Source organism: Puntigrus tetrazona, chromosome 5, assembly GCF_018831695.1.
Source record: "Puntigrus tetrazona isolate hp1 chromosome 5, ASM1883169v1, whole genome shotgun sequence".
In the NCBI taxonomy this organism is placed as follows: Eukaryota; Metazoa; Chordata; class Actinopteri; order Cypriniformes; family Cyprinidae; genus Puntigrus; species Puntigrus tetrazona.
In genome coordinates, this window is record NC_056703.1 from 27109298 (window position 1) to 27181386 (window position 72089).

General features: G+C 40.9%; 2 protein-coding genes and 3 long non-coding RNA genes across 25 annotated transcripts in view; 1 reads left to right on the top strand and 4 right to left on the bottom strand.

Annotated features, from left to right (window-relative positions):
• Positions 1-6669: 6669 nt before the first annotated feature.
• Positions 6670-37665, bottom strand: LOC122344810. 2 transcript variants are annotated; one of them, XR_006250928.1, is made up of 3 exons: positions 37603-37665; positions 27334-27649; positions 6670-6862 (listed from the first exon to the last, which is right to left on the bottom strand). It is a non-coding gene; the product is annotated as an uncharacterized LOC122344810 (long non-coding RNA). The 2 variants fall into 2 exon arrangements; XR_006250929.1 differs by lacking the exon at positions 6670-6862 and adding an exon at positions 19950-19967.
• Positions 17832-19159, bottom strand: LOC122344809. The gene is made up of 4 exons (XR_006250927.1): positions 19067-19159; positions 18208-18334; positions 18063-18121; positions 17832-17867 (listed from the first exon to the last, which is right to left on the bottom strand). It is a non-coding gene; the product is annotated as an uncharacterized LOC122344809 (long non-coding RNA).
• LOC122344808 lies at positions 31118-33303 on the bottom strand. The gene is made up of 5 exons (XR_006250926.1): positions 32718-33303; positions 32359-32476; positions 31499-31625; positions 31354-31412; positions 31118-31157 (listed from the first exon to the last, which is right to left on the bottom strand). It is a non-coding gene; the product is annotated as an uncharacterized LOC122344808 (long non-coding RNA).
• A 21302-nt stretch (positions 37666-58967) lies between the features above and the next one.
• LOC122344788 (cytochrome P450 2J4-like) lies at positions 58968-63597 on the bottom strand. Its single transcript, XM_043238359.1, has 9 exons — positions 63374-63597; positions 62524-62686; positions 62258-62407; positions 61988-62145; positions 61640-61816; positions 61231-61372; positions 60288-60475; positions 59516-59657; positions 58968-59420 (listed from the first exon to the last, which is right to left on the bottom strand). Exons 1-9 carry the CDS (start codon positions 63554-63556, stop codon positions 59218-59220), a joined length of 1506 nt encoding a protein of 501 aa, XP_043094294.1. The 5' UTR covers positions 63557-63597; the 3' UTR covers positions 58968-59217.
• A 3934-nt stretch (positions 63598-67531) lies between these two features.
• The window catches only part of ank1a (ankyrin 1, erythrocytic a), a 99453-nt gene continuing 94895 nt past the window's right edge, over positions 67532-72089 (top strand). For 12 of the 20 annotated variants that reach the window (XM_043238814.1, XM_043238818.1, XM_043238829.1 and 9 more), the window contains exon 1: positions 67532-67765. In XM_043238814.1, the coding sequence (XP_043094749.1) occupies positions 67640-67765 (126 nt within the window). In that variant the 5' untranslated portion in view covers positions 67532-67639. The remainder of the gene's footprint in view (positions 67766-72089) is intronic. The other 8 variants (XM_043238828.1, XM_043238833.1, XM_043238817.1 and 5 more) reach the window with 1 other exon arrangement.

The window sequence follows — 72089 nt, forward strand, 5'->3', positions numbered from 1 at the left end:
CAGTTTGTATCCAGACTAGATGGTGGATCAGCACACAGAGATTATGTTCATCAGAGACCAGAAAACCTAGATGCGCACGTGGATCACCAGATCCTGATGCACACACACACACACACTTCATTTACACTATCTGACACAGCTGCGCTTAAAATTGAACTTGAACTTGAACCCCAACTGAGTCTGGTTTCTCCCAAGGTTTTTTTTTCTCCATTCTGTATGCATGGGGTTTTGTTCTTTTGCCGCTGTCGCCTCTGGCTTGCTTTGTTGGGGACACTTAACTTCTAGTGATTTAACGTCGAATTGATTACAGAGAGCGCCTCTGCATTTAATAAGAAATTGGTCACTCGCCATTATACATCCCTGTCATTGTAACTTCTACCTTATACTGTACAGTGCTTTGATGCAACCTGTGTTGTTAAAAGCGCTATATAAATAAAAATGTTTGATTGACTGATTGATCCGCCAATATATTCATAAGTGTACGTTTACTAATAAAAAAAACTACTTTGTGGATTTGTTGACTGAAATATGCATTTATATTGACAGTATCAGAAACTCTGTAAATAAGAAAGCTGCGAACTGTACAATATATTTATTTGTTTCATACTTGCATACATGTGCATATATTACATGTATACAAATTTTAATTGAGGCTCTGGATCTCTTCCTGTCTGCACCTCCCTGTAACTCCTTCTTTCTTACCTCCTCCTGGGGGCCATCCTCCACCAGAACCTCCTCCCAAGCTCCTGCTTTTGTTTTGTCTCTTCAGTGCGAGGACGCACCTTCCGGGAGGGGGCGATATGTCACGCCTTTGGACTCTTTTTGTTGTTGTTTTTTGTCATGTGTTCTGTGTGCCCTACCTTCAGTTCTAGTTAATTGTCTTTGTTGTCTTCAGCCGTGTTCAGGCGCCAAAATGTAACAGCTCTTCTCTATATTAAAGAAACTGCCTGCTACAATTATATTATTTTTTATTAAGGACCCATCAGCCATTTTGTGAATCGCACCTTAAATAAGTACAAACTTCCATAGGTGAACCATAGCTACAAAAGAAACCATAACATCAAAAGAATACCTAAGATCGTGTAATTTTTTAACATGCCATAATCAAACACTACACAAATGATTAAGTTTGCATATAGACCAACAGAATTCAAGGTCTTTTCATAAATGTCTCTGATACTTATCAAAACAGAAGCTGTAGTTGATGATGATAACCTTGTTGAGGCTTGATAATGTCCAAAAGTTCACAGCTTAGTAACCATCAGGTTTGAGTCCAACCTCCAGACGACATAAAAGTTCATCAAGTGTGTCCATCAAGTTCAGATACCGCTGTGAAACCACCCTTCATATGTCCTCAATGGCCACCTTAGCAGCACAAAAGGCCAATATCCAAAGGTTCTTGGTGATAGGGCTTCAAATGTTAAGGCTTCTCAAACAGAACTCTTTACCACAAAACAAAGATACATGGGGAGCAGACCATGCTTCTTCCAAAACAATCTCTTCCTCTACTGCCCCACAATTAGAGATTTTATTCCCCTAGAGCCCCTAGAGGACGGTAGTATAACTACAATAACTCCAAATATATAGTGACAGAACTATGGGTTCCACAACTATTCAGTTGGTCCGATCGTCGAGGTCCATACGTGTGGTTTATGTTCTGCCTGCCTGTTTTTGTAGATTATTATTTTGCCCGTTTAAGAGAAATAAATTTATTTTACTTGTCAAAGTGCTCCTTTACTCTAAACCACACCCGCATGAGCCTCAGTGCTCGGGGCGCCGTGGAGAGACTGTCTGGAATCAGAGAAGCGTGTCGCCGAGGTGCAGCTTTATCTTCTGCTCACTTCTAAGTGCAACCTCCTATATAGACTACAGGTGCAAGTCAACACTTTTTGGGAAAGTCCTGCACAGCTGAGACCTCCCCTTCAAGAAGCTCATTATAAAAACACAGCCATCTTATCAGTCTGCTCTTCTGCTAAGATCTTTCTAAGATGTCCTCCTCTCCACGTCGCGGGGAACTCAGCACTCAACGATAAGATTCCTATTCTTCAAAGTTCTTACTAATACATATTTTATCTCTGGCTATACTTTAACTAAATGCTACATATATCATACCTAATGTCTTTTCTCAATAAACTACTTTTACACATGATGCTGTTGTGGTCTTTCTTTCTACTATTCAATAAAGTGAATACAATACCATGTGTACTGTGTATCTTATAAATACTTATCAAATAAAAGAATACAATATTCTGTGTGGTCTCTTCTTCTAGATAAATCATTAACACATCACAATGTGTTTACAATACACAAGGTATCACTCAAATAAACAAGGCAAACTTTATAAAATTGGGAAAACTTCCCGTTTTTCTCAACAAAATATATGATGCACTTATTACCAATATTGATATAAATCAATTCATTTTAGCAGGCTCATTAAAAGCATTTAAACACTTTTCCTTACAAACCATGAAAACATTTTTAATCCTGTTCTTAACATGCAATTTAAAATGACCCAAAGCAAATAAATGCAAGCCAAAGCAATTAACCCGAAGGAGAAAACAATCAAGTGGACAAATTTCAACAACAGTACAACTCTAGAGCAGAAGTACTTGAGGAATGAAGTATCCAGCCAGTACTGAGTCTCGACTCCGCCAGACGCGGTGCAGTCAGAGGAAAGATGTTGCTCACTCTCTGAGTTTCATGAAGAACTGCATCTGTGTAAGGCATTTTGACTTGTCTACTAAACATGGCTGCCGCCACTTGCCGATTACACAGTCGATTTCATCTTGAACTTTCTCTGTGAAAAAGACAACAATTAAAACAGTTTAGTGCATTTTAACAATCATATACAGTGCAGTATTGTGACTCACATTATGAAATATTCCCAAAGAAAATTTCCACAAAGCTGTACTTCATCCTCAGGCCATCCAAAGATGCAGACCATTTGATTCTTCATCAGAACAGATCTGGAGAAATTTAGCATTACATCACTTGCTCACCAAGAGATCCTCTGCAGGAATGGATGAAAAAAAAACATCACAATAATCCATAGGAAATCCAAACCACTCCGGTCCAACAATTAATATAGGTAAAGCTAAAAGCTGCGTGGTTTGCAAGACACAAAATCATTCAAATGTTTTAAAATGTTACTTCTGTCCTCTATCCATAATATTGCCTGTTTCAATTCTCTTGGTAGATTTTGATATGAGAGAACAACACTGATACATGAACCTCGGCAAACCACATATAGAAAAGTCGACTCTATGCAATATTTTCAAGCAAAAACTTGAATTAACGACATTGAAGCAGGATGTCCTCTTTGGGCAGAAATCATCTTGCTTCGGATAAACTGAACTGTCATGAGAGAAACTGCAACGACTCTGGCCTTTTAACAACAAAACGATTTTGCATTTTTGGATTAAACTTACTGTTGCTAAAAAGTAAATAGAGAAAGAGGGGGTCTTAAGAGTATGTTTGGTCTCAAGAGCTGCTCTACTACCATCTGCTGGTGATAATGTACCTTGTCAGATATTTATCATGCTTATCATGTCTTGAAATGCTACTCTAGCTTATGTTGGGGAACTTTGTTTTTAGAAATTAGTAATAATAGAGCCATTCGTACTGTTTTACAAGGAGAAATTGTTACTGTGCCTGATATTTTGCCTCACTGAAAATTTGATTTGCTGGAGAAAAGTATGGATGTAACCACAGATATATCACACGGATAAGATTTAAACCTTTATTTCTTATTTTCTTATTCATAGATTGTATCCAGTCATCCAGTCATTGTTAATAGGAAGGTAAAATGCAAATTGTATTTTTGTAATGAATATGAGGAAACTTATTTTGGGATATATTAATATATTAGTAAGAATATTCGTTGTTTCAAACATTTTCTCTTATATGGGAAAATGTAATGAATTCTTTTACTTATTCTATTGACCAAATTATATATTCATAAGTGTACATTTACTAATAAAAACTATTTTGTGGATCTGTTGACTGAAATATGCATTTATATTATATTAAACTCTGTAAATAAGAAAGCTGCAAGGACTGTACAATATATTTATTTGGTTTCATACATACAGTACATGTGCATATATGTATATCTTGTGACTGAATGGACATACAAAATAAAACAATGTGTACTCAAATCATTTATATACATTGAAGATGACAAATTTTAATTGAGCATCTCTCTTGTTTGTCTTCAAAATTGACTCGCTGGCTCCGTTTGTCTTGAGGTGACCTCGCTGGCCCCGGTGTCTTTTGATGACCCCCACTGACCCTTTGTGTCTTCTGGTCTCCTCCCACCTGCCCCGGTGTATTGTGATGACCCACACTGACCCTGGTGTCTTTTGTGACCCTCGCTGGTCCCGGTGTCTTTTGGTGACACTCACTGGTCCTGGCGCCTTTTGGTCACCTTCACCTGCTCCGGTGTTTTGCCATGACCCTGACTAGCCCTGGTGTCTCACTCATTCTGGTGACCTTCTACTCTCCTACTTCTGGTCTCTATTCCTGAAGTGGCCTCTTCACTCTCCATGTCATTGCTACATGACAAAATGAACAAGAAATAGATCAAAATCTGTGTTTTGTCACTCAACATTTAACTTATTTAAACTCAGTCTGACCAAACTCTTCATTACTAGGTTACATGGGCACCAAACTAGATCTTTTTCACCAACCTACTGTACCTGCAAGTGCATGAGCAAAGATTTCTCCAAAAACCTCTCATTCTTTTTCTTAGTCGCCCAAGTCTTCCAATTTTAGGCATCTTTAATCTGGAAAAAAACAAACAGAACAAACATGAAAACAAACTAATAAACACTACAATAAATGACATACAATAAACTCAGCATCATATATGTGCATGTTGTATGTGATCTGTGCATGCATTTAATTAACAATGGTTTTTAGCGGCATATATCCGCACAAGTGTGTGTGTGTGTGTGTGTGTGTGTGTTCAGCATGTACTTGGTCTCTGAGAGCGGCAAATGTGGGACACACTCTTCATTAGTCCATTTGCTATCGTCCTTAAACACACAAATACATTTTCAACCGTTTTCAATCTCTTAGATATATATTTGAAACTTGACTCATAACGTGGTATAAACTCACTGCTGAGTTACTGGTGGATGCATGAGGGTACATGTTTGGCAGCAGGTGGATCAGGCTGTCTCAGCAGGTGCTCTATCAAAGCAGTACACTGTCCCTGTTCTTCAAACATGGTGGGGCCAGAAGGAACGCTGCAACGCATAAATAACAAATACATGTCACCTTACTAAATACACCATACACCCCGCCTTCATTTCATGACTGGTCTCTGTGTCTTATACTGTTCTGAAGACTTGTGCAGGTAATTTTAGACACCTTTATGCTATTCTGTAACTATATTAGCTGAATGCATACACACAAACACTTACTAAAAGATGCTGGGTCCAAAACTACTGACAAATCTGTAGATGTCATCAAATTTAGATTACTCTCAGCAGCAACACGGACAGGAAGAACATTAGGTAGCAGAGGACATTAAAATGTTCCTCTGGAAGGCTGTTCAGCACAGTCCTCAGAGCCTGATTCAGTTCTTCCTTTTGAATCTGCAAGATGTTGGACCTGATAAATCTGTGTGTCTTACTCAGCACGCTTACCGCCACCACCTCAACTTCTCTTACCCTGAACACCTCCAGCAGCTGCGTCCTGTGTGACTCTGAATGAGTCCGCCAGGCAATTCCCTGAGGAAAACTTTCAATAAGGAGGCCCCATGTAAACATCCTATCGTCAAATTCCGGAAAGCCTCCTTCATCAAACGTTTTCTCAGTTTCATGCAGCGCTTTAGTGACCCGCTAACTCTGGAAACAGGCGGGTGGCACTTAGGCCTAAACACACACGCACATTTTACAAAGACCCACACACAACCTCTACGTGCAAGTGACAAACACTGAGGAGCACAGTCAAACACTCACCGTGCTTCTCCACAATCTCCACTACGTGTGTGAACACCAGAGGAAGACTCTGCCTCATCTGTCCTCTCTTCCTCAGGCTGATGAGGGGCACACCGAACACGGCCCTTGGTGTTTCCACCTGCACAAGACAAAAGTTCAGCAATGAAAAATTAAAAATCAGGAAGGTGTGCCTTTAATAGTCAGAAAACATTGTGTTTCTTCACCTGCACTAACACCAATATGCAGAATGCAGTTTGTTAATCATAATAGACGAACGATGTATGACAATTCAATAACACAACAAGTTTATTACTGAACATTCAGCATTCGTAGGCTAAATTGTTAGTGATCTGTTGTGTGCAGGGCGATACTCACACACACTGGTAAAACACCAACCGATCCCATTTCAGGAAAGGATGTTCTTCAGTGTGCGGGTTCACAACGAACCAAGCCGCAGTCAAAAACGGAAAAAGGGTCAAAACCGGGAGTCCAAACCGAGTCAAAATCGAGCGCCAAAAACGGAAAAGGGTCAAAACCGAGAATCAATATCAAAAATCCGGAAGGTAGTCAAAAAAAGGCGAAATGCAATAACTGGAAGAAATGATCACCATGGAAACTCGTCAATAGCACCAACCACAACAATCGTCAAACTTCCCAACAAAGAATTCTAAAAAGAATGCCCGTATGTAGCTGCTGCGCTTCCTCACGCCATGATTCTACAGACGTAGTTGTCTAGTTGTGCTGGATTCATGGATGTTTTTTGTATTTCTTAATTATTTGTTGAATGGTTTATGGGAATAAGTAGATTTTAGATTGATTACACGCTACAATATACAGCATAATTTTCACATTTGAATTGTATTAACATTTTACAATCTAAACATCTTTACAAAAATTACATTCATAATGCACATGTCCTTGTGTCACGCTCTTTGACTCTTTTGTTGTCGTTTTTGTCTTGTACCATGTGCTCTGTGTGCCCTACCTTCTCTTCTAGTTAATTGTCTTTAATTTCTTCAGCCGTGTCTTGTTAATTTAGTGATTACCTTGTGTATTTAAGTCCTGTGTTTTGAGTTCACGTTTGTCCGATCATCAAGGTCCTTACGTGTGGCTAATGTTCTGCCTGCCTGTTTAGTCTTTTTACTTGTCGAAGTGTTCTCTTACGCTAAACCCCACCCGTGACAACGAATGTCGCGCGATTTTTCCCTTTTTTTTTTTTTTTTTTTTTTTTTTGTCATGGATTACCCTATAATGACCCCGAACTTCTCATGCTGCTGGAGCAGGAGGATCGCTTCTCTCGAGGGTTATACGGAGATCTTCCTCATTCTCGCGAACGATTCGCGCTACCCGGACAGCTTCCTCTGCTAGATCCACTTCCGAGGATTAAACGCTTCCACACGAGCGGCTGTCCGGGACGGCCTCGAGAGAGTGGGTGCTGGCGCTGTGCACCCGCCCATGACTGTTCAGCCCGTGGACAACGCACACCAGCCCCACTCCAGATCCAGAGCCCAGCCCATCATCCCCGCGTCGCGGAGCCCAAGCCTGAGACCACCGATGGCGGAGTCTGGCACGCACCACGGAGCCATCGCCAAGAGAGCGACCGAGCCGCGGAGCGCCACCGACCCGAGCCGATCGCGACAGACCAGGTGCGTGAGCCGCAACAGAGCTCGCCACGGTGGAGACAGCCGAGTGGAGCTCCGCCACTGCACATCGGCTGACGATGAGCTGATTATCCACCTGGGGCTGCTGGATGATGTCGACCTGGACTTAGACTGGGCCTCCTGTATCCAGAGTTCCTGTTCCCGCTCAGCCGCCCTGAATACCTGCCTCAAGGGCGCCCCTAGAGACTGTTCCCAGAAGCTCACCCAGTGCTCGGCGCAGCCAACGCCGCCACCAGTGTCTATGATGCAACTTTTATTCAAATTCAAATTCAAATTCAAATTTTATTTGTCACATACACATACATACATGGTAACGACATGCAGTGAAATGTTCTTACAAACCGTCTCAGCATCAAAATAGAAACAAATTTAAATGTATATATAAATATAAAATATAAGAAATATATATAAAAAGAAGTGTGCAAAAGTAGAATATAAAAAAAAAATAAAATAGAATATAAATATAAAGTATAAGATATAAAGTGTAAAGTGTAAGTGTAAAGTGGCTGTGCAATGTCCAGTGCAAAGTGGCTAGTGCAATTGTCCAAATGTAAGTGGCGTAGTATCTGGGGAAAGAGGGGTGAACATGGGAATTCGGTATTTAGGTGCTGTGTTCTCTGGTTCAGACTCAATGGCTCATGGAAGAAGCTTCTCCTCATTCTCTCTGTGTTTGCCTTCAGGGAACGTAAAGCGCTTTCCTGAACGCAGCAGAGAAAAGAGTCCATTGTTGGGATGGCTGAGGTCTTCCACGATCTTCCTGGCCCTGGTACAGCACCGCTTGTTGTAGATGTGCTGCAGCACAGGGAGCTCAGTGCGTGATGGTGCGCTTCAGCTGACCGCACTCACCTCTGAAGGGCTCGCCAGTCCTGCATGGTGCTGTTTCCAAACCAGGAGGTGATGTTTCCCGCCAGGACACTCTCGATGGTGCAGGTGTAAAAGTTCCTGAGCACCTGAGATGGGAGTCTGAAGTCCCTTGCGCCTCAGATGGTATAGACGCTGCCGGGCCTTCTTCACCAGGGTGTTGATGTGACAGGACTCAAGACAGGTCCTGGGCGTGATGTGAAACACCCAGGTACCGAAACTGTCCACTCTCTCCACTGGGGTCCCGCTGATCTTGATGGGATGGTAAGAGCGCACCTGCTTCAGGCTGAAGTCCACTATTAACTCCCTTTGTTTTGCTGACGCTCAGGAGAAGATTGTTCTCCTGACACCATCTCTCCAGGTTGTTGATCTCCTGAAGGTAGGCCATCTCATCGTTGTTGGCGATCAGGCCCACCACGACAGTGTCGCCAGCAAATTTAATGATGGTGGTGGAGTTTGTAGTGGCCACACAGTCATGTGTGTACAGCGAGTACAGCAGGGGCTCAGAACACAACCCTGAGGGGCTCCAGTGCTGAGAGTGAGGGAGGATGAGGTGTGTTTTCCCATCCAGATGGCTTGTGGTCTGTTGTCAGGAAGTTGGTGATCCAGTGACGCAGGGATGGGCTGAGTCCCAGGACCTCCAACTTCGAGGTGAGCGTGGAGGGAACTATGGTGTTGAACGCTGAACTATAGTCCACTTAACAGCATTTTCACATAGTTCCCTTCCTAAAACCCAGGTGGCTTGTGGTTGTGTGGAGGAGGTGTGTGATGGCATCCTCCGTGAGACCGGTTTTGGCGTGTAAGCAAACTGTAGTGGGTCGAGTGTGTCCGGTAGTGATGCGGTGATGAAGTCTCTGACGAGTCTCTCAAGCACTTCATCACTACAGACGTCAGAGCTACAGGGCGGTAATCATTAAGGCAAGATGGTTGAGGTTTCTTCGGCACAGGAACAATGATGGACTCTTTGAAACACGAGGGGACTACAGACTGTTTCAGGAGAGATTAAATATCTCAGTGAACACCGGTGCTAGCTGGTCAGCACAGGCCTCAGAACCCGACCTGTGATGCCGCCAGGTCCTGCTGCCTTCCTGGTGTTCACTCTCCTGAATGCCCTCTCTTACGCCAGGTTCGAATGGTGAACGCGATTTTCTCCGGCTCTCTCGGCGTAGCGTGTTGTTCATCATGCGCCAGCGGCGCTTAGCGTGATTAGCGTGATTAGCTGCAGCCTCAAACGAGCATAAAGGTGTTTAGCCTGCCTGCCAGAGAAGCATCCGCGCCTCCACTCTGGAGGTTGGCGCTTTATAGTCCGTGATGTTTCTCAGTCCCTGCCAAAGGCTCCTAGAGTCACTGTGTTGAAACTGTGACTCAAGTTTCTCCCGTAGCGCCTCTTTGCCTCCTTTTACCGCTTCTGCGCACGCCGCATGACGCAGCCTTGTATTCAGACATATCCCCATTGACAATCCCCGATTATAGGCTGCGGAGCGGGATCTCAGAGAGTCGCGGATAGTTTTGTCTACCCACGGCTTCTGGTTGGGAAACGCCCTGATGACGGTTTTCTACCGTGTCATCCGCTAGTTTCCCCGATGAATCCCACCACCGCCTGCGGAACACGCTTGACGCCCTCGGAGCTACACCTGAACATGGCCCAGTCTGGCGCCATCCAAAGCGCCCTGCAGAGCGCCACCGAATGGTCAGTCCAGCGTGACACCTCCTCTGTACCGGGCTTCCTGTTTCAGCCTCTGTTTGTAAACAGGCACGCAGGAAAATGGCGGCATGGTCCGATTTACCAAACGGTGGGCAATGATTTTGCCTTGTAGCTGTCTCTGAAAGGTGTGTAACAGTGATCCAGTGTCCTTTCGCCCCTGGTGGGGCAGGTGATGTGCTGGTGAAAGTTCGCAGTGCGCGCTGAGGTTTGCACTGTTAAAATCCCCAGCACAATGAGTGCAAGGCCCCGGTGTTGTGACTGGTGTGTTGTGAGGTGGTCGTGTAAATCCCATATTGCAGCGTCCCGTGTCCGCTTGAGGTGGAATATAAACGGCGCTGACTATGACCGAGCTGAATTCCCGTGGAAGATAGAAAGGGCGACATTTGATGGTCAGAAGTTCCAGGTTTGGTGTGCAGGAGCGTGAGAGAAGAACAACGCCGCTTGTCGCACCAGCGGTTGTTCACCATCAGACACACTCCACCTCCCGTGTCTTCTCCCGACTCCATTGTTCTGTCCATGTAAACGGAGAAAACTCGGCCGGTTGTATGGCGTGGTCCGTACCGCTTGGTTCAGCCATGTCTCGTGAAGCAGAGGAGGTTGCAGTCCCGAATGTCTCTCTGGAACTTGATCCTTGCCCTGAGGTCATCGAGCTTGTTTTCCAGAGACTGGACGTTGGCTAACAGGACACTAGGTAGGGGAGCTGTGTGAGCGTGCCTCAACCTCAACCTATCACCCTCCCACCCTTGCCACACGCCGTCGATGGATCCACCACAAAAGAAAGCTTTCTATGTAATCTTCCTGACTTCTCAATTCCTTAGCACATCCAATACGACGCAAAAACTTGATATTACAAACTATGCACTCTTTTTCCAACAATTTAGATACAGTTGCTCTCTTTGCACTTAAAGATGGAAGAAAACAATCTGACTCCATGGTATAATGAAAACACACGGACCCTAAAGAGAGCAGCCCGGAAAATGGAGCGAGGTGGAGAAAAACTAAATTAGTAGTATTTCATTGCTCAAGGGAGAGTATTCTGTCATAGAGAAAAGCATTAAAAATTGCATCCCTTTTAGAAGAAAACAAACAAAACCCCGGTATTTATTCAGTACAGTAACTAAATTAACTAAACGTCAACAGGTGCTAATTTTTATGCAAGAGTATAGCTGCAATGAGTTCATGAATTTCTTTATCCCTAAGATTGATACCATCAGAGATAAAATTGTAACTATGCAGCCCACAACTACAGTTTCACATCAGATAGTGAGCGCTCGGTCCCCTGAGGAAAAATTACACTCCTCTACTATAGGAGAAGAAGACTTGTACAAACTTGTTAAATCATCTAAACCAGCAACATGTATGTTAGACCCTATTCCATCTAAACTATTAGAAGGTTTGCTTCCTGAAGTCATAGATCCCATTTTGACCATTATTAATACATCATTGTCATTAGGATATGTTCCCAAAACCTTCAAACTGGCTGTAGTTAAGCCTCTTATTAAGAAAGCACATCTTGATCCCAAAGACTTAGTAATTTATAGATCAATCTCTAATCTCCCTTTCTGTCAAAGATACTAGAAAAGGTAGTATCCTCACAACTCTATTCCTTTTAGAAAAAAATGGTGTCTGCGAGGATTTCCAATCAGGTTTTAGACCGCACTCATAGTACTGAGACTGCTCTCATTAGAGTTACTAATGACCTGCTTCTATCATCGGATCGTGGTTTTATCTCGTTATTAGTGCATTAGAGGAAGCGCCTTAGCATGGTTTAAATCATATCTATCTGACCGCTATCAGTTTGTAGCATTAAATGAGGAGGTATCATATCGCTTCAAAAGTGAAATATGGAGTTCTCAAGGCCCAGTGCTAGGACCGCTACATTTTCAACCTGTACATGTTACCTCTGGGAGATATTATCAGGAGTCATGGTGTGAGCTTTCACTGCTATGCTGATGATACTCAGCTCTATATTTCAGCGCAGCCTGGTGATACACACCAACTTGAGAATCTAACAGAATGCATAGTCGATATAAAAAAACTGGATGATGAGTAACTTCCTAATGCTAAATTCTGAAAAACAGAGGTGCTAATAATTGACCTAAAAACCCACACATAATAATCTAGAACACAGTCTAACACTTGATGGCTGCTCTGTTAATTCTTCATCATCAGTTAGGAATCTAGGTGTGCTGTTGACAGCAATCTTTCCTTCAAAACCATGTTTCTAGCATCTGTAAAATGTGTTTTTTCCATTTTAAAAATATATCTAAATTACGACTCTATGCTTTCAACCTCTAATTCATGCGCTTATGACCTTGAGGTTAGATTATTGTAATGCTTAATTGGGTGGTTGTTCTGCACGCTTAATAAACAAACTTCAGCTAGTCCAAAACGCAGCAGCCAGAGTTCTTACTTAGAACTAGGAAGTATGATCATATTAGCCCGGTTCTGTCAACACTGCACTGGCTCCCTATCAAACATCGAATAGATTTTAAAATCTTATTAATTACCTATAAAGCCCTGAATGGTTTAGCTCTCAATACTTGAGCGAGCTCTTATCACATTATAGTCCTGCACGTCCGCTGCGTTCTCAAAAGTCTGGCCATTTGATAATACGAGAATATCAAAATCAACTGCGGGCGGCAGATCCTTTCCTATCTAGCACCTAAACTCTGGAACAATCTCCCTAACTCTGTTCGGGAAGCAGACACACTCTGCCAGTTTAAATCTAGATTAAAGACACATCTTTTTTAACTTAGCCTACACATAACACCCCAACATACTTTTTTATTATTCAAACTGCTAAAGGATTTTTTAGGATTTAGATTTGCTGGAACCGGGAACACTATTTCTAAAATACGTATGTACTTGTGACATCGTGAAAAGAATGGCATCTACGCTAATATTAGTCCTGTCTCTTTTCAATCTGTTTTCACAGTTTGTATCCAGACTAGATGGTGGATCAGCACACAGAGATTATGTTCATCAGAGACCAGAAAACCTAGATGCACGTGGATCACCAGATCCTGATGCACACACACACACACTTCATTTACACTATCTGACACAGCTGCGTTTAAAATTGAACTTGAACTTGAACCCCAACTGAGTCTGGTTTCTCCCAAGGTTTTTTTCTCCATTCTGTATGCATGGGGTTTTGTTTCTTGCCGCTGTCGCTCTGGCTTGCTTTGTTGGGGACACTTAACTTCTAGTGATTTAACGTCGAATTGATTACAGAGAGCGTCTCTGCATTTAATAAGAAATTGGTCACTCGCCATTATACATCCCTGTCATTGTACTCTTCTACCTTATACTGTACAGTGCTTTGATGCAACCTGTGTTGTTAAAAGCGCTATATAAATAAAAATGTTTGATTGACTGATTGATCCGCCAATATATTCATAAGTGTACGTTTACTAATAAAAACTACTTTGTGGATTTGTTGACTGAAATATGCATTTATATTGACAGTATCAGAAACTCTGTAAATAAGAAAGCTGCGAACTGTACAATATATTTATTTGTTTCATACTTGCATACATGTGCATATATTACATGTATACAAATTTTAATTGAGGCTCTGGATCTCTTCCTGTCTGCACCTCCTGTAACTCCTTCTTCTTACCTCCTCCTGGGGCCATCCTCCACCAGAACCTCCTCCCAAGCTCCCGCTTTTTGTTTTGTCTCTTCAGTGCGAGGACGCACCTTCCGGGAGGGGGCGATATGTCACGCCTCTTGGACTCTTTTGTTGTTGTTTTTTGTCATGTGTTCTGTGTGCCCTACCTTCAGTTCTAGTTAATTGTCTTTGTTGTCTTCAGCCGTGTTCTGGCGCCAAAATGTAACAGCTCTTCTCTATATTAAAGAAACTGCCTGCTACAATTATATTATTTTTATTAAGGACCCATCAGCCATTTTGTGAATCGCACCTTAAATAAGTACAAACTTCCATAGGTGAACCATAGCTACAAAAGAAACCATAACATCAAAAGAATACCCAAGATCGTGTAATTTTTAACATGCCATAATCAAACACTACACAAATGATTAAGTTTGCATATAGACCAACAGAATTCAAGGTCTTTTCATAAATGTCTCTGATATTTATCAAAACAGAAGCTGTAGTTGATGATGATAACCTTGTTGAGGCTTGATAATGTCCAAAAGTTCACAGCTTAGTAACCATCAGGTTTGAGTCCAACCTCCAGACGACAAAAGTTCATCAAGTGTGTCCATCAAGTTCAGATACCGCTGTGAAACCACCCTTCATATGTCCTCAATGGCCACCTTAGCAGCACAAAAGGCCAATATCCAAAGGTTCTGGTGATAGGGCTTCAAATGTTAAGGCTTCTCAAACAGAACTCTTTACCACAAAACAAAGATACATGGGGAGCAGACCATGCTTCTTCCAAACAATCTCTTCCTCTACTGCCCCACAATTAGAGATTTTATTCCCCTAGAGCCCCTAGAGGACGGTAGTATAACTACAACAACTCCAAATATATAGTGACAGAACTATGGGTTCCACAACTATTCAGTTGGTCCGACTGCCGAGGTCCATACGTGTGGTTTATGTTCTGCCTGCCTGTTTGTAGATTATTATTTTGCCCGCTTAAGAGAAATAAATTTATTTTACTTGTCAAAGTGCTCCTTTACTCTAAACCACACCCGCTACGAGCTCAGTCGCTCGGGGGCGCCGTGGAGAGACTGTCTGGAATCAGAGAAGCGTGTCGCCGAGGTGCAGCTTTATCTTCTGCTCACTTCTAAGTGCAACCTCCTATATAGACTACAGGTGCAAGTCAACACTTTTGGGAAAGTCCTGCACAGCTGGAGACCTCCCTTTCAAGAAGCTCATTATAAAAACACAGCCATCTTATCAGTCTGCTCTTCTGCGAAGATCTTTCTAAGATGTTCTCCTCTCCACGCCGGGAACTCAGCACTCAACGATAAGATTCCTATTCTTCAAAGTTCTTACTAATACATATTTTATCTCTGGCTATACTTTAACTAAATGCTACATATATCATACCTAATGTCTTTTCTCAATAAACTACTTTTACACATGATGCTGTTGTGGTCTTTCTTTCTACTATTCAATAAAGTGAATACAATACCATGTGTACTGTGTATCTTATAAATACTTATCAAATAAAAGAATACAATATTCTGTGTGGTCTCTTCTTCTAGATAAATCATTAACACATCACAATGTGTTTACAATACAAGGTATCACTCAAATAAACAAGGCAAACTTATAAAATTGGGAAAACTTCCCGTTTTCCTCAACAAAATATATGATGCACTTATTACCAATATTGATATAAATCAATTCATTTTAGCAGGCTCATTAAAAGCATTTAAACACTTTTCCTTACAAACCATGAAAACATTTTTAATCCCGTTCTTAACATGCAATTTAAAATGACCCAAAGCAAATAAATGCAAGCCAAAGCAATTAACCCGAAGGAGAAAACAATCAAGTGACAAATTTCAACAACAGTACAACTCTAGAGCAGAAGTACTTGAGGAATGAAGTATCCAGCCAGTACTGAGTCTCGACTCGCCAGACGCGGTGCAGTCAGAGGGAAGATGTTGCTCACTCTCTGAGTTTCATGAAGAACTGCATCTGTGTAAGGCATTTTGACTCTGTCTACTAAACATGGCTGCCGCCACTTGCCGATTACACAGTCGATTTCATCTTGAACTTTCTCTGCGAAAAAGACAACAATTAAACAGTTTAGTGCATTTTAACAATCATATACAGTGCAGTATTGTGACTCACATTATGAAATATTCCCCAAAGAAAATTTGCCAAAGCTGTACTCATCCTCAGGCCATCCAAAGATGCAGACCATTTGATTCTTCATCAGAACAGATCTGGAGAAATTTAGCATTACATCACTTGCTCACCAAGAGATCCTCTGCAGTGAATGGATGAAAAAAAAAAAAAACATCACAATAATCCATAGGAAATCCAAACCACTCCGGTCCAACAATTAATATAGGTAAAGCCAAAAGCTGCGTGTTTGCAAGACACAAAATCATTCAAATGTTTTAAAATGTTACTTGTCCTCTATCCATAATATTGCCTGTTTCAATTCTCTTGGTAGATTTTGATATGAGAGAACAACACTGATACATGAACCTCGCAAATCACATATAGAAAAGTCGACTTATGCAATATTTTTCAAGCAAAAACTTGAATTAACGCATTTAAGCAGGATGTCCTCTTTGGGCAGAAATCATCTTATTTCGATAAACTGAACTGTCACGAGAGAAACTGCAACGACTCTGGCCTTTTAACAACAAAACGATTTTGCATTTTTGGATTAAACTTACTGTTGCTAAAAAGTAAATAGAGAAAGAGGGGTCTTAAGAGTATGTTTGGTCTCAAAGAGCTGCTCTACTACCATCTGCTGGTGATAATGTACCTTGTCAGATATTTATCATGCTTATCATGTCTTGAAATGCTACTCTAGCTTATGTTGGGGAACTTTGTTTTTTAGAAATTAGTAATAATAGAGCCATTCGTACTGTTTTACAAGGAGAAATTGTTACTGTGCCTGATATTTTGCCTCACTGAAAATTTGATTTGCTGGAGAAAAGTATGGATGTAACCACAGATATATCGTCACGGATAAGATTTAAACCTTTATTTCTTATTTTCTTATTCATAGATTGTATCCAGTCATCCAGTCATTGTTAATAGGAAGGTAAAATGCAAATTGTATTTTTGTAATGAATATGAGGAAACTTATTTTGGGATATATTAATATATTAGTAAGAATATTCGTTGTTTCAAACATTTTCTCTCTTATATGGGAAAATGTAATGAATTCTTTTACTTATTCTATTGACCAAATTATATATTCATAAGTGTACATTTACTAATAAAAACTATTTTGTGGATCTGTTGACTGAAATATGCATTTATATTATATTAAACTCTGTAAATAAGAAAGCTGCAAGGACTGTACAATATATTTATTTGGTTTCATACATACAGTACATGTGCATATATGTATATCTTGTGACTGAATGGACATACAAAATAAACAATGTGTACCAATCATTTATATACATTGAAGATGACAAATTTTAATTGAGCATCTCTCTTGTTTGTCTTCAAAATTGACCCTCGCTGGCTCCGTTGTCTTGAGGTGACCTCGCTGGCCCCGGTGTCTTTTGATGACCCCCACTGACCCTTGTGTCTTCTGGTCTCCCTCACCTGCCCCGGTGTATTGTGATGACCCACACTGACCCTGGTGTCTTTTGTGACCCTCGCTGGCCCCGGTGTCTTTGGTGACACTCACTGGTCCTGGCGTCTTTTGGTCACCTTCACCTGCTCCGGTGTTTTGCCATGACCCCGACTAGCCCTGGTGTCTCACCCATTCTGGTGACCTTCTACTCTCCTACTTCTGGGTCTCTATTCCTGAAGTGGCCTCTTCACTCTCCATGTCATTGCTACGTGATAAAAATGAACAAGAAATAGATCAAAAATCTGTGTTTTGTCACTCAACATTTAACTTATTTAAACTCAGTCTGACCAAACTCTTCATTACTAGATTACATGGGCACCAAACCAGATCTTTTTCACCAACCTACTGCGTACCTGCAAGTGCATGAGCAAAGATTTCTCCAAAAACCTCTCATTCTTTTCTTAGTCGCCCAAGTCTTCCAATTTTAGGCATCTTTAATCTGGAAAAAAACAAACAGAACAAACATGAAAACAAACTAACAAACACTACAATAAATGACATACAATAAACTCAGCATCATATATGTGCATGTTGTATGTGATCTGTGCATGCATTTAATTAACAATGGTTTTTAGCGGCATATATCCGCACATGTGTGTGTGTGTGTGTGTGTGTGTGTGTGTTCAGCATGTACTTGGTCTCTGAGAGCGGCAATTGTGGGACACACTCTTCATTAGTCCATTTGCTATCGTCCTTAAACACACAAATACATTTTCAACCGTTTTCAATCTCTTAGATATATATTTGAAACTTGACCTCATAACGTGGTATAAACTCACTGCTGAGTTACTGGTGGATGCATGAGGGTACATGTTTGGCAGCAGGTGGATCAGGTTGTCCAGCAGGTGCTCTATCAAAGCAGTACACTGTCCCTGTTCTTCAAACATGGTGGGGCCAGAAGGAACGCTGCAACGCATAAATAACAAATACATGTCACCTTACTAAATACACCATACACCCTGCCTTCATTTCATGACTGGTCTCTGTGTCTTATACTGTTCTGAAGACTTGTGCAGGTAATTCTAGACACCTTTATCCTTTATGCTATTCTGTAACTATATTAGCTGAATGCATACACACAAACACTTACTAAAAGATGCTGGGTCCAAAAACTACTGACAAATCTGTAGATGTCATCAAATTTAGATTACTCTCAGCAGCAACACGGGACAGGAAGAACATTAGGTAGCAGAGGACATTAAAATGTTCCTCTGGAAGGCTGTTCAGCACAGTCCTCAGAGCCTGATTCAGTTCTTCCTTTTTGAATCTGCAAGATGTTGGACCTGATAAATCTGTGTGTCTTACTCGAGCACGTTTACTCGCCACCACCTCAACTTCTCTTACCCCTGAACACCTCCAGCAGCTGCGCCCTGTGTGACTCTGGAATGAGTCCGCCAGGCAATTCCCTGAGGAAAACTTTCAATAAGGAGGCCCAAGTGTAAACATCCCAATCGTCAAATTCGGAAAGCCTCCTTCATCAAACGTTTTCTCAGTTTCATGCAGCGTTTTAGTGACCCGCTAACTCTGAACAGGCCAGGGTGGCACTTAGGCCTAAACACACACGCACATTTTACAAAGACCCACACACAACCTCTACGTGCAAGTGACAAACACTGAGGAGCACAGTCAAACACTCACCGTGCTTCTCCACAATCTCCACTACGTGTGTGAACACCAGAGGAAGACCCTGCCTCATCTGTCCTCTCTTCCTCAGGCTGATGAGGGGCACACCTAACACGGCCCTTGGTGTTTCCACCTGCACAAGACAAAAGTTCAGCAATGAAAAAAAGTGAAAATCAGGAAGGTGTGCCTTTTAATAGTCAGAAAACATTGTGTTTCTTCACATGCACTAACACCAATATGCAGAATGCAGTTTGTTAATCATAATAGACGAACGATGTATGACAATTCAATAACACAACAAGTTTATTACTGAACATTCAGCATTCGTAGGCTAAATTGTTAGTGATCTGTTGTGTGCAGGGCGCATACTCACACACACTGGTAAAACACCAACCGATCCCATTTCAGGAAAGGATGTTCTTCAGTGTGCGGGTTCACAACGAATCCGAAGCCGGCAGTCAAAACGGAAAAAGGGTCAAAACCGGGAGTCCAAACCGAGTCAAAAATCGAAGCGCCAAAACGGAAAAGGGTCAAAACCGAGAATCAATATCAAAAATCCGAAAGGTAGTCAAAAAAGGCGAAATGCAATAACCGAAGAAATAATCACCATGGAAACTCGTCAATAGCACCAACCACAACAATCGTCAAACTTCCCAACAAAGAATTCTAAAAAAGAATGCCCGTATGTAGCTGCTGCGCTCCTCACGTCATGATTCTACAGACGTAGTTGTCTAGTTGTGCTGGATTCATGGATGTTTTTTGTATTTCTTAATTATTTGTTGAATGGTTTATGGGAATAAGTAGATTTTAGATTGATTACACGCTACAATATACAGCATAATTTTCACATTTGAATTGTATTAACATTTTACAATCTAAACATCTTTACAAAAATGACATTCATAATGCACATGTCCTTGTGTCACGTCTTTGGACTCTTTTGTTGTCGTTTTTGTCTTGTACCATGTGCTCTGTGTGCCCTACCTTCTCTTCTAGTTAATTGTCTTTAATTTCTTCAGCCGTGTCTTGTTAATTTAGTGATTACCTTGTGTATTTAAGTCCTGTGTTTTGAGTTCACGTTTGTCCGATCATCAAGGTCCTTACGTGTGGCTAATGTTCTGCCTGCCTGTTTAGGTTTTTTTAACTTCTCAAGTGCTCTCTCACGCTAAACCCCACCCGTGACAGTACGATTGTCGCGTATTTTCTCCTTTTGTTTTTTTTTTTTTTTTTTTTGTCATGGATTACCCCTATAATGACCCGAACTTCCTCATCCTGCTGGAGCAGGAGGATCGCTCTCTCTAGAGGGTTATACGGAGATCTTCCTCATTCTCGCGAACGACTGCGTGCTACCCGGACAGCTTCCTCTGCTAGATCCACTTCCGAGGATTAAACGCTTCCACACGAGCTAAGCTGTCCGGGACGGCCCTCGAGAGAGTGGGTGCTGGCGTTTGTGCACCCGCCTATGACTGTTCAGCCCGTGGACAACCACACCAGCCCCACTCCAGATCCAGAGCCCAGCCCATCATCTCCCCGCGTCGCGGAGCCCAAGCCTGAGACCACCGATGGCGGAGTCTGGCACGACCACGGAGCCATCGCCGAAGAGAGCGACCGAGCCGTGGAGCGCCACCGACCCGAGCCGACTGCGACAGACCAGGTGCGTGAGCCGGCAACAGAGCTCGCCACGGTGGAGACAGCCGAGTGGAGCTCCGCCACTGCACATCGGCTGAGGATGAGCTGATTATCCACCTGGGGCTGCTGGATGATGTCGACCTGGACTTAGACTGGGCACCTCCCCTGTATCCAGAGTTCCTGTTCCCGCTCAGCCGCCCTGAATACCTGCCTCAAGGGCGCCCCTAGAGACTGTTCCCAGAAGCTCACTCCAGTGCCCGCGCAGCCAACGCCGCCACCAGTGTCTATGATGCAACTTTATCACCCTCCCACCCTTGCCACACACCGTCGATGGATCCACCACAAAAGAAAGCTTTCTATGTAATCTTCCTGACTTCTCAATTCCTTAGCACATCCAATACGACGCAAAAACTTGATATTACAAACTATGCACTCTTTTTCCAACAATTTAGATACCGTTGTCCTTTGCACTTAAAGATGGAAGAAAACAATCTGACTCCATGGTATAATGAAAACACACGGACCCTAAAGAGAGCAGCCCGGAAAATGGAGCGCAGGTGGAGAAAAACTAAATTAGTAGTATTTCATTGCCTGGCGGAGAGTATTCTGTCATAGAGAAAAGCATTAAAAATTGCAAGATCTGATTATTTTTAGAAGAAAACAAACAAAACCCCGGTATTTATTCAGTACAGTAACTAAATTAACAAAATGTCAACAGGTGCTAATATTGCGCAAGAGTATAGCTGCAATGAGTTCATGAATTTCTTTACCTCTAAGATTGATACCATCAGAGATAAAATTGTAACTATGCAGCCACAACTACAGTTTCACATCAGATAGTGAGCGTCGGTCCCCTGAGGAAAAATTACACTCTCTCTACTATAGGAGAAGAAGACTTGTACAAACTTGTTAAATCATCTAAACCAGCAACATGTATGTTAGACCCTATTCCATCTAAACTATTAGAAGGTTTGCTTCCTGAAGTCATAGATCCCATTTTGACCATTATTAATACATCATTGTCATTAGGATATGTTCCCAAAACCTTCAAACTGGCTGTAGTTAAGCCTCTTATTAAGAAAGCACATCTTGATCCCAAAGACTTAGTAATTTACAGACTAATCTCTAATCTCCCTTTTCTGTCAAAGATACTAGAAAAGGTAGTATCCTCACAACTCTATTCCTTTCTAGAAATAAATGGTGTCTCGTGAGGATTTCCAATCAGGTTTTAGACCGCACCATAGTACTGAGACTGCTCTCATTAGATTTACTAATGACCTGCTTCTATCATCGGATCGTGGTTTTATCTCGTTATTAGTGCATTAGAGGAAGCGCTTTAGCATGGTTTAAATCATATCTATCTGACCGCTATCAGTTTGTAGCATTAAATGAGGAGGTATCATATCGCTCAAAAGTGAAATATGGAGTTCATCAAGGCTCAGTGCTAGGACCGTTACTTTTCAACCTGTACACGTTACCTCTGGGAGATATTATCAGGAGTCATGGTGTGAGCTTTCACTGCTATGCTGATGATACTCAGCTCTATATTTCAGCGCAGCCTGGTGATACACACCAACTTGAGAATCTAACAGAATGCATAGTCGATATAAAAACTGGATGATGAGTAACTTCCTAATGCTAAATTCTGAAAAAACAGAGGTGCTAATAATTGGACCTAAAAACCCCACACATAATAATCTAGAACACAGTCTAACACTTGATGGCTGCTCTGTTAATTCTTCATCATCAGTTAGGAACCTAGGTGTGCTGTTGGACAGCAATCTTTCCTTCGAAAACCATGTTTCTAGCATCTGTAAAAATGTATTTTTTTCCATCTTAAAAATATATTTAAATTACGACCTATGCTTTCAACCTCTAATGCAGAAATATTAATTCATGCGTTTATGACCTTGAGGTTAGATTATTGTAACGCTTTATTGGGTGGTTGTTCTGCACGCTTAATAAACAAACTTCAGCTAGTCCAAAACGCAGCAGCCAGAGTTCTTACTAGAACTAGGAAGTATGATCATATTAGCCCGGTTCTGTCAACACTGCACTGGCTCCCTATCAAACATCGGATAGATTTTAAAATCCTATTAATTACCTATAAAGCCCTGAATGGTTTAGCTCCTCAATACTGGAGCGAGCTCTTATCACATTATAGTCCTGCACGTCCGCTCATGCGTTCTCAAAAGTCTGGCCATTTGATAATACCTAGAATATCAAAATCAACTCATGGGCGGCAGATCCTTTTCCTATCTAGCACCTAAACTCTGGAACAATCTCCCTAACTCTGTTCGGGAAGCAGACACACTCTGCCAGTTTAAATCTAGATTAAAGACACATCTTTTAACTTAGCCTACACATAACACCCCAACATACTTTTTATTATTCAAATCCGTTAAAGGATTTTTAGGATTTAGATTTGCTGGAACCGGGAACACTACTTCCTAAAATACGATGTACTTGTGACATCGTGAAAAAGAATGGCATCTACGCTAATATTAGTCCTGTCTTTTTCTCAATCTGTTTTCACAGTTTGTATCCAGACTAGATGGTGGATCAGCACCCAGAGATTATGTTCATCAGAGACCAGAAAACTTAGATGCGCCCGTGGACAGATCACCAGATCCTGATGCACACACACACACACACACTTCATTTACACTATCTGACACAGCTGCGTTTAAAATTGAACCCCAACTGAGTCTGGTTTCTCCCAAGGTTTTTTTTTTCTCCATTCTGTATGCATGGGATTTTGTTTCCTTGCCGCTGTCGCCTCTGGCTTGCTTTGTTGGGGACACTTAACTTCTAGTGATTTAACGTCAATTGATTACAGAGAGCGTCTCTGCATTTAATAAGAAATTGGTCACTCTCGTCACTATACATCCCTGTCATTGTACTCTTCTAGCTTATACTGTACAGTGCTTTGATGCAACCTGTGTTGTTAAAAGCGCTATATAAATAAAAATGATTGATTGACTGATTGATCCGTCAATATATTCATAAGTGTACGTTTACTAATAAAAAAACTATTTTGTGGATTTGTTGACTGAAATATGCATTTATATTGACAGTATCAGAAACTTTGTAAATAAGAAAGCTGCGAACTGTACAATATATTTATTTGGTTTCATACTTGCATACATGTGCATATATTACATGTATACAAATTTTAATTGAGGCTCTGGATCTCTTCCTGTCTTACCTCCTCCTGGGGGCCATCCTCCACCAGAACCTCCTCCCAAGCTCCCGTTTTTGTTTTGTCTCTTCAGTTCGAGGACGCACCTTCCGGGAGGGGGGCGATATGTCACGTCTTTAGACTCTTTTGTTGTTGTTTTTTGTCATGTGCTCTGTGTGCCCTACCTTCAGTTCTAGTTAATTGTCTTTTGTTGTCTTCAGCCGTGTCTTGTTAATTTAGTGATTTACGTTGTATATTTAAGTCCTAACACAAACATACTGTGTTTGTATTCAGTTGGTCCGATCGTCGATGTTGAGACTATTTCACTCAAACAGCTCTTTACCAGGAAGGATCAACTCAAGGCGAAATAAAACACAAGACAAGTTTTTGGATTATTAGCTTGCAAGGATTGCGCTGTCGGTTGTAAGGGATAGCTGGGAGTAAGGGATTAGTTGATTTCTTCAGCAGCCAAAGGTTTTGATACCGGCCGACTTCCACCCTTACTCAGCGTCCTCCCCAAGTGTTAGCAGTTTGCAATGGCTTTGATGGATCCACGTAGATCTCTCAGCGATTTTAACTGCAGTCGGTGTGGTCAGGATAACTTTGATCAGGATGCTGTTGCCTGGTTTCACTCTTGAGGCCTGTGGGGACAGAGGTATATCTGGCAGATCATTTGCTCTCACAACATTTCAAACATTTTAAATTTCAACATTTTGTTCATCCACTCTGCTAGTGTATGCTGCTCTTGTGGTTTCTCACACACATCATCACACAGCGGCAAACTGAACGGTCTACCATACAGTATTTGTACTGTTGGCAACTGAAAAGGTTGTCTGGCTTTGGAAATTGACCTCTCTTAGGCCTGCAGTTATGTTTACAGCAGATCAAACAAAGATTTACAAAAATTTTTTTAGTAGTTATTAAACCCTGGTGCATAACACCTGGTGCATAAAAGTACTGTTCTACCCTATGCACCATCCCTCCTGTTGACACATGTTTTCTCATGCGTCAACATTGCTGCTGTTTTGTACAAACTTCGTGGAAGGCACAGTTTGCCTTCAAGTCTGTATTGTGTCTGCATCAAGCAAGGTCATGCCTTGGGAGAGGGCAGTGAGTGCAGCGAAAGTATGGGCCCTGTCTGCTTTTCCTTTTTTATTTTTCAACAATCCCTGTCCATGTCTGGCATAATTCATTATGCTAGTTACTGAGTCGGTGGACCAGTTTATATTAGATTTTTTTGATGTAATCTGCCAACTGGGGATTGAATCTAAAAGGAGTGCTTGTTTTAATTGCTGTTGGTACGCACTAGCCTCCACGACACTATACTGAACCTCACTGTTAACCCTAAAACATCTTCCAGACGCGCTCTGTATTCATGTACATCTTCTCCATCTTTCTGTTTACACTGGGATATATTAGAGTAGTCTGGGCGTGTTTTAATTCTTTCCTGTCCATGTTCTACTGCATCTCGCAATGCCGCTCCATCATGAGCTAATGGATCATCATTCCTGTCTAGACCCGTGAAATCTGAATTCAGTTATCTTGGATCGGTCATGTTTTTCTTTTCCTTTCCCTCTTACTCGCACTTCGCTTTGTGCTGTCTGCTCTCTCAGCTCCTCTCGTTGAGCTGCTGCAGCCATCTCCTGGCCTCTAGCTGCTCTTTCTACTCTTAACCTTTCTTTTCGATACAATGCCTCTGGTCACCCAACATAATCTGCTGGATCTTCCTCTTTCTGCACTACTTTCTTGTTTCTTTCTCTTCGACTTCCACCTGTCTTCTATCAGCCTGCTCTTGCCACTTCGTTGCTTCAATCAATTGAAGTTTCAACAGATCACTCTTTTTCCCTTGGCTAAGGATAAATCAACCTTTATTTTGTTTATTAAGAGAGCGCAGTCCCTTTTGACTAATTTACCATTGAAATCATATTTTTTATTCCACTCATTGAGATATCGCACACTGTCTGCCGAATATGTATGCATAAACTTTGGATCTCCCGTCAATTTACTTTTTCCTGCGCCCATAATTGCTTTTTGGTAAGAGTCAACGATTAGTCACACGTCTGATCAGATCGTCCACTGCACCAAGCTTCTACAGACACTAATTTGTCTGCGGATATAGCCGTCTGAACAAACCAACTTTTCAATTTTGAAAAGCCAATATAATTTTATGTTTGAATAACACAACTCCCTTCCTAGTAGGGAGAAATATCAGTCGTGTTATTCCTAAACCACAACAACCACTAGTGATTCACAATGACATTCATACAACACATTCATACCATTCATACCCTGCGCACTTAACAAAATTTTTTTTTTCTTCTTCTTCTTGTCGACAAACCAATGTCCTAGACAATTGGTCGGACAGATTCTTCTGTCGAGATTACTGTGCTACCAGAGTCGATCCAGATCCTTCACCTTAACAGGCAAATCAACGGGTACACTCGAGCCGGTACCTATTATACTGCAGTCACATACACATACTTCACATACACGTAAAAAAAAAAAAAAAAACACCGGTATATCACCTGATCAGTGCGTTGAGTTGTCCTTCCAACGGCTCCTCAGACAGCCCGGAGAAGTTGATTTTTCCAGACGAAGAATCACCGACCCCCCTCGAATTCACGCGGGTGGATTTTGTCAGGCAGCTACTGCCTGGCTTTGGCGCCAGAGACTATCTCTCAGCTCCTCTTCGTCCTCTCCTCCTCCGCTCTGTCCTGTTGGGATCCGGCTCGAAGGACCAAGTAAATGTTGAGACTATTTCACTCAAACGGCTCTTTACCAGGAAGGATCAACTCAAGGCGAAATAAAACACAAGACAAGTTTTTGGATTATTAGCTTGCAAGGATTGCGCTGTCGATTGCAAGCGGGAGAGAAGCAGGTTTCTCCTTAACCTCCCTTTTGCCTCCCTGCTTTGCCTCCGAAGCTCAGATCGCAAGTCACTTTATTTATAGAGGAAAGGACAGAGCAAGATAAGTAAAAGAAACAGGAAAAACAAAGACTTCAGACATGTTCGTCACATAAGTCATGACTAGTCACATATCTTTTGAGCGTCAGAATCTTCATTCCCTCAGATTCCCTGGCGCCCATACCAGTCTAAGATACTATATAGAGGCCATGTCATGTCATGACCTAGAACAAAAAGTGTTATACCAGAGGGAAGCTGAAACTGAAGGGTCAAAGTTGCAAAATGTCAATACATAACCCTAACATGCTCTGTGTGCCCTACCTTCAGTTCTAGTTAATTGTCTTCAGCCGTGTCTTGTTAATTTAGTGATTTACGTTGTATATTTAAGTCCTAACACAAACATACTGTGTTTGTATTCAGTTGGTCCGATCGTCGAGGTCCATACGTGTGGTTTATGTTCTGCCTGCCTGTTTGTAGATTATTATTTTGCCCGTTTAAGAGAAATAAATGTTTGAATTTATTTTACTTGTCAAAGTGCTCCTTTACTCTAAACCACACCCGTGACACCTTGCATATGCTTTATCGCTGTGGAATAAATCTTTTCATATTGAACCGAATCAAAAAGACTGCATTTTACTGCATGTATTAACATAACATCCATCTATTAATAGAACTCAGTATCAGTTCAGATCTGATTCCCGTTTCTCTTGACGTAATGACACAAAGGTCTGGGAGGATTCTTGAGACATCTTGATCTGTTCCTGGTCCTTACAGTGAGGTCCTAATCCTTCAGGAGCTGAGAACGAGAACCTCTGGAGGAGGGAAGTGAAGAACAGGAAGAGTGTATTTCGTGCGAGCTGCTCACCCAAACATGACCTTTTCCCTGGACAAATGCAAAGGCGGGACACTGTTAGGAGTTTATTCTGTTTTGGGTCCCTAGTGGCCGCTATTGGGCTTTTTCTGTGATGTCTCTGTTTTTTTTTTTTTTGTTTTTTTGTGTCCTTGCCCTACACTGCTTTTTCCTGCCATTTTGATTGCCTGATTATTGTCAGATGTGTTAGTCATGTGATCTAATTTACCTGCCTATTTATATTGGGCCTCGTGGGTGAAATGTCACTGAGTCTTTGCTTTAAGTCATGCTGGAGAGTGACCTGTTTTTCCTAGTCTTCATCTCTGTCCCTAAGCCAGAAAGTTAAGTTTTTTGTGATTATCCTTTAAGTTTTGTTTTTGCCTTGCATTTTTGGATTTCCACTGTGGATGTTAAGTTTTTATGATTTTCTCAGTTCTGCCCTGTGCTGTTTATTGGACTTGATCATTTCTATTTTTTGAATTCTTTGTTGCAATTTTGATCTTCTGTGGATTCTAAGTTCTTGAAATAAACTCTGAGAAGACTTTTACACCTCTGCACTTGAGTCTCTGAGTAGCTCACTTTGATTGAACTTTGCCTTTCACACCAGCGACCGGGTTCGATTCTTGACAGACACATGCACACGTCATCTTATTATATGCACAATAAAACATTTGTAAGGTACAATGAATGCCTACCTGCAGAAAATGCATCCCGTTTCCTAAAATTCCTTCTGTTTGGGATGACAGATGACCAGTGTGCCCTTTTGTAAAAGGAAGCAGTGAAAAATACACATTCAATACAATTAAAGGAATAGTTCACCCAAAAATTTAAATTCTGTCATCATTTACTCACTCTCAAGAAGTTCCAGATCTGTACAAATTTAATACGATGCTATTTTAACGCCCAGTGGTAAAATGATTCGGGATGTTTTGTTCACCAATGACTTTCTTAGTAGGAAAAATCCTATGGGAGTCGATGGTGACCAAAACAGCCTGGTTACAAACTTTCGTTGCGTTCGACAGAACAAAAAAAAATTCAGACAGGTATTTCTTGAGGCTGAGTAAATGGTGACAGAATTTTCATTTAAGTGCACTTTTCCACAAGTGGTTTTAGTCTTTATCAGGTTTTTAAATGAATATAAATATATGATGCACTTATTACCAATACTGATGTAAATCAATTCATTTTAGCAGGCTCATTAAAAGCATTTAAACGCTTTTCCTTACGAACCTTGAAACACATTTTTAAATCCCGTTCTTAACATGCAATTTAAAAATGACCCAAAGCAAATAAATGCAAGCCAAAGCAATTAACCCGAAGGAGAAAACAATCAAGTGACAAACTTCAACAACAGTACAACTCTAGAGCAGAAGTGCAGTCAGAGGGAAGATGTTGCTCACTCTCTGAGTTTCATGAAGAACTGCATCTGTGTAAGGCATTTTGACTCTGTCTACCAAACATGGCTGCCGCCACTTGCCGATTACACAGTCGATTTCATCTTGAACTTTCTCTGCGAAAAAAGACAATTAAACAGTTTAGTGCATTTAACAATCATATACAGTGCAGTATTGTGACTCACATTATGAAATATTCACCCAAAGAAAATTTGCCAAAGCTGTACTCATCCTCAGGCCATCCAAAGATGCAGACCATTTGATTCTTCATCAGAACAGATCTGGAGAAATTTAGCATTACATCACTTGCTCACCAAGAGATCCTCTGCAGTGAATGGATGAATTCAGAATGAGTGAAATGAAAAAAACATCACAATAATCCATAGGAAATCCAAACCACTCCGGTCCAACAATTAATATAGGTCAAGCCAAAAGCTGCGTGTTTGCAAGACACAAAATCATTCAAATGTTTTAAAATGTTACTTCTGTCCTCTATCCATAATATTGCCTGTTTCAATTCTCTTGGTAGATTTTGATATGAGAGAACAACACTGATACATGAACCTCGGCAAATCACATATAGAAAAGTCGACTCTATGCAATCTTTTTCAAGCAAAAACTTGGAATTAACGACGAAGCAGGATGTCCTCTTTGGGCAGAAATCATCTTGCTTCGATAAACTGAACTGTCACGAGAGAAACTGCAACGACTCTGGCCTTTTAACAACAAAACGATTTTGCATTTTTGGATTAAACTTACTGTTGCTAAAAAGTAAATAGAGAAAGAGGGGGTCTTAAGAGTATGTTTGGTCTCAAAGAGCTGCTCTACTACCATCTGCTGGTGATAATGTACCTTGTCAGATATTTATCATGCTTATCATGTCTTGAAATGCTACTCTAGCTTATGTTGGGGAACTTTGTTTTTAGAAATTAGTAATAATAGAGCCATTCGTACTGTTTTACAAAGAGAAATTGTTACTGTGCCTGATATTTTGCCTCACTGAAAATTTGATTTGCTGGAGAAAAGTATGGATGTAACCACAGATATATCATCACGGATAAGATTTAAAACTTTATTTCATATTTTCTTATTCATAGATTGTATCCAGTCATCCAGTCATTGTTAATAGGAAGGTAAAATGCAAATTGTATTTTTGTAATGAATATGAGGAAACTTATTTTGGGATATATTAATATATTAGTAAGAATATTCGTTGTTTCAAACATTTTCACTCCTATATGGGAAAATGTAATGAATTCATTTACTTATTCTATTGACCAAATTATATATTCATAAGTGTACGTTTACTAATAAAAACTATTTTGTGGATTTGTTGACTGAAATATGCATTTATATTGACAGCATCAGAAACTCTGTAAATAAGAAAGCTGCAAGGACTGCAAGCTGCGAACTGTACAATATATTTATTTGGTTTCATACTTACATACAGTACATGTGCATATATGTATATCTTGTGACTGAATGGACATACAAAATAAACAATGTGTACCAATCATTTATATACATTGAAGATGACAAATTTTAATTGAGCATCTCTCTTGTTTGTCTTCAGAATTGACCCTCGCTGGCTCCGTTGTCTTGAGGTGACCCTCGCTGGCCCCGGTGTCTTTTGATGACCCCCACTGACCCTTGTGTCTTCTGGTCTCCCTCACCTGCCCCGGTGTATTGTGATGACCCACACTGACCCTGGTGTCTTTTTGTGACCCTCGCTGAACCCGGTGTCTTTTGGTGACACTCACTGGTCCTGGCGTCTTTTGGTCACCTTCACCTGCTCCGGTGTTTTGCCATGACCCCGACTAGCCCTGGTGTCTCACTCATTCTGGTGACCTTCTACTCTCCTACTTCTGGGTCTCTATTCCTGAAGAGGCCTCTTCACTCTCCATGTCATTGCTACGTGACAAAAATGAACAAGAAATAGATCAAAAATCTGTGTTTTGTCACTCAACATTTAACTTATTTAAACTCAGTCTGACCAAACTCTTCATTACTAGGTTACATGGGCACCAAACCAGATCTTTTTCACCAACCTACTGCGTACCTGCAAGTGCATGAGCAAAGATTTCTCCAAAAACCTCTCATTCTTTTCTCTTAGTCGCCCAAGTCTTCCAATTTTAGGCACCTTTAATCTGGAAAAAAAACAAACAGAACAAACATGAAAACAAACTAACAAACACTACAATAAATGACATACAATAAACTCAGCATCATATATGTGCATGTTGTATGTGATCTGTGCATGCATTTAATTAACAATGGTTTTTAGCGGCATATATCCGCACATGTGTGTGTGTGTGTGTGTGTGTGTGTGTGTTCAGCATGTACTTGGTCTCTGAGAGCGGCAATTGTGGGACACACTCTTCATTAGTCCATTTGCTATCGTCCTTAAACACACAAATACATTTTCAACCGTTTTCAATCTCTTAGATATATATTTGAAACTTGACCTCATAACGTGGTATAAACTCACTGCTGAGTTACTGGTGGATGCATGAGGGTACATGTTTGGCAGCAGGTGGATCAGGTTGTCCAGCAGGTGCTCTATCAAAGCAGTACACTGTCCCTGTTCTTCAAACATGGTGGGGCCAGAAGGAACGCTGCAACGTACAAATAACAAATACATGTCACCTTACTAAATACACCATACACCCCGTCTTCATTTCATGACTGGTCTCTGTGTCTTATACTGTTCTGAAGACTTGTGCAGGTAATTCTAGACACCTTTATCCTTTATGCTATTCTGTAACTATATTAGCTGAATGCATACACACAAACACTTACTGAAAGATGCTGGGTCCAAAAACTACTGACAAATTCGTAGATGTCATCAAATTTAGATTACTCTCAGCAGCAACACGGGACAGGAAGAACATTAGGTAGCAGAGGACATTAAAATGTTCCTCTGGAAGGCTGTTCAGCACAGTCCTCAGAGCCTGATTCAGTTCTTCCTTTTTTGAATCTGCAAGATGTTGGACCTGATAAATCTGTGTGTCTTACTCGAGTACGTTTACTCGTCACCACCTCAACTTCTCTTACCCCTGAACACCTCCAGCAGCTGCGTCCTGTGTGACTCTGGAATGAGTCCGCCAGGCAATTCCCTGAGGAAAACTTTCAATAAGGAGGCCCAAGTGTAAACATCCCAATCGTCAAATTCCGGAAAGCCTCCTTCATCAAACGTTTTCCTCAGTTTCATGCAGCGTTTTAGTGACCCGCTAACTCTGAACAGGCCGGTGGCACTTAGGCCTAAACACACACGCACATTTTACAAAGACCCACACACAACCTCTACGTGCAAGTGACAAACACTGAGGAGCACAGTCAAACACTCACCGTGCTTCTCCACAATCTCCACTACGTGTGTGAACACCAGAGGAAGACCCTGCCTCATCTGTCCTCTCTTCCTCAGGCTGATGAGGGGCACACCGAACACGGCCCTTGGTGTTTCCACCTGCACAAGACAAAAGTTCAGCAATGAAAAAAAGTGAAAAATCAGGAAGGTGTGCCTTTTAATAGTCAGAAAACATTGTGTTTCTTCACCTGCACTAACACCAATATGCAGAATGCAGTTTGTTAATCATAATAGACGAACGATGTATGACAATTCAATAACACAACAAGTTTATTACTGAACATTCAGCATTCGTAGGCTAAATTGTTAGTGATCTGTTGTGTGCAGGGCGCATACTCACACACACTGGTAAAACACCAACCGATCCCATTTCAGGAAAGGATGTTCTTCAGTGTGCGGGTTCACAACGAATCCGAAGCCGGCAGTCAAAAACGGAAAAAAGGGTCAAAACCGGGAGTCCAAACCGAGTCAAAAATCGAGCGTCAAAAACGGAAAAGGGTCAAAACCGAGAATCAATATCAAAAATCCGAAAGGTAGTCAAAAAAAGGCGAAATGCAATAACCGAAGAAATAATCACCATGGAAACTCGTCAATAGCACCAACCACAACAATCGTCAAACTTCCCAACAAAGAATTCTAAAAAAGAATGCCCGTATGTAGCTGCTGCGCTCCTCACGTCATGATTCTACAGACGTAGTTGTCTAGTTGTGCTGGATTCATGGATGTTTTTTGTATTTCTTAATTATTTGTTGAATGGTTTATGGGAATAAGTAGATTTTAGATTGATTACACGCTACAATATACAGCATAATTTTCACATTTGAATTGTATTAACATTTTACAATCTAAACATCTTTACAAAAATGACATTCATAATGCACATGTCCTTGTGTCACGTCTTTGGACTCTTTTGTTGTCGTTTTTGTCTTGTACCATGTGCTCTGTGTGCCCTACCTTCCGTTCTAGTTAATTGTCTTTAATTTCTTCAGCCGTGTCTTGTTAATTTAGTGATTACCTTGTGTATTTAAGTCCTGTGTTTTGAGTTCACGTTTGTCCGATCATCAAGGTCCTTACGTGTGGCTAATGTTCTGCCTGCCTGTTTAGTCTTTTTACTTGTCGAAGTGCTCTCTTACGCTAAACCCCACCCGTGACAGTACGATCGGACCACAACAGTAAAGCGGCGTATTTTCCCCTTTTGTTTTTTTTTTTGTCATGTATTACCCCTATAATGACCTGAACTTCCTCATCCAGGGGGGTATTCCAGAAAGCTTGGTTAATTTACCATTTGATAAATCATAACCTCTGGGTTGATTTACCCCAAACAGGCATACCATGAGTATGTCGGTTCCAAAACACCTGAGAAGAGTTAGCTTAATCAACCTCCAACTGGTTACCCGGAGTTAGTGCGCGTGCACGGTGCATATATAAAGACATTTTCAATGGATCGCCGATTTCACGAGTCACCATGGAAACTCAAAGCGAAAAAAAGAGAGCGGCGTATTTCACAGAGGTGGAGTTGGAGGTTTTAATGCATGCTTATGAGGAGTTAAAGCCAATAATATTAAAAAGAAGCAATACAGCTGCGTCAGCGAAAGCAAGAGAGTTGGCTTGGCAAAAATAACCGACAGAGTGAATGCGTGAGTATATTAAATTACAAATGTGGTATTGCCTCCCGTTTTATTATAACGAAGTATGATTTATACATCCTTTTGAATGTTATATCACTATGAAAGCATTTACTTTTGCTGCCATTTATGTGTTTAGTTTAAAATAATAATGTATGTTTCTTATTTAATAAGGTGTAATCCTTCTGGAGCCGCAAGAAGTTTAAGCCAAGTCAAAATGAAACACAACATTCTGCAAAAAGGTAATATTTGATTACACAATTACTGAACTATTATAATAACAGGATTTAGTATATTCATTCTGTCATGTAGCTAATAGAAAGAAGATTGAATCCCGTCTAACTGGCGGGGGCCCACCACCACCTCCCCTCACCCCAATGTTTTCTGTGCTAAGCGCACAACCGCGGTTTGTCACATTTGCGTTATGCGGTTTTAAAAGACGTGTTAAATAAACTAAGGAATCTTTTGAAAAACGATAACGCTCTTTCAAATATTCATTGGGGTATGCAAACACGTCAATACGTGGTCGTATAACCCTCTCCCGACGAAAAAAACCTCGTATAAGTTGGGCTTCTACGTCCACAGGATCTTCCTCAAAAGGGCACGCCATGCTCACCAACCTTCTGAAAAGAAGTTACTCTGAAACATAACCTGCTCCCGAGCAGGTTATCTTCAGAGAGTCAGTTGTTATGGTTACATACATACCCAGAAAGTTACCTCCGTTTTTGGAACTGAAAGTTGAGGTTATCCACGAACTTACCCTTAAACATACCCAGGTATGTCACATAACCAGCTTTCTGGAATACCCCCCTGCTGGAGCAGGAGGATCGCTCTCTCTCTCGAGGGTTATACGGAGATCTTCCTCATTCTCGCTACCCGGACAGTTTCCTCTGCTCATCCACTTCCGATGATTAAACCCTTCCACACGAGCGAAGCTGTCCGGGACGGCCCTGGAGAGTGGGTGCCCCAATCCAGATCCAGAGCCCAGCCCATCATCTCCCGCCGTCGCGAGCCCAAGCCTGAGACCACCGATGGCGCGAGTCGCGAGTCTGGCACGACCACGGAGCCATCGCGAAGAGAGCGACAGAGCCGTGGAGCGCCACCGACCCGAGCCGACTGCGACAGACCAGGTGCGTGAGCCGGCAACAGAGCTCGCCACGGTGGAGACAGCCGAGTGGAGCTCCGCCCACTGCACATCGGCTGAGGATGAGCTGATTATCCACCTGGGGCTACTGGATGATGTCGACCTGGACTTAGACTGGGCACCTCCCTGTATCCAGAGTTCCTGTTCCCGTTCAGCCGCCCTGTTTGTTTGCTGGTTCCATCCAGCCGTCCTGAATACCTGCCTCAAGTGCGCCCCCTAGAGACTGTTCCCCAGAAGCTCACTCCAGTGCCCGCGCAGCCAACGCCGCCACCAGTGTCTATGATGCAACTTTTATCACCCTCCCACCCTTGCCACACGCTGTCGATGGATCCGTCAATATATTCATAAGTGTACGTTTACTAATAAAAAAAACTATTTTGTGGATTTGTTGACTGAAATATCCATTTATATAGACAGTATCAGAAACTCTGTAAATAAGAAAGCTGTGAACTGTACAATATTTATTTGGTTTCATACTTGTGCATATTACATGTATACAAATTTAAATTGAGGCTCTGGATCTCTTCCTGTCTGCACCTCCCTGTAACTCCTTCTTACCCCCTCCTGGGGGCCATCCTGTACAGGAACCTCCTCCCAAGCTCCCGTTTTTGTTTTGTCTCTTCAGAGCGAGGATGCACCTTCCGGGAGGGGGGCGACACTAACATTTAGTCTTTTTGCAGACACTTTTATCCAAAGCGACTTACAATTGAGAGTACATCAAGAGATTCATTTTTAGAGAAACAAACAGGGTAAGTGCTTGTAACACCAAGTCACAGGCAGTGTTCAAATTAGTACAAGCCAGAAAGGGAAGGAATAAACAAGAAGTGAATTATTATTTTTTTTTTAAAGATGGTCAAGTATTGCTGAAAGAGGTGAGTTTTCAGCTGTTTCTTAAAGATTGACAGAGATCCAGCATTCCGGATATGTATGGGAAGATTGTTCCACCAGCCAGGAACAGAGAATGAGAAAGTTCTGGAGAGTGATTTCGAGCCTCTTTGATATGGTACCACGAGGCGTCGCTCGCTAGCAGATCTCAGACTTCTAGAGGGCGTGCAGATTTGTAATAGTGAGTGGAAGTAGACCGGTGCTGAGTCTGTGGTTGTTCAATATGCAAGCATCAGTGCCTTGAACTTGATGCGAGCTGCAACCGGGAGCCAATGTAAGGAGATAAAGAGAGGTGTAACATGGGCTCTTTTGGGCTCATTGAAGACCAGCCGTGCCGCTGCATTCTGAATCATTTGTAGAGGTTTTATTGTGTTTGATGGAAGTCCAACCAGAAGAGCATTGCAGTAGTCCAGTCTAGAAATGACAAGGGCCTGGACAAGAAGTTGTGCAGCTTGCTCTTTTAGAAAGGGCCTGATCTTTCTGATGTTGTGTAGTGCAAACCTGCAGGATCAAGCAGTCTTTGCAATGTGATCTTTAAAGGTGAGTTGGTCATCGAGGATTACACCAAGATTTCTGACCGAGGTTGATGGGGTAATTGTACAAGAACCTAGCTGGATGGTGAAGTCATGCTGTATAGCTGGAGTGGCAGGGAAGACAAGAAGCTCAGTCTTTGTCAGGTTGAGCTGTAGGTGGTACTCTTTCATCCATGCCGAGATGTCCGCCAGGCAACCTGAGATCCGAGTAGCTACCGTTGGATCATCTGGATGAAAAGAGAGATAGAGCTGTGTGTCATCGGCGTAGCAGTGGTAGGAGAAGCCATGAGCCTGTATGATGGGGCCTAGTGATGTAGTATAAATGGAGAAGAGGAGGGTTCCAAGAACCGATCCCTGAGGAACCCCAGTGACCGGTTGATGTTCTGTGGATACTTCTCCTCCCCAGGCCACCCTAAATATGTCGATGCCATGGCCACCCGATATGTCACGTCTTTGGACTCTTTTGTTGTTTTTTGTCATGTTGTCCGATCGTCGAGGTCCATACGTGTGGTTTATGTTCTGCCTGCCTGTTTGTAGATTATTATTTTGCCCGTTTAAGAGAAATAAATGTTTGAATTTATTTTACTTGTCAAAGTGCTCCTTTACTCTAAACCACACCCGTGACACCTTGCATATGCTTTATCGCTGTGGAATAAATCTTTTCATATTGAACCGAATCAAAAAGACTGCATTTTACTGCATGTATTAACATAACATCCATCTATTAATAGAACTCAGTATCAGTTCAGATCTGATTCCCGTTTCTCTTGACATAATGACACAAAGGTCTGGGAGGATTCTTGAGACATCTTGATCTGTTCCTGGTCCTTACAGTGAGGTCCTAATCCTTCAGGAGCTGAGAACGAGAACCTCTGGAGGAGGGAAGTGAAGAACAGGAAGAGTGTATTTCGTGCGAGCTGCACACCCAAACATGACCTTTTCCCTGGACAAATGCAAAGGCGGGACACATGCACACGTCATCTTATTATGTGCACAACATCACAATAAAACATTTGTAAGCGTACAATGAATGCCTACCTGCAGAAAATGCATAAAATGCATCCCGTTTCCTAAAATTCCTTCGGTCATCTAGAAAGTGTTTGGGATGACAGATGACAGATGACCAGTGTGCCCTTTTGTAAAAGGAAGCAGTGAAAAAAATACACATTCAATACAAAGGAATAGTTCACCCAAAAATGAAAATTCTGTCATCATTTACTCACCCTCAAGAAGTTCCAGATCAGTACGAATTTAATACGATGCTATTTTTATGCCTAGTGGGGTAAAATGATTCGGGATGTTTTGGGTCACCATTGACTTTCTTAGTAGGAAAAATCCTATGGGAGTTGATGGTGACCAAAACAGCCTGGTTACAAACTTTCTTTGCGTTCGGCAGAATAAAAAAAAATTCAGACAGGTACTTCTTGAGGCTGAGTAAATGGTGACAGAATTTTCATTTAAGTGCACTTCTTTTCCACAAGTGGTTTTAATCTCTATCAGGGTTTTTAAATGAATATAAATATATGATGCACTTATTACCAATACTGATATAAATTCATTTTAGCATGCTCATTAAAAGCATTTAAACACTTCTCCTTACAAACCTTGAAAAACATTTTTTAATCCCGTTCTTAACATGCAATTTAAAAATGACCCAAAGCAAATAAATGCAAGCCAAAGCAATTAACCCGAAGGAGAAAACAATCAAGTGACAAATTTCAACAACAGTACAACTCTAGAGCAAAAGTACTTGAGGAATGAAGTATCCAGCCAGTACTGAGTCTCGACTCGTCAGACGCGGTGCAGTCAGAGGGAAGATGTTGCTCACTCTCTGAGTTTCATGAAGAACTGCATCTGTGTAAGGCATTTTGACTCTCATGTCTACCAAACATGGCTGCCGCCACTTGCCGATTACACAGTCGATTTCATCTTTAGATTAGATTAGATTAGATTCAACTTTATTGTCATTACACAAAGTAACGAAATGCAGTTTAGGTCTAACCAGGAGTGCAATAAGCAGCAAGTGCAGGATACAGGTACAATATAAATTACACAAATAAAGTGCACATATAGGTAATATGTACAGAAGATAAAAATGTGATAATATGTGATAAACAATTTACAGATGTTTATGTACAAACAGGATATACAGGATATGTGTATACAAATTTACAAGAGTATGTACAAAGGATATGTACATACATTTACAATATGTTTATGTACAGTGGAGTGATGAATCTTAAACACTGCATTGTATATTTTTTATTTTTTTTATTTTTACTGGGGTGGGCATATGGGGAGGTTGGGGCAGAAATCAGTGGGGGGTAGAATTCAGTAGTGAGATAGCTCTGGTAAAAAAGCTGTTCCTCAGTCTACTTGTTCTAGTCCGGGGGAATCTGAATCGCCTGCCGGATGGCAGGAGGGAAAACAGTGGGCAGGGTGAGAGGAGTCCTTAAGAATACTGCGTGCTCAACGCAAACAGTGTCTCTTCTGGATCTCCTCAATGGATGGAAGTGGAGTTCCTGTGATGCGCTGGGCAATTTTCACCTCCCGCTGCAGTGCTTTACGCTCAGCAACAGAGCAGCTCCCATACCAGACTGTGACACAGTTCGTTAGGATGCTCTCTATTGTACAGCGATAGAAGTTCACCAGGATGGCTGAGGACAGCTGGTTCTTCTTAAGTTTCCTCAGGAAGAAAAGACGCTGGTGAGCCTTCTTGACCAGGCTGGAGGTGTTGGTGGTCCAGGACAGATCTTCCGAGATGTGGGTTCCCAGGAACTTGATGCATGAGACTAGCTCATGCTCAACAGCAATCCCATTGATGTGGATGGGATCATGTGTGTCTCTTCTCACCTTCCTGAGGTCCACAATGAGCTCCTTGGTTTTGGTGGTGTTAAGGAGCAGATTGTTTTCTTTGCACCACGTGGCCAGATGCTGGACCTCTTCCCTGTAGGCAGTCTCATCGTTGTTGCTGATGAGACAGATCACCGTAGTATCGTCTGCAAACTTAGATCCAAACACAGGTCTGCAGTCGTGGGTGAAGAGGGAGTAGAGGAAGGGGCTCAGCACACAGCCTTGTGGTACGCCAGTGTTGAGAGTGACAGTGGTGGAACAGATGTGGCCTGACCTAACATGCTGAGGTCTGTTGGTCAGGAAGTCCATAACCCAGTTACACAGCGAGATGTTAATGTCAAGATCTCTGAGTTTGGTGATTAACTTAGAGGGTATGACCGTGTTAAATGCTGAGCTGAAGCCAACAAACAGCATCCGTGCATAAGTGTTTTTATTGTCCAAGTGTGTGAATACGGAGTGCAGCGCGATGGAGACTGCATCCTCAGTGCTCCTATTGCTTTGATAGGCAAACTGGTGGGGGTCCAGTGTGGAAGGCAGAGAGTCCTTCAGATGTGACAAGACTAGTCGCTCAAAGCACTTCATAACGATGGGTGTGAGTGCTAAAGGGCGGTAGTCATTTAGGCACACTGGGCTTGAGATTTTCGGCACTGGCACAATGGAGGTGGATTTGAGGCATGTTGGCACAGCTGCTTGGGCAAGGGACATGTTGAAAATGTCCGCGAATACCCCAGCGAGCTGCTCTGCACATGCCCGTAGTACGCGTCCAGGGATACCGTCTGGTCCAGCAGCCTTGCGCGCGTTAATCCGGCTCAGTGCGGTGTAAACCTCTGAGGAGGTGAGTGTGATGGGTGGGTCGGTTGAGGGGGTGATCTTGGTGACCGTTTCATTATTATCTCTCTCAAAGCGAGCGTAAAAGCCATTAAGCTCGTTCAGAAAGAAGACATTAGGTGCTGTGGGGGTGGAGTGGTTGGGTTTGTAGTCACTGATGGCCTGGATGCCCTGCCACATGCGTTGAGGGTTAGAGCTGGAAAAGTGCTCCTCTAGCTTCAGCTTGTAGCAGTACTTGGCCTTTTTGATGCCCTTCTTCAGATTTGCCCTGGAAGTGCTGTAGGCCTGTGCGTCACCTGAACTGAAGGCAGTGTTGTGTGCTTTCAACAGAAGGCGCACCTCCTTGTTCATCCATGGCTTCTGATTTGGGTATGTGGTGATCTGTTTCTGGGTAGTGACACTGTCTATGGTGGTGTTGATGTAATCCAGAACAGAGGAAGTGTAGTGTAGTGGTCTATATCCGAATGAGAGCCACAGGTAGCCTGGGAAGCAAACATACTCCATCTTGAACTGAGTTTAGTGCATTTTAACAATCATATACAGTGCAGTATTGTGACTCACATTATGAAATATTCCCCCAAAGAAAATTTGCTAAAGCTGTACTCATCCTCAGGCCATCCAAAGATGCAAACCATTTGATTCTTCATCAGAACAGATCTGGAGAAATTTAGCATTACATCACTTGCTCACCAAGAGATCCTCTGCAGTGAATGGATGAATTCAGAATGAGTGAAATGAAAAAAACATCACAATAATCCATAGGAAATCCAAACCACTCTGGTCCAACAATTAATATAGGTCAAGCCAAAAGCTGCGTGTTTGCAAGACACAAAATCATTCAAATGTTTTAAAATGTTACTTCTGTCCTCTATCCATAATATTGCCTGTTTCAATTCTCTTGGTAGATTTTGATATGAGAGAACAACACTGATACATGAACCTCGGCAAACCACATATAGAAAAGTCGACTCTATGCAATATTTTTCAAGCAAAAACTTGGAATTAACGATGAAGCAGGATGTCCTTTGGGCAGAAATCATCTTGCTTCGATAAACTGAACTGTCACGAGAGAAACTGCAACGACTCTGGCCTTTTAACAACAAAACGATTTTGCATTTTTGGATTAAACTTACTGTTGCTAAAAAGTAAATAGAGAAAGAGGGGTTTAAAGAGTATGTTTGGTCTCAAAGATCTGCTCTACTACCATCTGCTGGTGATAATGTACCTTGTCAGATATTTATCATGCTTATCATGTCTTGAAATGCTACTCTAGCTTATCTTGGGAACTTTGTTTTTAGAAATTAGTAATAATAGAGCCATTCGTACTGTTTTACAAAGAGAAATTGTTACTGTGCCTGATATTTTGCCTCACTGAAAATTTGATTTGCTGGAGAAAAGTATGGATGTAACCACAGATATATCATCACGGATAAGATTTAAACCTTTATTTCTTATTTTCTTATTAGCTCGTTCATAGATTGTATCCAGTCAGCCAGTCATTGTTAATAGGAATAAAAATGCAAATTGTATTTTGTAATGAATATGAGGAAACTTATTTTGGGATATATTAATATATTAGTAAGAATATTCAATGTTTCAAACATTTTCACTCTTATATGGGAAAATGTAATGAATTCATTTACTTATTCTATTGACCAAATTATATATTCATAACTGTACGTTTACTAATAAAAAACTATTTTGTGGATTTGTTTACTGAAATATGCATTTATATTGACAGCATCAGAAACTCTGTAAATAAGAAAGTTGCAAGGACTGCAAGCTGCGAACTGTACAATATATTTATTTGGTTTCATACTTACATACAGTACATGTGCATATATGTATATCTTGTGACTGAATGGACATACAAAATAAACAATGTGTACCAATCATTTATATACATTGAAGATGACAAATTTTAATTGAGCATCTCTCTTGTTTGTCTTCAGAATTGACCCTCGCTGGCTCCGTTGTCTTGAGGTGACCCTCGCTGGCCCCGGTGTCTTTTGATGACCCCCACTGACCCTTGTGTCTTCTGGTCTCCCTCACCTGCCCGGTGTATTGTGATGACCCACACTGACCCTGGTGTCTTTTTGTGACCCTCGCTGAACCCGGTGTCTTTTGGTGACACTCACTGGTCCTGGCGTCTTTTGGTCACTTTCACCTGCTCCGGTGTTTTGCCATGACCCCGACTAGCCCTGGTGTCTCACTCATTCTGGTGACCTTCTACTCTCCTACTTCTGGGTCTCTATTCCTGAAGAAGCCTCTTCACTCTCCATGTCATTGCTACGTGACAAAAATGAACAAGAAATAGATCAAAAATCTGTGTTTTGTCACTCAACATTTAACTTATTTAAACTCAGTCTGACCAAACTCTTCATTACTAGGTTACATGGGCACCAAACCAGATCTTTTTCACCAACCTACTGCGTACCTGCAAGTGCATGAGCAAAGATTTCTCCAAAAACCTCTCATTCTTTTTCTTAGTCGCCCAAGTCTTCCAATTTTAGGCACCTTTAATCTGGAAAAAAAACAAACAGAACAAACATGAAAACAAACTAACAAACACTACAATAAATGACATACAATAAACTCAGCATCATATATGTGCATGTTGTATGTGATCTGTGCATGCATTTAATTAACAATGGTTTTTAGCGGCGTATATCCGCACAAGTGTGTGTGTGTGTGTGTGTTTTCAGCATGTACTTGGTCTCTGAGAGCGGCAATTGTGGGACACACTCTTCATGAGTCCATTTGCTATCGTCCTTAAACACACAAATACATTTTCAACCGTTTTCAATCTCTTAGATATATATTTGAAACTTGACCTCATAACGTGGTATAAACTCACTGCTGAGTTACTGGTGGATGCATGAGGGTACATGTTTGGCAGCAGGTGGATCAGGTTGTCCAGCAGGTGCTCTATCAAAGCAGTACACTGTCCCTGTTCTTCAAACATGGTGGGGCCAGAAGGAACGCTGCAACGTACAAATAACAAATACATGTCACCTTACTAAATACACCATACACCCCGTCTTCATTTCATGACTGGTCTCTGTGTCTTATACTGTTCTGAAGACTTGTGCAGGTAATTCTAGACACCTTTATCCTTTATGCTATTCTGTAACTATATTAGCTGAATGCATACACACAAACACTTACTAAAAGATGCTGGGTCCAAAAACTACTGACAAATTCGTAGATGTCATCAAATTTAGATTACTCTCAGCAGCAACACGGGACAGGAAGAACATTAGGTAGCAGAGGACATTAAAATGTTCCTCTGGAAGGCTGTTCAGCACAGTCCTCAGAGCCTGATTCAGTTCTTCCTTTTTGAATCTGCAAGATGTTGGACCTGATAAATCTGTGTGTCTTACTCGAGTACGTTTACTCGTCACCACCTCAACTTCTCTTACCCCTGAACACCTCCAGCAGCTGCGTCCTGTGTGACTCTGGAATGAGTCCGCCAGGCAATTCCCTGAGAAAACTTTCAATAAGGAGGCCCAAGTGTAAACATCCCAATCGTCAAATTCCGGAAAGCCTCCTTCATCAAACGTTTTCCTCAGTTTCATGCAGCGTTTTAGTGACCCGCTAACTCTGAACAGGCCGGTGGCACTTAGGCCTAAACACACACGCACATTTTACAAAGACCCACACACAACCTCTACGTGCAAGTGACAAACACTGAGGAGCACAGTCAAACACTCACCGTGCTTCTCCACAATCTCCACTACGTGTGTGAACACCAGAGGAAGACCCTGCCTCATCTGTCCTCTCTTCCTCAGGCTGATGAGGGGCACACCGAACACGGCCCTTGGTGTTTCCACCTGCACAAGACAAAAGTTCAGCAATGAAAAATTTTAAAAATCAGGAAGGTGTGCCTTTTAATAGTCAGAAAACATTGTGTTTCTTCACATGCACTAACACCAATATGCAGAATGCAGTTTGTTAATCATAATAGACGAACGATGTATGACAATTCAATAACACAACAAGTTTATTACTGAACATTCAGCATTCGTAGGCTAAATTGTTAGTGATCTGTTGTGTGCAGGGCGCATACTCACACACACTGGTAAAACACCAACCGATCCCATTTCAGGAAAGGATGTTCTTCAGTGTGCGGGTTCACGACGAATCCGAAGCCGGCAGTCAAAAACGGAAAAAAGGGTCAAAACCGGGAGTCCAAACCGAGTCAAAAATCGAGCGTCAAAAACGGAAAAGGGTCAAAACCGAGAATCAATATCAAAAATCCGAAAGGTAGTCAAAAAAAGGCGAAATGCAATAACCGAAGAAATAATCACCATGGAAACTCGTCAATAGCACCAACCACAACAATCGTCAAACTTCCCAACAAAGAATTCTAAAAAAGAATGCCCGTATGTAGCTGCTGCGCTCCTCACGTCATGATTCTACAGACGTAGTTGTCTAGTTGTGCTGGATTCATGGATGTTTTTGTATTTCTTAATTATTTGTTGAATGGTTTATGGGAATAAGTAGATTTTAGATTGATTACACGCTACAATATACAGCATAATTTTCACATTTGAATTGTATTAACATTTTACAATCTAAACATCTTTACAAAAATGACATTCATAATGCACATGTCCTTGTGTCACGTCTTTGGACTCTTTTGTTGTCGTTTTTGTCTTGTACCATGTGCTCTGTGTGCCCTACCTTCTCTTCTAGTTAATTGTCTTTAATTTCTTCAGCCGTGTCTTGTTAATTTAGTGATTACCTTGTGTATTTAAGTCCTGTGTTTTGAGTTCACTTTTGTCCGATCATCAAGGTCCTTACGTGTGGCTAATGTTCTGCCTGCCTGTTTAGTCTTTTTACTTGTCGAAGTGCTCTCTTACGCTAAACCCCACCCGTGACAGTACGATCGGACCACAACAGTAAAGCGGCGTATTTTCCCCTTTTGTTTTTTTTTTTGTCATGTATTACCCCTATAATGACCTGAACTTCCTCATCCAGGGGGGTATTCCAGAAAGCTTGGTTAATTTACCATTTGATAAATCATAACCTCTGGGTTGATTTACCCCAAACAGGCATACCATGAGTATGTCGGTTCCAAAACACCTGAGAAGAGTTAGCTTAATCAACCTCCAACTGGTTACCCGGAGTTAGTGCGCGTGCACGGTGCATATATAAAGACATTTTCAATGGATCGCCGATTTCACGAGTCACCATGGAAACTCAAAGCGAAAAAAAGAGAGCGGCGTATTTCACAGAGGTGGAGTTGGAGGTTTTAATGCATGCTTATGAGGAGTTAAAGCCAATAATATTAAAAAGAAGCAATACAGCTGCATCAGCGAAAGCAAGAGAGTTGGCTTGGCAAAAAATAACCGACAGAGTGAATGCGTGAGTATATTAAATTACAAATGTGGTATTGCCTCCCGTTTTATTATAACGAAGTATGATTTATACATCCTTTTGAATGTTATATCACTATGAAAGCATTTACTTTTGCTGCCATTTATGTGTTTAGTTTAAAATAATAATGTATGTTTCTTATTTAATAAGGTGTAATCCTTCTGGAGCCGCAAGAAGTTTAAGCCAAGTCAAAATGAAACACAACATTCTGCAAAAAGGTAATATTTGATTACACAATTACTGAACTATTATAATAACAGGATTTAGTATATTCATTCTGTCATGTAGCTAATAGAAAGAAGATTGAATCCCGTCTAACTGGCGGGGGCCCACCACCACCTCCCCTCACCCCAATGTTTTCTGTGCTAAGCGCACAACGCGCGTTTGTCACATTTTGCGTTATGCGGTTTTAAAAGACGTGTTAAATAAACTAAGGAATCTTTTGAAAAACGATAACGCTCTTTCAAATATTCATTGGGGTATGCAAACACGTCAATACGTGGTCGTATAACCCTCTCCCGACGAAAAAAACCTCGTATAAGTTGGGCTTCTACGTCCACAGGATCTTCCTCAAAAGGGCACGCCATGCTCACCAACCTTCTGAAAAGAAGTTACTCTGAAACATAACCTGCTCCCGAGCAGGTTATCTTCAGAGAGTCAGTTGTTATGGTTACATACATACCCAGAAAGTTACCTCCGTTTTTGGAACTGAAAGTTGAGGTTATCCACGAACTTACCCTTAAACATACCCAGGTATGTCACATAACCAGCTTTCTGGAATACCCCCCTGCTGGAGCAGGAGGATCGCTCTCTCTCTCGAGGGTTATACGGAGATCTTCCTCATTCTCGCTACCCGGACAGTTTCCTCTGCTCATCCACTTCCGATGATTAAACCCTTCCACACGAGCGAAGCTGTCCGGGGACGGCCCTGGAGAGAGTGGGTGCCCCAATCCAGATCCAGAGCCCAGCCCATCATCTCCCCGCGTCGCGGAGCCCAAGCCTGAGACCACCGATGGCGCAGTCGCGGAGTCTGGCACGACCACGGAGCCATCGCCGAAGAGAGCGGCAGAGCCGTGGAGCGCCACCGGACCCGAGCCGACTGCGACAGACCAGGTGCGTGAGCCGGCAACAGAGCTCGCCACGGTGGAGACAGCCGAGTGGAGCTCCGCCCACTGCACATCGGCTGAGGATGAGCTGATTATCCACCTGGGGCTACTGGATGATGTCGACCTGGACTTAGACTGGGCACCTCCCCTGTATCCAGAGTTCCTGTTCCCGTTCAGCCGCCCTGTTTGTTTGCTGGTTCCATCCAGCCGTCCTGAATACCTGCCTCAAGTGCGCCCCCTAGAGACTGTTCCCCAGAAGCTCACTCCAGTGCCCGCGCAGCCAACGCCGCCACCAGTGTCTATGATGCAACTTTTATCACCCTCCCACCCTTGCCACACGCTGTCGATGGATCCGTCAATATATTCATAAGTGTACGTTTACTAATAAAAAAAACTATTTTGTGGATTTGTTGACTGAAATATCCATTTATATAGACAGTATCAGAAACTCTGTAAATAAGAAAGCTGTGAACTGTACAATATTTATTTGGTTTCATACTTGTGCATATTACATGTATACAAATTTAAATTGAGGCTCTGGATCTCTTCCTGTCTGCACCTCCCTGTAACTCCTTCTTACCCCCTCCTGGGGGCCATCCTGTACAGGAACCTCCTCCCAAGCTCCCGTTTTTGTTTTGTCTCTTCAGAGCGAGGATGCACCTTCCGGGAGGGGGGCGACACTAACATTTAGTCTTTTTGCAGACACTTTTATCCAAAGCGACTTACAATTGAGAGTACATCAAGAGATTCATTTTTAGAGAAACAAACAGGGTAAGTGCTTGTAACACCAAGTCACAGGCAGTGTTCAAATTAGTACAAGCCAGAAAGGGAAGGAATAAACAAGAAGTGAATTATTATTTTTTTTTTAAAGATGGTCAAGTATTGCTGAAAGAGGTGAGTTTTCAGCTGTTTCTTAAAGATTGACAGAGATCCAGCATTCCGGATATGTATGGGAAGATTGTTCCACCAGCCAGGAACAGAGAATGAGAAAGTTCTGGAGAGTGATTTCGAGCCTCTTTGATATGGTACCACGAGGCGTCGCTCGCTAGCAGATCTCAGACTTCTAGAGGGCGTGCAGATTTGTAATAGTGAGTGGAAGTAGACCGGTGCTGAGTCTGTGGTTGTTCAATATGCAAGCATCAGTGCCTTGAACTTGATGCGAGCTGCAACCGGGAGCCAATGTAAGGAGATAAAGAGAGGTGTAACATGGGCTCTTTTGGGCTCATTGAAGACCAGCCGTGCGCTGCATTCTGAATCATTTGTAGAGGTTTTATTGTGTTTGATGGAAGTCCAACCAGAAGAGCATTGCAGTAGTCCAGTCTAGAAATGACAAGGGCCTGGACAAGAAGTTGTGTTACATACATACCCAGAAAGTTACCTCCGTTTTTGGAACTGAAAGTTGAGGTTATCCACGAACTTACCCTTAAACATACCCAGGTATGTCACATAACCAGCTTTCTGGAATACCCCCTGCTGGAGCAGGAGGATCGCTCTCTCTCTCGAGGGTTATACGGAGATCTTCCTCATTCTCGCTACCCGGACAGCTTCCTCTGCTAGATCCACTTCCGAGGATTAAACGCTTCCACACGAGCGAAGCTGTCCGGGACGGCCCTCGAGAGAGTGGGTGCTGGCGTTGTGCAATTCGCCTATGACTGTTCAGCCCGTGGACAACGACACCAGCCCCACTCCAGATCCAGAGCCCAGCCCATCATCTCCCGCGTCGCGAGCCCAAGCCTGAGACCACCGATGGCGGAGTCTGGCACGACCACGGAGCCATCGCCGAAGAGAGCGACCGAGCCGTGGAGCGCCACCGACCCGAGCCGACTGCGACAGACCAGGTGCGTGAGCCGGCAACAGAGCTTGCCACGGTGGAGACAGCCGAGTGGAGCTCCGCCCACTGCACATCGGCTGAGGATGAGCTGATTATCCACCTGGGGCTGCTGGATGATGTCGACCTGGACTTAGACTGGGCACCTCCCCTGTATCCAGAGTTCCTGTTCCCGTTCAGCCGTCCTGAATACCTGCCTCAAGGGCGCCCCTAGAGACTGTTCCCCAGAAGCTCACTCCAGTGCCCGCGCAGCCAACGCCGCCACCAGTGTCTATGATGCAACTTTTATCACCCTCCCACCCTTGCCACACGCCGTCGATGGATCCACCACAAAAGAAAGCTTTCTATGTAATCTTCCTGACTTCTCACTTCCTTAGCACATCCAATACGACGCAAAAACTTGAAATTACAAACTATGCACTCTTTTTCCAACAATTTAGATACAGTTGCTCCTTTGCACTTAAAGATGGAAGAAAACAATCTGACTCCATGGTATAATGAAAACACACGGACCCTAAAGAGAGCAGCCCGGAAAATGGAGCGCAGGTGGAGAAAAACTAAATTAGAAGTATTTCATTGCCTGGCGGGAGAGTATTCTGTCATAGAGAAAAGCATTAAAAATTGCATCCCTTTTAGAAGAAAACAAACAAAACCCCGGTATTTATTCAGTACAGTAACTAAATTAACAAAACGTCAACAGGTGCTAATATTGCGCAAGAGTATAGCTGCAATGAGTTCATGAATTTCTTTACCTCTAAGATTGATACCATCAGAGATAAAATTGTAACTATGCAGCCGTCAACTACAGTTTCACATCAGATAGTGAGCGTTCGGTCCCCTGAGGGAAAATTACACTCTCTCTACTATAGGAGAAGAAGACTTGTACAAACTTGTTAAATCATCTAAACCAGCAACATGTATGTTAGACCCTATTCCATCTAAACTATTAGAAGGTTTGCTTCCTGAAGTCATAGATCCCATTTTGACCATTATTAATTCATCATTGTCATTAGGATATGTTCCCAAAACCTTCAAACTAGCTGTAGTTAAGCCTCTTATTAAGAAAGCACATCTTGATCCCAAAGACTTAGTAATTTACAGACCAATCTCTAATCTCCCTTTTCTGTCAAAGATACTAGAAAAGGTAGTATCCTCACAACTCTATTCCTTTTTAGAAATAAATGGTGTCTGCGAGGATTTCCAATCAGGTTTTAGACCGTACCATAGTACTGAGACTGCTCTCATTAGATTTACTAATGACCTGCTTCTATCATCGGATCGTGGTTTTATCTCGTTATTAGTGCATTAGAGGAAGCGCCTTAGCATGGTTTAAATCATATCTATCTGACCGCTATCAGTTTGTAGCATTAAATGAGGAGGTATCATATCGCTCAAAAGTGAAATATGGAGTTCCTCAAGGCTCAGTGCTAGGACCGTTACTTTTCAACCTGTACATGTTACCTCTGGGAGATATTATCAGGAGTCATGGTGTGAGCTTTCACTGCTATGCTGATGATACTCAGCTCTATATTTCAGCGCAGCCTGGTGATACACACCAACTTGAGAATCTAACAGAATGCATAGTCGATATAAAAAACTGGATGATGAGTAACTTCCTAATGCTAAATTCTAAAAAAACAGAGGTGCTAATAATTGGACCTAAAACCCCACACATAATAATCTAGAACACAGTCTAACACTTGATGGCTGCTCTGTTAATTCTTCATCATCAGTTAGGAACCTAGGTGTGCTGTTGGACAGCAATCTTTCCTTCGAAAACCATGTTTCTAGCATCTGTAAAAATGTGTTTTTTTCCATCTTAAAAATATATCTAAATTACGACCTATGCTTTCAACCTCTAATGCAGAAATATTAATTCATGCGTTTATGACCTTGAGGTTAGATTATTGTAACGCTTTATTGGGTGGTTGTTCTGCACGCTTAATAAACAAACTTCAGCTAGTCCAAAGCGCAGCAGCCAGAGTTCTTACTAGAACTAGGAAGTATGATCATATTAGCCCGGTTCTGTCAACACTGCACTGGCTCCCTATCAAACATCGGATAGATTTTAAAATCCTATTAATTACCTATAAAGCCCTGAATGGTTTAGCTCCTCAATACTGGAGCGAGCTCTTATCACATTATAGTCCTGCACGTCCGCTGCGTTCTTCAAAAGTCTGGCCATTTGATAATACCTAGAATATCGAAATCAACTGCGGGCGGCAGATCCTTTTCCTATCTAGCACCTAAACTCTGGAACAATCTCCTAACTCTGTTCGGGAAGCAGACACACTCTGCCAGTTTAAATCTAGATTAAAGACACATCTTTTTAACTTAGCCTACACATAACACCCCAACATACTTTTTTATTATTCAAATCCGTTAAAGGATTTTTAGGATTTAGATTTGCTGGAACCGGGAACACTACTCCTAAAATACGATGTACTTGTGACATCGTAAAAAGAATGGCATCTACGCTAATATTAGTCCTGTCTTTTTCTCAATCTGTTTTCACAGTTTGTATCCAGACTAGATGGTGGATCAGCACACAGAGATTATGTTCATCAGAGACCAGAAAACTTAGATGCGCCCGTGGACAGATCACCAGATCCTGATGCACACACACACACACACACACACACACTTCATTTACACTATCTGACACAGCTGCGTTTAAAATTGAACTTGAAATTGAAATTGAACCCCAACTGAGTCTGGTTTCTCCCAAGGTTTTTTTCTCCATTCTGTATGCATGGGATTTTGTTTCCTTGCCGCTGTCGCCTCTGGCTTGCTTTGTTGGGGACACTTAACTTCTAGTGATTTAACGTCGAATTGATTACAGAGAGCGTCTCTGCATTTAATAAGAAATTGGTCACTCTCGTCACTATACATCCCTGTCATTGTACTCTTCTACCTTATACTGTACAGTGCTTTGATGCAACCTGTGTTGTTAAAAGCGCTATATAAATAAAAATGATTGATTGACTGATTGATCCGTCAATATATTCATAAGTGTACGTTTACTAATAAAAAAACTATTTTGTGGATTTGTTGACTGAAATATGCATTTATATTGACAGTATCAGAAACTTTGTAAATAAGAAAGCTGCGAACTGTACAATATATTTATTTGGTTTCATACTTGCATACATGTGCATATATTACATGTATACAAATTTTAATTGAGGCTCTGGATCTCTTCCTGTCTGCACCTCCCTGTAACTCCTTCTTCTTACCTCCTCCTGGGGGCCATCCTCCACCAGAACCTCCTCCCAAGCTCCCGTTTTTGTTTTGTCTCTTCAGTGCGAGGACGCACCTTCCGGGAGGGGGGCGATATGTCACGTCTTTAGACTCTTTTTTTGTTGTTGTTTTTGTCATGTGCTCTGTGTGCCCTACCTTCAGTTCTAGTTAATTGTCTTTTGTTGTCTTCAGCCGTGTCTTGTTAATTTAGTGATTTACGTTGTATATTTAAGTCCTAACACAAACATACTGTGTTTGTATTCAGTTGGTCCGATCGTCGATGTTGAGACTATTTCACTCAAACAGCTCTTTACCAGGAAGGATCAACTCAAGGCGAAATAAAACACAAGACAAGTTTTTGGATTATTAGCTTGCAAGGATTGCGCTGTCGATTGCAAGCGGGAGAGAAGCAGGTTTCTCCTTAACCTCCCTGCTTTGCCTCGAAGCTCAGATCGCAAGTCACTTTATTTATAGAGGAAAGGACAGAGCAAGATAAGTAAAAGAAACAGGAAAAACAAAGACTTCAGACATGTTCGTCACATAAGTCATGACTAGTCACATATCTTTTGAGCGTCAGAATCTTCATTCCCTCAGATTCCCCTGGCGCCCATACCAGTCTAAGATACTATATAGAGGCCATGTCATGTCATGACCTAGAACAAAAAGTGTTATACCAGAGAGGAAGCTGAAACTGAAGGGTCAAAGTTGCAAAATGTCAATACATAACCCTAACATGCTCTGTGTGCCCTACCTTCAGTTCTAGTTAATTGTCTTCAGCCGTGTCTTGTTAATTTAGTGATTTACGTTGTATATTTAAGTCCTAACACAAACATACTGTGTTTGTATTCAGTTAGTCCGATCATTGAGGTCCCACGTGTGGTTTATGTTCTGCCTGCCTGTTTGTAGATTATTATTTTGCCCGTTTAAGAGAAATAAATGTTTGAATTTATTTTACTTGTCAAAGTGCTCCTTTACTCTAAACCACACCCGTGACACCTTGCATATGCTTTATCGCTGTGGAATAAATCTTTTCATATTGAACCGAATCAAAAAGACTGCATTTTACTGCATGTATTAACATAACATCCATCTATTAATAGAACTCAGTATCAGTTCAGATCTGATTCCCGTTTCTCTTGACGTAATGACACAAAGATCTGGGAGGATTCTTGAGACATCTTGATCTGTTCCTGGTCCTTACAGTGAGGTCCTAATCCTTCAGGAGCTGAGAACGAGAACCTCTGGAGGAGGGAAGTGAAGAACAGGAAGAGTGTATTTCGTGCGAGCTGCTCACCCAAACATGACCTTTTCCTGGACAAATGCAAAGGCGGGACACTGTTAGGAGTTTATTCTGTTTTGGGTCCCTAGTGGCCGCTATTGTGCTTTTTCTGTGATGTCTCTGTTTTTGTTTTTTTTTGTTTTTTTTGTGTCCTTGCCCTACACTGCTTTTTCCTGCCATTTTTGATTGCCTGATTATTGTCAGATGTGTTAGTCATGTGATCTAATTTACCTGCCTATTTATATTGGGCCTCGTGGGTGAAATGTCACTGAGTCTTTGCTTTAAGTCATGCTGGAGAGTGACCTGTTTTTCCTAGTCTTCATCTCTGTCCCTAAGCCAGAAAGTTAAGTTTTTGTGATTATCCTTTAAGTTTTGTTTTTGCCTTGCATTTTGGATTTCCACTGTGGATGTTAAGTTTTTATGATTTTCTCAGTTCTGCCCTGTGCTGTTTATTGGACTTGATCATTTCTATTTTTTGAATTCTTTGTTGCAATTTTGATCTTCTGTGGATTCTAAGTTCTTGAAATAAACTCTGAGAAGACTTTTACACCTCTGCACTTGAGTCTCCTGAGTAGCTCACTTTGATTGAACTTTGCCTTTCACACCAGCGACCCGGGTTCGATTCTTGACAGACACATGCACACGTCATCTTATTATATGCACAATAAAACATTTGTAAGGTACAATGAATGCCTACCTGCAGAAAATGCATCCCGTTTCCTAAAATTCCTTCTGTTTGGGATGACAGATGACCAGTGTGCCCTTTTGTAAAAGGAAGCAGTGAAAAAATACACATTCAATACAATTAAAGGAATAGTTCACCCAAAAATTTAAATTCTGTCATCATTTACTCACTCTCAAGAAGTTCCAGATCTGTACAAATTTAATACGATGCTATTTTAACGCCCAGTGGTAAAATGATTCGGGATGTTTTGGTTCACCAATGACTTTCTTAGTAGGAAAAATCCTATGGGAGTCGATGGTGACCAAAACAGCCTGGTTACAAACTTTCGTTGCGTTCGACAGAACAAAAAAAAATTCAGACAGGTATTTCTTGAGGCTGAGTAAATGGTGACAGAATTTTCATTTAAGTGCACTTTTCCACAAGTGGTTTTAGTCTTTATCAGGGTTTTTAAATGAATATAAATATATGATGCACTTATTACCAATACTGATGTAAATCAATTCATTTTAGCAGGCTCATTAAAAGCATTTAAACGCTTTTCCTTACGAACCTGAAACACATTTTTAAATCCCGTTCTTAACATGCAATTTAAAAATGACCCAAAGCAAATAAATGCAAGCCAAAGCAATTAACCCGAAGGAGAAAACAATCAAGTGACAAACTTCAACAACAGTACAACTCTAGAGCAGAAGTGCAGTCAGAGGGAAGATGTTGCTCACTCTCTGAGTTTCATGAAGAACTGCATCTGTGTAAGGCATTTTGACTCTGTCTACCAAACATGGCTGCCGCCACTTGCCGATTACACAGTCGATTTCATCTTGAACTTTCTCTGCGAAAAAGACAATTAAACAGTTTAGTGCATTTAACAATCATATACAGTGCAGTATTGTGACTCACATTATGAAATATTCACCCAAAGAAAATTTGCCAAAGCTGTACTCATCCTCAGGCCATCCAAAGATGCAGACCATTTGATTCTTCATCAGAACAGATCTGGAGAAATTTAGCATTACATCACTTGCTCACCAAGAGATCCTCTGCAGTGAATGGATGAATTCAGAATGAGTGAAATGAAAAAAAACATCACAATAATCCATAGGAAATCCAAACCACTCTGGTCCAACAATTAATATAGGTCAAGCCAAAAGCTGCGTGTTTGCAAGACACAAAATCATTCAAATGTTTTAAAATGTTACTTCTGTCCTCTATCCATAATATTGCCTGTTTCAATTCTCTTGGTAGATTTTGATATGAGAGAACAACACTGATACATGAACCTCGGCAAACCACATATAGAAAAGTCGACTCTATGCAATATTTTTCAAGCAAAAACTTGGAATTAACGATGAAGCAGGATGTCCTCTTTGGGCAGAAATCATCTTGCTTCGATAAACTGAACTGTCACGAGAGAAACTGCAACGACTCTGGCCTTTTAACAACAAAACGATTTTGCATTTTTGGATTAAACTTACTGTTGCTAAAAAGTAAATAGAGAAAGAGGGGGTTTTAAGAGTATGTTTGGTCTCAAAGATCTGCTCTACTACCATCTGCTGGTGATAATGTACCTTGTCAGATATTTATCATGCTTATCATGTCTTGAAATGCTACTCTATCTTATCTTGGGGAACTTTGTTTTTTAGAAATTAGTAATAATAGAGCCATTCGTACTGTTTTACAAAGAGAAATTGTTACTGTGCCTGATATTTTGCCTCACTGAAAATTTGATTTGCTGGAGAAAAGTATGGATGTAACCACAGATATATCGTCACGGATAAGATTTAAAACTTTATTTCTTATTTTCTTATTCATAGATTGTATCCAGTCATCCAGTCATTGTTAATAGGAAGGTAAAATGCAAATTGTATTTTTGTAATGAATATGAGGAAACTTTGGGATATATTAATATATTAGTAAGAATATTCGTTGTTTCAAACATTTTCACTCCTATATGGGAAAATGTAATGAATTCATTTACTTATTCTATTGACCAAATTATATATTCATAAGTGTACGTTTACTAATAAAAAACTATTTTGTGGATTTGTTGACTGAAATATGCATTTATATTGACAGCATCAGAAACTCTGTAAATAAGAAAGCTGCAAGGACTGCAAGCTGCGAACTGTACAATATATTTATTTGGTTTCATACTTACATACAGTACATGTGCATATATGTATATCTTGTGACTGAATGGACATACAAAATAAACAATGTGTACCAATCATTTATATACATTGAAGATGACAAATTTTAATTGAGCATCTCTCTTGTTTGTCTTCAGAATTGACCCTCGCTGGCTCCGTTGTCTTGAGGTGACCCTCGCTGGCCCCGGTGTCTTTTGATGACCCCCACTGACCCTTGTGTCTTCTGGTCTCCCTCACCTGCCCCGGTGTATTGTGATGACCCACACTGACCCTGGTGTCTTTTTGTGACCCTCGCTGAACCCGGTGTCTTTTGGTGACACTCACTGGTCCTGGCGTCTTTTGGTCACCTTCACCTGCTCCGGTGTTTTGCCATGACCCCGACTAGCCCTGGTGTCTCACTCATTCTGGTGACCTTCTACTCTCCTCCTACTTCTGGGTCTCTATTCCTGAAGTGGCCTCTTCACTCTCCATGTCATTGCTACGTGACAAAAATGAACAAGAAATAGATCAAAAATCTGTGTTTTGTCACTCAACATTTAACTTATTTAAACTCAGTCTGACCAAACTCTTCATTACTAGGTTACATGGGCACCAAACCAGATCTTTTTCACCAACCTACTGCGTACCTGCAAGTGCATGAGCAAAGATTTCTCCAAAAACCTCTCATTCTTTTTCTTAGTCGCCCAAGTCTTCCAATTTTAGGCACCTTTAATCTGGAAAAAAAACAAACAGAACAAACATGAAAACAAACTAACAAACACTACAATAAATGACATACAATAAACTCAGCATCATATATGTGCATGTTGTATGTGATCTGTGCATGCATTTAATTAACAATGGTTTTTAGCGGCATATATCCGCACAAGTGTGTGTGTGTGTGTGTGTGTGTGTGTGTGTGTGTTCAGCATGTACTTGGTCTCTGAGAGCGGCAATTGTGGGACACACTCTTCATTAGTCCATTTGCTATCGTCCTTAAACACACAAATACATTTTCAACCGTTTTCAATCTCTTAGATATATATTTGAAACTTTACCTCATAACGTGGTATAAACTCACTGCTGAGTTACTGGTGGATGCATGAGGGTACATGTTTGGCAGCAGGTGGATCAGGTTGTCCAGCAGGTGCTCTATCAAAGCAGTACACTGTCCCTGTTCTTCAAACATGGTGGGGCCAGAAGGAACGCTGCAACGTACAAATAACAAATACATGTCACCTTACTAAATACACCATACATCCCGTCTTCATTTCATGACTGGTCTCTGTGTCTTATACTGTTCTGAAGACTTGTGCAGGTAATTCTAGACACCTTTATCCTTTATGCTATTCTGTAACTATATTAGCTGAATGCATACACACAAACACTTACTAAAAGATGCTGGGTCCAAAAACTACTGACAAATTCGTAGATGTCATCAAATTTAGATTACTCTCAGCAGCAACACGGGACAGGAAGAACATTAGGTAGCAGAGGACATTAAAATGTTCCTCTGGAAGGCTGTTCAGCACAGTCCTCAGAGCCTGATTCAGTTCTTCCTTTTTGAATCTGCAAGATGTTGGACCTGATAAATCTGTGTGTCTTACTCGAGTACGTTTACTCGTCACCACCTCAACTTCTCTTACCCCTGAACACCTCCAGCAGCTGCGTCCTGTGTGACTCTGGAATGAGTCCGCCAGGCAATTCCCTGAGGAAAACTTTCAATAAGGAGGCCCAAGTGTAAACATCCCAATCGTCAAATTCGGAAAGCCTCCTTCATCAAACGTTTTCCTCAGTTTCATGCAGCGTTTTAGTGACCCGCTAACTCTGAACAGGCCGGTGACACTTAGGCCTAAACACACACGCACATTTTACAAAGACCCACACACAACCTCTACGTGCAAGTGACAAACACTGAGGAGCACAGTCAAACACTCACCGTGCTTCTCCACAATCTCACTACGTGTGTGAACACCAGAGGAAGACCCTGCCTCATCTGTCCTCTCTTCCTCAGGCTGATGAGGGGCACACCGAACACGGCCCTTGGTGTTTCCACCTGCACAAGACAAAAGTTCAGCAATGAAAAATTAAAAAAATCAGGAAGGTGTGCCTTTTAATAGTCAGAAAACATTGTGTTTCTTCACATGCACTAACACCAATATGCAGAATGCAGTTTGTTAATCATAATAGACGAACGATGTATGACAATTCAATAACACAACAAGTTTATTACTGAACATTCAGCATTCGTAGGCTAAATTGTTAGTGATCTGTTGTGTGCAGGGCGCATACTCACACACACTGGTAAAACACCAACCGATCCCATTTCAGGAAAGGATGTTCTTCAGTGTGCGGGTTCACGACGAATCCGAAGCCGGCAGTCAAAAACGGAAAAAGGGTCAAAACGGGAGTCCAAACCGAGTCAAAAATCGAGCGTCAAAAAACGGAAAAGGTCAAAACCGAGAATCAATATCAAAAATCCGAAAGGTAGTCAAAAAAGGCGAAATGCAATAACCGAAGAAATAATCACCATGGAAACTCGTCAATAGCACCAACCACAACAATCGTCAAACTTCCCAACAAAGAATTCTAAAAAGAATGCCCCGTATGTAGCTGCTGCGCTCCTCACGTCATGATTCTACAGACGTAGTTGTCTAGTTGTGCTGGATTCATGGATGTTTTTTGTTTTATTTATTAATTTTTTATTCCAATTTGTAACAAGATCGCACTGCTTTTTGTTCAAACGTCAAGCAAATAACTTTTATAATTACTTTATTGTATAATATTATTTTATTCTATGTGCTCTATGCAGATATCACGAGTTTAAATTGGATTTTTTTTAATCAGTTCAGTCAGTAAATAGGCCGTTGATATTGTTATATTTTAAACAATAACGTTTTTATGAATGAATCCGTGTTTAAGTCCGTTAACAGAGAGAGCAATTAATTAATTCCTGAATGAATCAGCCTTTTGAACGAGTTTTTTTTTTCAGTTTAGAGCAAGAATAAACATCTTTCACTGACATAAAGGCAAATATCTGATGTGTATAAGTTAACAGGGTATTTCTTTATTTTTGTTGAATGATTTATGGGAATAAGTAGATTTTATATCAATTACATGCTACAATATACAGCATAATTTTCACATTTGAATTGTATTAACATTTTACAATCTAAACATTTTTACAAAAATTACATTCATAATGCACATGTCCTTGCATATGCTTTATCGCTGTGGAATAAATCTTTTCTTATTGAACAGAATCAAAAAGACTGCATTTTACTTCATGTATTAACATAACATCTATCTATTAATAGAACTCAGTATCAGTTCAGATCTGATTCCCGTTTCTCTTGACGTAATGACACAAAGATCTGGGAGGATTCTTGAGACATCTTGATCTGTTCCTGGTCCTTACAGTGAGGTCCTAATCCTTCAGGAGCTGAGAACGAGAACCTCTGGAGGAGGGAAGTGAAGAACAGGAAGAGTGTATTTCGTGCGAGCTGCTCACCCAAACATGACCTTTTCCCTGGACAAATGCAAAGGCGGGACACATGCACATGTCATCTTATTATATGCACAACATCACAATAAAACATTTGTAAGTGTACAATGAATGCCTACCTGCAGAAAATGCATAAAATGCATCCCGTTTCCTAAAATTCCTTCGGTCATCTAGAAAGTGTTCGGGATAAAACTGATCTGGTTTTTCCCATTGTGATGGATCCTTCAGCACAGAGGACAGATGACAGATGACCAGTGTGCCCTTTTGTAAAAGGAAGCAGTGAAAAAATTACACATTCAATACAATTAAAGGAATAGTTCACCCAAAAATTAAAATTCTGTCATCATTTACTCACCCTCAAGAAGTTCCAGATCTGTACAAATTTAATACGATGCTATTTTTATGCCCAGTGGGGTAAAATGATTCGGGTGTTTTGGGTCACCATTGACTTTCTTAGTAGGAAAAATCCTATGGGAGTCGATGGTGACCAAAACAGCCTGGTTACAAACTTTCTTAGAAATATCTTTCTTTGTGTTCGGCAGAAAATTCAGACAGGTATTTCTTGAGGCTGAGTAAATGGTGACAGAATTTTCATTTAAGTGCACTTCTTTCCACAAGTGGTTTTAATCTCTATCAGGGTTTTTAAATTAATATAAATATATCATGCACTTATTACCATTACTGATATAAATCAATTCATTTTAGCAGGCTCATTAAAAGCATTTAAACACTTTTCCTTACAAACCATGAAAAACATTTTTTAATCCCGTTCTTAACATGCAATTTAAAAATGACCCAAAGCAAATAAATGCAAGCCAAAGCAATTAACCCGAAGGAGAAAACAATCAAGTGACAAATTTCAACAACAGTACAACTCTAGAGCAGAAGTACTTGAGGAATGAAGTATCCAGCCAGTACTGAGTCTCGACTCGTCAGACGCGGTGCAGTCAGAGGGAAGATGTTGCTCACTCTCTGAGTTTCATGAAGAACTGCATCTGTGTAAGGCATTTTGACTCTGTCTACCAAACATGGCTGCCGCCACTTGCCGATTACACAGTCGATTTCATCTTGAACTTTCTCTGCGAAAAAGACAACAATTAAACAGTTTAGTGCATTTTAACAATCATATACAGTGCAGTATTGTGACTCACATTATGAAATATACCCAAAGAAAATTTGCCAAATGTTTGCCAAAGCTGTACTCATCCTCAGGCCATGCAAAGATGCAGACCATTTGATTCTTCATTAGAACAGATCTGGAGAAATTTAGCATTACATCACTTGCTCATTAGCATTACTCAGATCCTCTGCAGTGAATGGATGAAAAAAAAAAAACATCACAATAATCCATAGGAAATCCAAACCACTCCGGTCCAACAATTAATATAGGTGAAGCCAAAAGCTGCGTGTTTGCAAGACACAAAATCATTCAAATGTTTTAAAATGTTACTTCTGTCCTCTATCCATAATATTGCCTGTTTCAATTCATCTCGCCTGAACCAGGACAGAAATATGATCCAAAACAGTTCTAAACAAATCTCTTGGTAGATTTTGATATGAGAGAACAACATAAACTTTTTCACTATTTGGATTTTGACCAGAAGTAATTGTTTTAATGTTAAAATGTCTTTAAGATGTATGTTTTTTTACAAACATTCAACTTTTCAATGTTAAATGATGGACATGGTCTTATTTGTGATGTTTTTATCAGCTCTTTAGACTCTCATTCTGATGGCACCCATTCACTGTAGAGGATCCATCGTTGAGAAAGTGATAAATTTCTCCAAATCTTGAATGGCTTGAGGCTGATTGTCATTTCACAGAACTTACTTACTTTGGACATCAGGGTACTTGGTCATTAGAAGTAAAGCCCATCGTAAGGTATCAGTCATGGTTTGTGTCCCAGTCTTGAGAAGGTCCACAGTGATACAGGCAAGGTTCTCCCCAGTGAAAGCAGCCTCTGTATCCTTCCGTCTCTAAAACAAAACCATGATTCAGACACACTAAACCAGACTTAAACCTCATTCTGACAAAGCACAGCAGAGATCATGATTGCTACAAATTTTGCTCTCTTAATGCATGTTCCTGTTTTCATTCTTCACTAAAGAACGAATCTGTTTGTTTTATCAAAAAAATAACCTATATAACTTTTACATTACAGCAACTTTTTTAAAAATGACAAGCCTTAAAATGGGTTGTGAATGCTATTTATTGTTGGCCTTAAATTAAATAAATATATTTACCTTATCTATCTCTCCAATGTAGGCATCTATGAAATCACGATGATCGAAAGGGTCCCAGTCCTTCTTATGTTTCTCAATTTGTTTCTTAATGAAGGCTGATAGCTTTGCATAGTTTAATAAAGCCGTCTTATGTGGTCCATAGAAACGTTTGACAATCCCAGGAAATGCATTGTAAAACTAAATATACATTAAAACAGAAAATTTGCATTAACACCATCTTATTTCACATAATCTGGTAAGAAACGGTAAACGTTATAGCCTACTACCGTACATACTGTGTCAACCATGTCAACATAAAATAAAAGCACAAAAAGCGTCTGTATTTCAAGCAAGAAAAGTGAAAAGCACCTGAATTTGTGGAATATTTTCTATGAACATGGAGTCTGAATTGACAAGCAGGTTCCTGAAGTCAACGAAGCCGTCATCAGAAAGTTTCCCAAACGCAAAGCATCCAATTACATTAACAGTGGCATTGTTTAGGATGTCATGAGGGTTGAAGGGGCTTCCTGTCAAGTGATATTGTTGTTATTTTAAGCAAAAAAGGGGCTTAGCGACTATACAAGAGTGAGTAAATAATGAAATTGGATTTAAAGAGACGGGCTAAATAAAGCACTGCACCTTGCTCTTCTTCAATGCTCTGACACAGATAGATGCATTCTTGTTGAACGTGACGCTCCAAAGCATTTTTGCCCTCTGCAAAGGCCTTCAGGTGAAAGGAAGTAAAATGGCGCTGCTTCCTCCACTTGTATCCACTGCTCAGGGAAATGCCTGCACAAAAAGGTTATTTTAAACAATCCTCTTGATCATGAATTGACTGGGTTTTGATGTCAGAGATTCAGGTAAACTTATCATTAATTCTGACACACAAGAAAAACTAGGCTCACCATTTCCTTGAACTACTTGTTTAAAAGGAAGAGATCTGACCCGGTCCAGAAAGTAGTCCCCTTGTGTCTCCAAAACCTCCTTCACCCTCTCGTATCCAGACACCAGCACTATCTTGTCATAACCCACTCTTAGGCTGCAAATGTTGCCAAACTTTGCAGCCACCTGCATGATCAGTAAATTACATACATTACACGAATCTCTACATGGAATTTTAAAATAACTTCTATTGTATTAAAACATGAATTCGGTATATCACAAACTAAAATACAATTGAGAATGTTAGTGGCTCTATTCATGTCATGTTTTACTTTGTTTTCATAATTTCTTATTTCACCATGTGTCTTTAGTTATCATCATATATGTCCTCCTTCCTTTCATATTTGGTATTGCGGTTTTGTTTTGGCTCTTGTGATCATGTTAGACAATGTTAATCAAAATAAGTGTAGCCTATTTTAAAAAAAGATTAATACATTGATTTAAAATACTTTAATTTGACATGCACTTTTTAAAGGTATATGCTTAAAAAAGTTGATGTATTCTAAGTACACTTCTGAGGCTTTTCATACTATTTTTACAGTTTAAGACAGGCTATATGATGACTTCAAAAACACTCATAAAGTCAACCAAACAAACATGTCTGCGCAATTGTTCCCAGCGCAACTGCGAGCGCTTGCGTTGAAATGAACAACACTATCCCGACAAAAGCGTCTCTGTTCCCACGGTTGCATTGCGCCACTCTGTGATTTACATACGGACACACATATGGGATATAACATCTTCATGGCCTCAGAAAACATCTTCACGAGCTCTTCTTTAACGCGTGAAAGTAACAAGACTGAAGCCCACTACCTCGTCCATCGCGCGACAGTCGAAACCGGCGAAAACGTTGCCAAGAAACGGAAAACTCCACGGTCCTGGCGGAAAGTTCGGCGCATTCTTACTTTTCCAAAAATCGAAAATTAGTAAGGATACGAGAAGAAGTCCTAAACAGCTCTCGACGTCCAAGGCATTCAGTAATGACATCGAAAGCATGGTGCTGCTCCGGGCAGAGTTTGCTTCCAAAGTCCTTTCGAGTTCACGTGTCACACACCCTTTAAATGAAACGTGAGCCATTTAAAATAGTACGTTTTGGTTTTTGATCACGTTTTTTTTTTTTTTTTTTTTTTTTTTTTTATCTTGTCACGTGGCATCGCGCAGCAATTAAAACTTGTTTTGTATTACATATTAAAGCATTTCAGTTATTATTATTATTAATAATTATTATTGTGTTGTCCTCATTCGTCACACTTGCAAAGGAAACATATGACAGACAGATATGCAAGCTGATATGTTACAATATTTTTGATGAACAAGACTGTACATGCTACTAATGCAGCATCATAATGCAAAATGGAGTGTCCTCGCATTAAAGCAACATTTTTCTAAACGTTCAAGGGGTCCAGGGACTATTGAGAAGGTTTATAATATATAAAAGTAAACATGTTATGCTAGATCTGAAGTGTGATGAAAGCTTATGACAGCAGACATGTCAACAACAGATATATTCCACATATCTCTATGAACAGCATTTGTGTGGGAGTTTGCTCAGTACATTTCAGTTAGTTGCATCACAACCCTTTTGAGATCCTTGCGTGTATCACCCATAAGTTTCTGTGTTTAAATGGTCATGGCATCGGTTGAAAAACGTTGGTTAGTGAAAACATTGACAAGGTCAATAAATAAATTGAAGATGAATTTTCTTCCAGTGCTGCATGTATACACTTTAATCTTCTTATAAGAAGTTCATTTTTTTATTATTATTGTTGTTTCTTGTTTGTTCTTGGTTTTATTTCACAGTAAAAGGATGCGAGACAACGTTAATGGCACCAAAAAGAGACAAATAGGTTCATTTACACCCAATAAGACCATTTAATGTTTTGAAGGGCCCAAACGAAGTATTTACTGAAATAGAATTAAATGCTTGTGATATATATGACAAATGAAATGGATATTAATTATGAATGATAAGAAAGGATGTTTTTTGCTGGCTAATTGTGTAGTTACTCTACCAGCAGGGGCTAAAGTGGCCATGCAACCTGAAAACCCTTTAACCCTTCCCTTGATCCAAAGAATGAGCCGAAAAGCCACAGAGTTTGACCCTATTTGCGCTGCCCTCTACTGTGACAGTTCCTTCTTCTTTTTGCAATAATAATAATGTTCAATCTACACCTGATGTAAGAAAAACAGAGAAGGTGTAGCTACAGTACTATCAGATTTGTGGTTTTGCTTATATTCCTTCTTGTATTTAAGAGCGTTGAACATTGGAAAGAGGGATGTGGGTCATTAAAGCCTCTATTTGCTTGCATCAGCAAGATTGCAGTAGGATCGGAGAGAGATGTAGAGCTATTTTACGGGAAGAGAGAGAGAATAAGGAACGAACAGGTGCAGGTTTTCCAGGATACACACTGCAGATGCTCTCTGTAATCGAAAAACAAAAGAAGCTCCCTCCTCTCCCCGCACGACTATCCCAGAGGAAACCTTTACACCGGCTTGCAGCCCTGTGTATTGAATCCTTCAACGTGGTTTTGTTCCATTTCGGCACAAAATGTCCGTGTCTGCACGCACATACACGAATCCCGTATCCCTGTCCACACAGGCTCCACATGGTTCCTTCTCGCTGCATTATTGGATAAAGGGAGGGGGCAGGAATGAGAGAGCGTTCGTTGATGAGTGCGTCTTAAACATGCTTTTTCTCCTTTATTTTGAGGGACAGGGGAATAAGGGCGCTTCGATGTCTACAATATTAATCATGTCAGTTCAGTTTTGTTGTTTAAAAAACATATTGTTTCAAACTGAAAATAGCGCCTTAAAGCAAGCCGAGGGAGACTATGACAAGGAAAAACCGAAGATGTTTAAAGGTCCCATGACATGAAAATGTCACTTTATGAGGTTTTTTAACATTAATATGAGTTCCCTAGCCTGCCTATGGTCCCCCGGTGGCTAGAAATAGCGATAAGTGTAAACCGAGTCCTGGGCATCCTGCTTCGCCTTTGAGAAAATGAAAGCTCAGATGGCTTCATCTGGAATCTTCCCTTTATGTCGTCATACGGGGAAAGGTTACCTCTCCTTTATCTGCTTCGACCACCCAGAGAATTTAACTGATGAAATTGTACAGCTACGTTATTATTCCGGCTAACGTTACATCTAGCCACTAGTCCAGCTCACACACAACAATGCATATACAATACATACATAAATGTGCAAAAAAATTGACTGCACTAAGTGCAAAAAACAATGGATTCTATTAAAATAACTGAAAATATTATTTTATTATTTAAGCGCTATACTACTTATTGCAAGTGGCAATTATCTGCACCTCAGTATTGAAGTGCATTATAAAACAGAATGCAATTTATTGAGTGTAAATGTTCATTTTAATTCAAATTAATAAATAGATGCCACCCTTATTGGGACAATAAAACCCTCTCTACACCTACCCTAACCCTACATCTTACCCTAACGAGAAATATCTGCACCCACACAAAACGATGTAGTATGCATGCCAGACCAGCATGTGGTGCTGTAATTCTGCCACAGAGATACACTAATGTGCGTATTTAAAACTCCAGGAGTGTGCCAGGCATTTTTTTCCTAGGTAATGGAAGCTGAGGAATGTTCAACTTTGAGCAAAATTCTGAGGTCATAATGTGTCTCCTTCGAGCCAGCCAACCAATCAAAGTAGGGGAGGGCGGGGCTACTGACTGTACTGAACATGGCTCCGGGCTGAACAGCAATGGAGAAGTTAATATTGCTTGTCTCTGAGTGTTTATGTCCTTACTAGATCAAATTGCTGGACTACCATAATATTGCTATAAAATATAATGTTTGGAGAAACATTTTATACCTTGCAATCAGTTTACAAACGAACATACAATACATTTATTAATCTGTATTAACAGAAGTCAATCGTTCAGTAGTTTGTTCACGTTCTTGTTGGGGTTGCATTGATTTCGCTGTCCGAACGAAAACGCAAGGATGCAGTTTTCACTGTAGGACCTGGTTTCAAAACATATATCAGCTGCACTCTCTCAAAACACTGGATCCATCTGGACAAAGCGCCTATGTGATAGAAAACGTCTACAGCTAAACGCCTCTCCACGTGGACGGGTTATTGCTGTTGTTGTACTGCCAATGCGTGAGTATTTAAGATACACTCCTGCCGGACGAATAGCAAATAAACTAATCCGTAGCAGATCATACACAGGTGGAGTTAGGCCATCAGCTTGTGCCAAGTAGTTTAACGCTGTGAATATCATCAGTTTGCATCAACCTGAACAGTCTAGAGAGGGATGATATTCATGTCCCTATTACTGCCAATGAATCAGAAGACTTTGCATATTAAAATAGCTCACATCCACTTTGCAAAATGCGGGGACAGACCTTCCCGTGAAGAAAGAGTCATTGAGGAACCAAAAGGTTCATCTCTTCTGTTTTGCTGTGAAACAACCTATTAAGAGTGTGTGTGTGTATATCTCAAACCCACTGGAGCGAGTAACAAGATGCACTATGGGTGTCCCATGCTGCTGGTATAATGCCATATGGGTTTGCTGCTGTCGGAATTGATTTATGAAGGTCCCAAAAATGGACGCAGCCCACCAGAAAGCTTCTGTGTTTGTCGTGCTAATTGTTTGTTAACTGCTGCAGATAGGATCCAACGCAAGAAGATGCACGCAAAAGGGAAAAGGTGTGCGGGCTGAATTCCACGAGAGAGTGGCGCGTGAGTGAGAGATCGACGTAAAAAAAAAAAAAAAGACACGAGAGGATATTGGCGCGAGAGAGAAAGAGAGAGAGAGGTGCGCAGTACTGCAGCAGTATCCCTCTCAATGAAGCCTTCTCGGGTCTGTCTGCCTGACTAACTAGTGCTGCAGCGGAGGAGAGAGAGAGAGAGAGAGAGAGAGAGAGAGAGAGAGAGAGAGAGAGAGAGAGAGAGAGACGCAGACGCGGCGCACACGCTCACTCCAGTGCTGCAGGACTGGATGAGAGGAACTGAGATAATATCCACACCACCAGCATCCATCACCGGAGCTACAGAGCCATCTCAGCCCGTCACGGCGCTCGCCGGCTGTTAACGGCACCATGGCACAAGCCGCCAAACATCTGCGGAAGAATAAGGATTTAGAGGCGCTCGCCGAACAGGAGCGGAAGGAGAAAGAGGAGGAGAAGGCGAAGAAAAGGAGTCGCTCGCGGGATAAAAAGCGCAAGGTAGGGAAGAGAGATAAGTTGACAGCGGATGAAGGAGGGGACAGCACTGGGATATTAATGCCGGGATAGCAGCAGAACACGCAGGGCCAGGCATCCGCTGCTGTTTACACGTGCACGTACAGGTGAGGTGCTTCCCCTCTCGAGGGTCCGCTGGCACAGCACGGTGGAATCATCCCAGCAAGGGTGCTTATGTTTTCTACCACTGTAGTTGGTGTGTTTTCACATGAAAATTCTGTTAAATTGGGATAAACTCATTTATTCTATGCACACCGATGGGCATGAAAAAAAGAGAGAAGATGCAGGTAATGTATTCAAACAAAGCGACCTTACCGAGTTAAAGGGATAGTTCATCCCAAAAATATTTTTTTGCCATCATTTTACTAAGCCTGAAGTAGTTTCAAACCTGTATTAATTTCATACATTTCCCCATTGACTTCTGTTGTCGGTAGGGTCTAATACATCACACACATTCTTTAAAACAAGCTATATTGTGTTCAGCGGAAGAAAGAGATTCATATAGAGTTGGAATAACTTGAGATGAGTAAATGGTGACAGAATTGTCATTTTTGGGCAAAAAGTATCCTTTTAACCCGTCAGCCTTGCAAGAGTTTGAGATTCGGCATATACACAAATATTATATCGATATAATATTGATATTCTAAAAATTGTCAGTTGTGTTAATCGCCTGTTTACCAAATATATTTTCTCTTATATTTATAAAAAATATTTTGTGCATAATACAAACATGATTAGTTCAGTTAAATTACAAACAGTTAGCATATAATTAAAATTATATTATGTCTATTCAATCTATAAATGAGCCAGAAAAGCAGGGGATGTGTAATAATGTACCGGTTTTAAGCTAAACTACCTACAAATAGTACATATAGTATATGCAGATATGCAGTCACATATGCATACAATATGTTTTGCACATTTTTTATTTAAAATAGTATATGAATGATTAACTGCAAAATGAAATAGATGTGAATATGCTTGCATTGCACCACATATCAAAAGTAATGCACATACATCATATCTTGTTCACTCACACGGAAGAGCAAGGAGCTAGTCTATTTGAACAAATTACATGTGTATAGAAACAAAGGATTACAAGCTTTCTCTCTTAAAATCAAACAGTACTTGAACCATTTTACACTGGTGCGGCGTACAGCAAAAAACGTTTATGTTAGTAGAGTTTGTTGCACTTTCCTTTCGCTCGTCTGCGTGGAGATGCGCTGCTGTTTAGCTCTAACACTTAAACCATTTTCACTGCAGAGTTTCATATTACAGCACCTTGCTGAGGAGGGTGCTTGCGTGCCCGGATCTGCGGTGGGATATCAATAATCCGTCTTCTCCCTTCATTTCTGCATGTGTTCATTGTAGAAATCACTTATTTAAGGCTGTCGGTCTCTTGATTGATCGCGAGTTTCATTTTGAGTTGTACGCCAGAAATAAAAAAAAATGTATAGAACGATTTTAAGGAAAATAATTGTAGGCTGCGCGATTTGTTTAACTAAATAACAAGTTGCCGACAAATTGTTTTCATGCATTCCAACCCTATACATATGGCCGGTAGAATGCAAAGAGTCTAGAATGTATGCTATACCTGCAGTGAACGGATTCGATTCAGCCACACGCATATTTCTTTTCCTTGCATCATTTTAATATTTATGGTTAGGCGTATCTCATTCCAGCTCTTGAGTCTTGGAGGTTGCCTTAAAAGTCATTTTGAACAGCGGCAATCGAATGCAAGGTCTTTCAAGAGGTGTTAGTGGGCTGTCTTTGTCGAAATGAAGTCTCACCGAGGACTGTATTGCAGTTTTGAGGGTACCTTGCGTTATAACTTCCCACCGAATTTTTCTTAAACAAGGCTATTAAAATGCACTCATGCTCATACACACACTTAAAGTCCTCCCCAGTGGATTGTCTTTCATTAATTGCACTTAAAAGCCACAATTGTTGCTTACCATTGTGATTGATTTGAGAATATGTGAATAAGTGGCTTGTACACTAATGCAATATCTGCAGGGATACTGTAACTGGGAGAAATGGTTAAAATGGTCAATTTTATAATATGGTCGAGTCAAACCCCACTGTTACAGGTGAGATCATGGTCTTCAAATCCAATTTCACTCAGTTCTATGCAGTCTGCTATAATATTGCGCTTCAAAAACCTAGAAATAGTCTTGCAATGATACATCCACTCCCTCACACATGTATTATGCATTTTATTCTGTTATATTCTAAGCTTGTCTTGTATTTGGTCTTCTTTTATTGTGCTGATCCAGCACTTTTGTGATTTTTTTTTTCCATGCTACTTAAGCATGATTTATATGCTAAGTGACGGAGAATTATTGCTTTGTGATTCCCTCGGGCAAGACATTTTCACCATCTATTTGTCTTGTCTATCACTGTACACACCGTACCTCTTTAATCTTCCACCAACAGTGGTGCATATTTATCGCAACATGTAATTCACATACACAAAGAATCGAACATAAAATGTGCTAATGCAAACATGCATGTTTTTAAAATCTTTTTTATTTGGACTCTTTGTTGTTTAGCGTTGAAATCAAAATGCAGTGGTGTAATTTATTATCAATTTTTCGAATTGCATTTGTTGATGCAACTTCTTTATGAACCATTGGTTTAGTCCAGCTAGCCAGCTGGCTTCTCGCAGTACTGTGTACAGCATTTCATTTTTGACAGTTGCCAGCTAACAATTACTTTTATAGAACTTTAGTTTTGTAAATGGCGTATGAAGCCAGACGTTGCAACAGGCTGTGCATTGGAGCGCATTGCTGTATATGCAGTTTTCCTCAGGTCTTTGCCGGATGCTGTTTTCAATTTGTAGCAAGTTTCTATTTCTATTTGTGGTTTGCAGCAAATTTGCCATGAATTAACTAAGTTTCCTCGAATAATATTTTGAAAGGGCAGCTCTTTGAATTTGAAGGCAGTTGCTTTTTTGGGACCGATCCAGCTTGAATACATAAACTGTTTCCATTAACATCTGGCCACATTTTTGCATACAGTGGTTGCTGCTTGCTTGCATTTTTATAGCCCTAAAATTCATTTCTTTCACAATGTTGAAAATAATTCCTGTGCTTTACAGCAAAATCTACAGAACATATTATGTTTAGGATGCCCTAATGCTTTAGGAGAGAGCAAACGTTAGGGCTGTATATGTACAAGAATGAAATAAATGATCCCTCAGATTTGGATTTTGCTATATTGTGTAGCAGCTATATCTCTACATTGTCTTGGTAACACACCTTAGCTTTTGAATGCAATTAATATATAATTAAAACTCTTTCAAACAATCTCAAACAATCTAAAAAAAGCCTTTAAACCTTCTTTTCTCTGTATCAATGGCACACTTGTGTATGCGCATTAAAAATTGCAACTCAAGTCAAAGTCAAGTCCCTAGTGTTTTTATATTTGCCAGGCAAGTCACGTTTCTGCCTCTTAATATTTTTGACCTTTTGAATTTTTTACTGATTATTTACATTGCAGTTAGCCTCACCTCAGTCTTCTCTGCCTTTATAGACAATTCCAGAAGACCTCGTTGCTGAGCTAAGCATCACGATCATCAATTCTGAAGCAGTTAATGCTTACTGAAGCTGATGGACTCGTCAATAATATGTAGCTTAAATACTACATCATCTGCTGATTGTTATATCTGGACAGATGTATGGCTAGACAAACAAAATGTACAAACAGTAGCATGGAGTTGGGCAAAATGCTTTATTTGGACAGTATTGATGGGTGAAGGCGATGGGATTTAACACCTAACAAAAGTAAATTTATGACACTACATTTAGAAGCAGAAATTCTTGTAGGCATTTCTTATCGTTATCTAGCAAGGTGCAAGCTTCATGTAGTAATCTGTCATGTTGACATTGTCATTGCTTCACTGCCCTCGCTGACCTCATGGGATAGTAAAATGTCCATCAGACTTGCACACTTCAAAGTCTTAACGGAAGCAGTCGGTCATCTGAATGCCTTTCACCTCCTAGTTTATTAAGTACTACAAATTTGGACATGCTAATTATTTCATATACTGTTTTTTTTTTACCTAACGCTACTACGAATCATGGTTCAAACGTGATTCTGATGGCCCGTTCACCAAGAATGATACCTATAAAGATATTAGCATATATTAGCATTCACGTTAACGCGATAACATTGTTTTAATTACAATTACTCTGCAGTTTTATCATTTGTCGCTTTTCTAAGCGGGATGGATTCTGATTGGTCAGCAATGTTTTCATTAACTGGGAAAAACTTAAAACGATTCCAACGGTATCATGTGCTGTGGTGT

Excerpts from the sequence above, each read along its gene's own strand:
- LOC122344788 (XM_043238359.1), bottom strand. The coding sequence starts at position 63,556 with ATGCTTTCGATGTCATTACTGAATGCCTTGGACGTCGAGAGCTGTTTA. Across the intron at positions 62,687-63,373 it reads ACTGTCGCGCGATGGACGAG|GTGGCTGCAAAGTTTGGCAA; the intron begins GTAGTGGGCTTC and ends CTGATCATGCAG. Across the intron at positions 61,373-61,639 it reads ACATTGGAGAGATAGATAAG|AGACGGAAGGATACAGAGGC; the intron begins GTAAATATATTT and ends GTTTTGTTTTAG.